General features: G+C 39.8%; 1 protein-coding gene across 1 annotated transcript; it reads left to right on the forward strand.

Annotated features, from left to right (window-relative positions):
* Positions 1-26,198: 26,198 nt before the first annotated feature.
* Positions 26,199-37,905, forward strand: MMP7 (matrix metallopeptidase 7). The gene is made up of 6 exons (XM_006150093.3): positions 26,199-26,373; positions 29,066-29,283; positions 29,364-29,512; positions 31,977-32,105; positions 34,517-34,678; positions 37,591-37,905. Exons 1-6 carry the CDS (start codon positions 26,266-26,268, stop codon positions 37,617-37,619), a joined length of 795 nt encoding a protein of 264 aa, XP_006150155.1. The 5' UTR covers positions 26,199-26,265; the 3' UTR covers positions 37,620-37,905.
* Positions 37,906-52,695: the final 14,790 nt, after the last annotated feature.

The raw sequence follows: 52,695 nt of genomic DNA on the forward strand, positions 1-52,695 counted from the left end.
ACACACACACACAGCATTTTTCAAGTGATTGAGTCCAGAACTTGAACTAGGGTCAGCCATGTGGGAGTACAGCCTTAACCACCATACCACCTGTTAGACCCTCTAAATCTTTATTTTGTTTCACTGGGGCCATATGTAGTTTTTCTAAGTTCTTTTTTTTTTTTCATTATTCCCGAACATAGAAAAGTAGTAAAATTCTTGAAATGAAAAGATCACACACGGTATATAGTCTTTTCTGTTGTATTCATTTTGCTCAATATTTTGTCTACAAGATTCATCTATATTGCTGTATTTAGGTATAGTTTGTTCATTCTCAGCATTTAGAATTTAATTGTGTGAGCATATTGCAATTTATCCATGTTTTAATACACAATAGAACACATGTGCACACATTGGGATGAGAGAGAGACAAAGAGAAGAGCAGCCTCTACGGGGTGTGCCCACACCATGAACCCTTCCACTAGCCCTCCAGCATGGTGGATCTTGGACACTCATACATTTGCCAGCATGTTTCAGGCTAACTGGGCTGAGGATTTGAACCACAGGCACCATGTGGGATCCTGCTTCTCTTGAGCAACATGTTACTGCTGCACCATGGAGCCAGCCCCTGTTCGTCCCTTTTATCGCTGATGGACATTGGCTTGATTCCTTTGGCTATTACAAATAGTGCTATTATGAATATTCTTGTATCCATCCATTGGCAAAGCTCTGTGTGGTAGAAGGTGTCTAAAAGGATCACAATGATTTCAGGAGTGGTGACCACTCCACAATCCCCTATCCTCCATTCTCCCCTCAGGACTTTGAGCACAACCCCTATTTGCCCCTTTCATCATTAATGGACATTGGTTTGATTCCTTTAACTATTACAAAAAGTGCTATTACGAATATTCTTGCATCCATTCATTAGCAAAGTTCTGTGTGGTAGACGGTGTCTAAAAGGTTCACAATGATTTCCACCTCCTATTATTTGTGCTTTAGATAATTTCCTGCCCTGTGCATGAAATGTGTTTTAGATAATTCCCTGCCCTGTACATGAAGTAGACCTATTGACTCACTTTCATTTTTTTAAGCTTATTTCTCTCCTTTATTAACAAAAGAGACAGAGAGAGAGAGACAGAGAGATAGCACTCCCAAAGGGTCTTCATGTTGCCTTCTACTTCCAGTTCAGTCAGCCCCAGACCATGGGCATACATGCACCCAGTGTGTTCAGAGACATCTCTGACACGAACCCAGAACATGCCCATGGGGGTGAAGCTCACAGAGCATCATGTCACCACCGTGACACCATCCTGCCCATACTAACTCGCTTCTTACAAATAGAATGCACCAACGACGGAATGCTGCTTTTCAAGATTTGGTTAGGACAGACCATGACCTTGCTCTTGCTGGGTCTCTCACATGTTCTTCTTGCTTGGTTTCTCTGATGAAGACAGTTGCCATTTGCAAGCTGCCCTCTACGGAACCTCAGTGATAAAGAAGAGAGGACAGGTTTCTATGAGGAACTAAGGGCCTTACTCCAACAACCCATGAGAAACTGAAACCTGCCAACAACTACATGAGTAAGCATGGAAGGATCCTTCCCGCAGCAAAGCTTGACCGTAGCCTGAGCTGACACTTTGCATCTTTGTGAAATATCCTGAACCAGAGGACCCAGCTCAGCCACAAATGAATTCTTGACTGACACAAACTAGGTAATAAAAGCTTTAGCCACGAAGTTTTAGGGTGATTTCTTATGGAGTGACAACTAATATGTTCAGTATGGGGGAAGTCTATCTGTAGAAGAACATAGCTAGGATGGAATTGTTGGGTTGCAATCTATGCATATGTTCAATTTTAATGTATACTATCAAATTATTTTCAAAAGCAATTATCCCAATGCATATTCACACCAACACTGAGTTAAGTTTTTAAAAAATGTATATAACTTTGTCATTATTATTTATTTTTGCTTCAGTTTTGACCAGTGGAAGCCAGAAAGGGAAAGTGAAAAAGCAAGTCACAAGGTCAGAGACTTGAACCACAGTCGGCCATGTGAGAGTCCAGCACCACAACCACCACATCACCTGCCAGCCCCGAGTTTTTAATTTTTTAATAATTATTTTATTTACTATTATTATTATTATTTAATTTGCTATAGGGGATATGTCCTCACCAGAGGGAGAGAGAACAAAAGCAAACTGCCAGGCCCAGGACTCAAAGGACAGTTGGCCATGTGGGAGTCTAGCATCTTAACCACCATGCTACCTGCCAGCCCCAAGTTTGTATTGAGTTTTATTGGATTATCATTTTTTTATTGAGCATTTAATATGTGCCAGGAAGCAGAGCCAGGACTGGAACATTTGTCCAGTGCTCTTAACCTTTAAGGCTTCTCTGAGAAAGACTTCGATGCAATTATAGCCAAGAGCAAACATGTGGAAAGTACTCCTTAAAACACACTAGAGTCCTGTGCCTAAATCAACTGTCAGCTCAGCACCTGAAGGCTGAGAACAGACTGGAGGGTGCCGGATGGAGTTAGCGTGAGAAGAATGACTGGGAGACATGGGTGGAGGGCAGGGATGTCTTGCCAAGGCTGGGTGGCAGAGCTATCATGGCCAGATGAGGTCAAGAGCTCTGGGCATTGGCTTCCTCAGCCCTCTGCACTTGCAGCCTGGTACAGAGCATCATCCTTAGCATTGTCTGATTTTCCAGGGCTCTCCCCAGAACAAGCTAAGCCCCCAGGGTCCTGAATGAAGAGGTGATTTTTACACACATGGCACCTTTCCCAGGAGAGAAAATTACTTGGTTATCTCTTCCAGAAACTCCTCCCTTTGTTCTTTTATTGATTGTTGTTTCTAAATGGGATTTTCTTACTCTCTTCCTCATTCCACTGGTGCTTGCCACTCATCTGTCACCACCCTAACGGGAATTCCTCTTAAAACGCCCTGCTGCAGTCCCTTTGATGAGCCTGACTTGCAGACTTAAGGTAAACTCTGGGAAGGATGACCTGAACCTCTGGCCATATGACCACCTTCCCACAACCCACAACTGGAGGGTTTCTGTGCACAAATCATTGATTTTTTCCTCTTAAAACTCTGACTCCCTTGAGGAAAGGAAACCCTGGAAGATTCCATCTGCCTCCTTTAAGAAAGATGATAGGTTCTGCCCTTACTCTTTGGGTGGACGCTTCTCTGAGCCAGCTTAGCGCGTTATGTTTAGCTCAAGTGTCTCCGAAGTCTCACCTTTGAAGGCACACTTTTCTCTAACATTCAGACACAATAATAAGAGCTCCCATTCTGTGCTGGCTCTCAGGTGATCTCCTGTCCCCCACAGCACCAACACTTTCAACAATATTCATGTTAGGGAAATACTCGTGATCTCCACATTGTCCCTCTTCTCCAAGCCATTTCCCTGAGCATCCTTCCCACCCTGGGGTGCTCTGGGTATAGACACAGCGCCCACTCAACACAGCAATGCTGACGAGGAAAGCATATTTGCTTCAGGTTTAAGAGCGGGCCTAAAGCATAGGAAAGAAAATAATTTACACCAAAGATCAGACCTCACTCTTGTAAACTTCCCAGGCCGTTCTCATCCTATGTTCTCATCGTATGTTTTCCTACCTGTTTCTCTTCTTTTTTTTAATTTAATTTCATTATTTTCATTGCCAGAGGGTATTTGTGCCCACCAGAGATCAAGCAAGAGAGAGAAAGCACCTCCCAATAAGGTGTGGTTATGACACAATCCCCTTTCCTTCATTTATCCACCCTGTCAGGATTTTATGTGGGCACATGTGTGTGCACATGCATACACACATCTGCTGTGTTTTTCGAGCCAATGAGGCTGAGATTCGAACTATGGTCAGCCATGTGAGAGCCAGTTTTCTACACACAGCACTTAACTACTATGCTCCAGAGCCAACCCATGGTTCTCTTCTTAAGCCCCCTCAACTCCCACAGTTGTGGCCTCTCCTTTTTCTTGTCTTCTCCCTTTTCTTGCTTCTCCAAATTCAGAGACCTTAAAGACCACTAAAAAAAATAGAAAGTTTCTTTAACACACAGATCAGTTTAGCTTCCTTTGCCCACATCCCCCATATCCTGGACTTTGACTTTCATAAACAAAATACCTTAAGTATGGGCCAGCAGGTGACATAGTAGTTAAAGTGCTAGACTCCTACATGGCCAACTGTGGTTCAAGTCCCAGATCTGGTGATTTGCTTTCTCCTCTCTGTCTCTGTCTCTCTCTCTCTCTCTCATGAGCACATGTGCTGTGTAGCAAATTTTAAAATGATAATGATAAATAAAATTATTTTTTTAATTGCCATAAGTGTGTAAAATAAATAAATAACAATTAAAAGTGCCCTTTCCTTACAGAATAGGGCTGAGAAGTAGCTTAGCCAGGCAAGGGAAAGGTGATCCATCTTGGGCTGTTCACCTGCCTTTGATCCCCTTTCTCTCCCAAACACAGAAAAGAACTTTGCTCTAATAGTCCATTATCAGCCCATAGACTGATAAGGCCAAAGAATGCCACTACCTTGAGGTTTCATTAAGCTCATATCGCAGGAAGGACGATTGGAGAAAGACAACACACCTGGTCAAAGTTGGTCATAAACCATTGTCCATCTCCCACACCCATCCTCTTCCAAAGAGAATTATTTACTCACCATTATTTGAGCATTAAACCCATTCTTCCTCTCTTTAAAGGAGGAAGAGTGTTATAGTATTCATTCCCATGTTGACCCCAAAAGGACTATGAGATAATTTTCCTCTCCTGTCATAGATTGTAGCCAGTCAGTGCTGTACAAGACTCCTTGTTATGGCTTTTGACCAATGTAAGACTTTGGTTAATTTCTCTTCCCATTTGTGATTTTCTGCTGTTCAATCCACCTTAAATTCTGTAAGACCTCAGCACATCATTCAATGCCACTTGGATGCTCTGTATCTGTGACATTACTTCCATTTTGGCCTGAATAAATTCATTTTCACTTTGTTTAATTCACTTTCATCTTAGCCTTCTTTCTGAGGTTAACAAGTGGTAGTCTCAAAAGAAAATAATCCATTCTAGGCTTCCAAATTCAGCAGTAGCCCAGGTCTCAGAAGTTATTTCCTTAAAAGCTTCAAAGTTTCCAGTTCAAGGGTTTTTAGTTTCATAAAAATACCCGGTCTTTCTTCTGCCAAGTAGGAGAGTAGTAAACTATCAAAAACCTAATTTAAAAAAAAAAAAAAAAAAAAAAGCTCTTAACAACATGGTCTTGGGGACCAGCAGGTGGCATAGTGGCTGAGGCGCTGGACACTCCCACATGGCTGCCCACGGTTTGAGTCCCGAACCTGGCGGCTTGCTTTCTCACTTGCCCTCTCGCTCACTCTCTCTCTTCTGTCTCTGGTCAAATTAAAATAAACAAATGAATAAATAAAATTAAATAAAAAATAATTCTTAAAAAAAAAAAAAAGAGTTCTTAAGAACATGGTCTTCTAGAAAAGAGTCATGTCTCTATTATCAGACAAAAACTCAGTTTAAGAATTGGCCTTATCAAGAGAGAACAAGAGTCTTCTTCTGCTGCCTTGCCCATCATTGCCCATCAAAACTCAAGGCTCACTTGCCTTCAAACTCCTGGCTGCACACCAGCACCCCTGTCCTCACCTTGGATCTCAGGCTTTCAGGCTCTGTGAGTTACATCATTGTCTTCTCTGCCTCTGGGGCCAATACATGCTATCAGCATCCTAGGATCTCTGGCTTGTAAATGCCTGTTATCAGATTCTCACCTACCATAATCACTGAGAGAGAAACAGAGAAAGATAGCACCCTCAACAGGGTCTTGATGCCATGACCCAACTCAGCCTCAAGAATCCCCAGTCATGAGCGTGCATTTGCCCTGCATGCTCAGCAAGGCCTCCAGACAAACTGAGAACCTTCCCATGTGAGTCAACCTCGCAGAGTGTCATATTTCACTGCTGCACCACCATCTGGCCTCGGTCAATGACTGAGAGGACTGGACTCACAATCTGTCACTCATCTGAACCCTGCAGCACAAATAAATACTAAGGAAAGGGATACTGGAGTTTGTCATCTACTTTGTAGCCAGAAGTCAATAGGGCCCAAATTAAACTAAAGAATGGATTGTATCCTCAATCAAATTCTGGGCCACATTCTTATGACTCCTCCCTCACTCTCTTTCACCTTTTTTCAATAAATACATATCCAGAACTGCATTTATTGAGCACTTATGATGTATTAGGCACTGCCCAGCCATTATCATTCATCCCTTCAATATCTCTGCTCTTACATTCTCTCAACTCATGTTCCCAAATTGTATGCTGAGGAGATCAGAACTTCAGGAGTGAACTCACAGAATATTTTAAATGTTCCAGGGAAATATAGTGACTTGCAATGTTTGTTGTATATCGCACAAGCCAGTAGCTCAAGGTAGTTCACGATTTCAGTACTAGATGGTGCTATGTTCCTCTAGATGTCATTGAACTTTTGAAGCTGGATTTTCTGTTGTTACTAAGATAAAAAGCAAGCACTGGGCCAGTTGGTGGTACAGTGTTTAAGGTGGCTGGATCTCATGTGGCCAACTGTGCAGTTCAAGTCCTGCATCTGATGTCTCGAAAAACACATCAGGCACATGTGTATTCGTGCCCAAAATCTGAGAGAAGAATGGAGGAGAAGTGATTCCAGCATGGCCATCCCCCATACAGAGTACTTTCTCATTTCCCCACTCTGTCTATTTGTCTCTCTTTCTCTCCGACAGAGTACATGCCTTACAGCAGGGAAAACAAAACGAAAAACAAACAAACAAACAAACAAATCAAGCACTATATGGAGTGGTCTTTTTCAAAACAATTGAGGAGTTGTACAGTGTCCCCAAAGTGCACATATTCCATTAGTAGTAAGGTGTAATTATTTAAGAATAAAATTAAAATATCATTTTTCTTGTAATTTATGTGTATTTATTAGTTGCTACTAAGTTTTTGAGACATAAATCCTTAATAAGTCTATTTGAACCTAATTTCTTAATAAACAGGACTGCTGAACATTTCTTTTGGCCTAGGGGGATGTGTGGAAAAAATCACTGAGACCCACGTATCCTGAGGGAAATTTCAGAACCTCAATCTTAATCCACTTTGGAGGTGAGAAATTAGATCCAGGGAAGTTAAATAACCTGCTCAAGTACCTGATTCCTAAATCCATGCTCTTTCTACTGCCCTATATTGCCTTTACATACCAGACAACAAGCCAGTTCTAGGAGCATAAGCAGGGTCCTTGTCTTAAGGGACTCATAAATGTGGTCGAGTCTGTCACAGTTGCTACACTAACACTTCCAGCATCATGCTACCCACCTACATTATTAATAACCTACCAGGAAGTTCAATTCTACTTCCCCAGTTCTGTCTGGCTCATAAGCATACACCAAACTCAGGTTCTGGGGTGTCCCCTACACAAAACTCTGCTAATAACATATGGAGATGTGATGTCATTTCGGGTCAATCTGTGATGGGGCTAAACATAGGGATGGGGGAAGTTCGGCCAATGAAGTGGGCCCCAGAAAAGGAGAACTGGTAGACTTTCATATTTATCAAGGGGAATCTTTCCTACTGTACAAATACCTTAGGAAATTCTCAAACTAGAATGACTTGGATAAGGCATGATGTTAAAATTATTTCAAAGGGGTCTATTAAACATTTAGAGAAATCCTTCCTGCAATATAAATGAATACAACTTTAAGACAAAAAAGTAGACAAAAGAAAATTTTGATAATAAAAGTATTAAATCTATTATTAAATAACACTAAGAAAAAAGAAAAGGTAGTGGCATGCTAATTTAATTATGATTTCCATTGAGAGGGAAAAAAGCAAATGCAAATTATCAAAAAACACCAGCTATTAGGTTTAAGAAAGGTAGGGGGCTTTTAACATGCATAGTTTATCCAAGGCCTTCCCTTTGTAGGTGCTTATTAAGTATGAGTGGGTTGAGTTGAACCCAATTATTCACCTCAACCAAATAAATTGAATTATGTATCTGAGTGACTTCTACCATAAGCTAAAGCAAAAGTCTAAGATTTTTCTTTTCTTTATAAAATAACCACCATTGATGGGTAAGTTTTATAGTTTGTAAATTACATCTCAATAAAGCTATTTTTTATAAAACACGATTAATATCTACTAGGCTTTCATAAATATCACATAGGCTATAATGAGAACTTCTCTCTTCATCTTGTAGAAAATTACTTATTTTTCATTCACGTCTTAGTCATATTTTTTAAATGGCATAATGGTTACATTTCTAGATTCTCATTTAGTTAAATGTGGCTCAAGTCCTGGATCCAGTGGCTTAAAACTCATGTCAGGCATGTGTGCATGCGTGCCCAAGATCCCAAGAGGAGAATGGAGGAGAAGGGATTGCAGCATGGTCATCCACCCACCACCCCCACCCCCCCGGGCAGGGTGATTTCTCACTTTCTGTCTCTTGGGTGAGCGCGTACACCCTCTAGCAAAATTCTCTCCTAATAAAAAAATAAATATATGTATGTGTGTATACACACACACATACACACACATATATATAAAGTTGTTAAAGTAAACAATATTGGTCTGAGAAGGCCTCCATACTCGTATATTTGAGTTCTTGTAAACAAACCACAACCTCTCACAGGATTCAGTCAATCACAGCAGCCAGGCTTCGGTCAGTCAGCCCACCTTTAAAGCCTGTGCATAGAGGTAATCACCAATCCAATCCAACTGTAAGCAATCAAGCTGCTGCTTTCCTCATTTCTCTCTCATTTCCGTTTTCTTATGTCACTTCCCTTTTTCCACCCTTATTGGACCACATGGCACCTGGGAATTCCTTAGAAGCCATTCTGGGGACTGCCCGATTCCTGAATCATTTTTTTGCTTAGTTAAATTCTGCTCAATTAGAATTATCTAAAGTTTTTCTTTTAACAGTTTTGGCATCAGAAGTGGGATCTGAAGTAGTTTCCAGCTACCCCCCAGGAGCTTCAAATGACAAAGCAAGGTACCCTTCTGAACACCTTTTGTGTCCATTGCTCTCTCATAGCAACTGGGGATCATGGGAAAGTTCTCTCTGAGCTCCAGACACTTGTGTTTAGAGCTCTCTGAATTTTAATTGAGAAAGGTTTAGTCTGAACTATTGAATACATTAAGAGTTTTAACAGAAACTGGACTGGGTCCAGGATTGAGTTGGATCCTGATAATTAAATGGATTGGATTCAGTTGGCTGGGTCAGACAAAAACTGGCAATAAGAAGTTATTACTGGGACCAGCAGTTAGCGTAATGGCTATGTCTCTGGACTGCCACGTAGTCGACTGTGGTTCGCGTCCCAGACCAGGTGGCTTAAAACTCACGCCAGGCACATGTGCATGCATGTCCAAAATCCCGAGAGGAGAATGGAGGAGAGGGGATTGCGGCGTGGCTATCCCCCCTGGGGGGTGATTTCTCGCTTTCTGTCTCTCTGTCTCTCTCTGTCTGTCTGGCAAGCGCACGCGCCCTATAGCAAAAACCTCAGAAAAAAAGAAGTTATTACTGTCATGGGTGCAAGATTTGGCTCTTAGTAATTCACTCGTGTTCTAGCAATGTAGTTTCTTTTTTCTCGCGTGCTTAGGAAAAGATCATTGGCTAAATCAGTCAAGAGGATCTCAGAGCCCAAGCCAGAAGGCAGGATTTCTCACTTAGGCATTTATCTTTTTGCTCCAAGAAACTCAAAATTTATGTAAAAATGGAATTCCTAATTCTAAAGATCTGAGTAGTAGGGCCAGTAGGTGTTGTGGTGAGTGAAGCGCTGGACTCCCACGTGGCTGACCATGGTTTAAATACTGGACCTGGTGGCCTGCTTCCTCTCTCTCTTTCTCTCTCTCTCTCTCTCTGAATGTGTGTGTCTGGTGAAAGTACATGCCCTTTTGCAATTTAAAAATAGTAATTAATAAAATTAATCCTTAGATAGATCTGAACACTCAACCTTCCTGGAAACTGCAATATTTACAATATCGACAAAAGTGGTGAAACATTAGTAACATGATTTAAAATTACTATAGCCATTATGCAGAACATTCCCTTTAAAAAGTATAATTAGTTTAGGCTCATCTGGGAATGTCCATTGATATGCAGAAGCTTCTGAAAGATTTGAAATTTGATCCAGAGCCCAGCAGGTGGCATGGAGGTTAAGGCACTGGATCCCACATGGGCAGTTGATAGGTTGGAGTTCCTGACCCAGCAGCTTGACAATCATGCTGGGTGTGTGTGTGCATGTGTGTTCCTAAAATCCCATGAGGAGACTAGAGGAGAAGGTATTGGGCCATCGCCATCCAGCCTTTCTTGCTTGTTCTGTATCTCTGGTGAGTACACATGGCCTATAGCAAAAACTAAAAAAAATAAAATAAAAATAGAGGCTAGCCAGTGACATGGTAATTAGGGCAGCTGGATTCCACATGGCTGACTGTGCAGTTCCAGTCCCACACTGGGGAACCTAAAAGACACACCACATGTATATGTGCACCAAAAATCCCAAAAGGAGAATAAAGGAGAAGGGATTGCAACTTGGCCATCCCCTTGCAGGATGATTTCTCACTTTACCTCTGTCTTTTTCCCAGCAAGCATACATGCCTTATGGCAAAAATTTAATTAAAAAATACATGAAAAAAGAAAATATATATATGTATATATTTTCTACTTTGTTTCACCTAAAAAAAAAATTGTGCCTACTGAATAGAAACTTAGGGTTGGAACAATTAATGACAGTATTAACAGAAAGGAAAATTTCTGGGACCAGCAGTTGGCGTAATGGCTATGTTGCTGCACTCCTATATAGTCAACTGTGGTTTGAGTCCCGGACCCAGTGCCTTAAACTCATGCCAGGCATGTGTGCGTGTGTGCCCAAGATCCCGAGAGGAAAATGGAGAAGAGATTGTGGTGTGGCCATCCCCCCTGGGGGGGTGATTTCTCGCTTTCTGTCTCCCTCTCTCTCTCTTTTTTTTAAAGAGTTATTTATTTATTATTACTATTGTTAATATTATTTTTCATGTGAGTTTTGCCTGAGAAAGGTGAAGAGAGTGGGAGAGTGAGAAAGCAAGCTGCCAGATCCAGGACTCAAACCATGGCCAGTCATGTGGGAATTTCAGTACCTTAACCACCATGCCACCTGCTGGCCCATGTCTCCCTGTCTCTTTCTGTCTTTCTGACGAGCACATGCACCCTATAGCAAAAACCTCTCAAATAAATAAATAAATAAATAAATAAATAAATAAATAGAAAGGCAAAATTCTAAAACATTTATTATTAAGCATCAGTTTATAGTTCACATACTTTGGCATCTTGTTTTTATATGGTTACAAATAACTAATTATTTTAGAGTCTGTCAACAGTAACAACTAAAAACTTGGGCTTATGAGAAAGAACATATTTCTAGACATTGTAAATGGTGGTTTACAATCCCTAAGGATTTACTAAGGGAAAGAAAATGGGTTGTGCTAAATAGACAAATTGGTTTTTCTCACATAAAAAAAAAAAAAAGTGTAGGGCTAATGTCGAAACAGGCAGAGATGGATGCCTGCAGACTAGAGAAGCAGGAGTCAGGTCCATGTCTCTCATCACTCCACACAGGCCCATCTTGAGAGATTAGATCTGATGAGTCAAGAAGGGTATTTCAGTGGGGTGAGCACTGGGGAGAGAGTCAACCGCAGTCATAACTGACTCCACCTTACTGGACAAGTTGCAAGCTTATAGGCTGGGAACCAGCAGTTAGCGTAATGGCTATGTCTCTGGACTCCCACGTAGTCGACCATGGTTCGTGTCCCGGACTCAGTGGTTTAAAACTCATGCCGGGCGTATGTGCGTGCATGCCCAAGATCCCGAGAGGCGAATGGAGGAGAAGGAATTGCAGCATGGCCATCCCCCCTGGGGAGTGATTTCTCACTTTCTGTCTCTCTGTCTCTCTCTCTTTCTGGCGAGCGCACGCGCCTTATAGCGAAAACCTCTCCCCCCCCCAAAAAAAAAGTTGCAAGCTTATGAGGAGAGAGGTTAATGAGAGCATACATATAGAAGTAAAGGGTATGTGATTTGTGGTTTTGGCAGGTTCGTGAGGAGCCTGGTCACTGCTGTTGGGCAGGATCATAAGGAGAACTGATTGCATCAGGAGGTTAATCACTGCATTAGGGCAAGTTTTCCTTCTGAGAATGCGGGGAGGAGTGATTGGTTTCAGTTATCTACAAGGGGCTTGAGGATAAGCCTTGTGGGTCAAGACAATGCTTAGATCCTGCTTTAGCTACTGGTGGGCTACAGTTAATACTGGGCTGATGTAATCTCCTCAGCCCCTTATGTAAAGATTCAAGGTTATTGTTAAATTTTATTAGTTAAGGGACCAGCAGGTGACATGATGGTTAAGGCGCCAAGATCCCGAGAGGAGAATGGTGGAGAAGGGATTGAGGCATGGCCATCCCCCCTGGGGGGGGTGATTTCTCGCTTTCTGTCTCTCTGTCTCTCTCTGGCTGTCTGGCGAGCACACGCGCCCTATAGCAAAGAAAAAAAAAAATCTCCAAAACAAAAAGAAAAGGTAGATTCCGTAAGGCTCATTGTGAAATGAAAAAAAGAAAACAAAAAGGCTTCTCCAAAATAAAAAATCTAAATTAAGGGACCAACAGGTGGGGTAATGATTACATTGCTGGACTCTCACATGGCCAATTGTGGTTTGAGTCCTGGACCCAGCAGCTTGAAACTCATGCTGGGGTGAGCATGCACACATGCCTCAGATCCCAAGAGGAGAATGGAGGAGAGGGGATTTTGGCATGGCCATCCCCCTGGGATGTGATTTCTCACTTTCTGTCTCTCTGTCTGGTGAGCACACATGCCCTATAGCAAAAATCTCTTAGAAAAAAAATCTGAATTAAGTTTTTTGACCACAATAACCTTGGGATGTTTATAGAGGGCTCCTGAAACATCCAAAAGAGAGATGTTAGAACCAATTAGGTTTATTTTATGTTAAATTGTATAAGGTACATTGTCAATAGGATGATGTTTAATTGTCTTTGCATTATAATACCATGGATATGTTAAGTATGAGCGTGTGTATTTATATATATGTGGCTCCAAAATTATTTGCGATTCCCAGGAATCTATGACGTGGTAGCCTTGTTTCAGGTTATTATGTTAAACTGATCTATGTCACAGATAGAAATTTCTTTGTCAATTGTAAATACGCATCAAATCTTTATCCACGGTTGGCTTAAATCTTACTGTCCACAGTTAATTGCTTTGTTCTGATGGTTTGTTGTTTGTTTTGTTTTGTTTTGTTTTGTTTTGCAAATGGATATAATCCTAAAGCATTAGATCTTCAAGAAAATTCATGAAAAGGATGGGAAGGCCTCTAATAAGTACAGGTTTCTGATAACATAATCATTGAATTGGGTAAAATCCAGAGCTTCTGTGAAAAAAACTGATAGGTTTTCTAAACTCCTGCCCACATCAAGCAGAATGAGAACATACTATAACTCCAGTGTTAAGCATGGACTCATAGAGGGCCTAGACTGCTGCCTAGTCCTTCCTGAGCCCTGCTTAAAGCTCTCAAATATCTATACTCTATGACTCATGAAATAAAGTGATGCAAATTACAAAAAAGTGTAAATATGTGTGGTGGTGTTGGTATGGTGACTCATCTAAAGTCGCTAAGATGACTTACAGCCACTGTTATGTCTGTCAAACCTATGATACTGGGAAGACAGTCAACCTCAAGGACATTTCTACTACCCAATGGCCCTTCCGAATATTCATAAAGGGATTTCCCTTAGTTACTATTTTCAATGCATGTTTTTAGTTGTGTAGAAGCTGACTCATGAAGGAAGGTAATACTATAACAGGAGCTATAAGTTTTCTTTAAAAAAAAAAAAGTGTTTTCAGGGCCAGCAGTTGGCAGGGTGGTTAAGGTGCTCAAGTCCCGGGCCTGGCGGCTTGCTTTCTCACTTTGTCTCTCTCTCTTTCTTTCTCTCTGTCTGTCTCTATTTGGTGAGCATACTTGCCTTACGGAAAATTTTAAAATAATAAATAAAATTAAAAACAAAAATTCCTTTAAAAAAAAATGTTCTTTGGACCAGCAGTTAGTGTAATGGCTATGTCGCTGGACTCCCACATAGTCTACCGTGGTTTGAGTCCCAGACCCAGTGTCTTAAACTCACGCCAGGCGTGTGTGTGTGTGTGTGTGTGTGTGTGCCCAAGATCCCAAGAGGAGAACGGAGGAGAAGGGATTGTGACGTGGCCATCCCCCCTGGGGGCTGATTTCTTGCTTTCTATCTCTCCGTCTCTGTCTGGCGAGCGCACGCACCCTATAGCAAAAACCTCTCAAAAAAAAAAAAGTTCTTTCCCACTATACAAGAAGGCAGGTGAAAAAGCTGTGAAGAAGGATGCTAAGGAGAAGAAACCCGAAGCCAAGAAAGCCGATGCCAGTGGCAAGGTTAAAAAGGGTGACCCCAAGGTTAAAAAGCCCAAGAAGGGGAAGCCCCATTGCAGCCGAAATCCAGTCCTCGACCAAGGTGTTGGCAGATACTCCCAGTCTGCCATGTATTATTCCAGGAAGGCCATGTACAAAAGGAAATACTCAGCCACTAATTCCAAGATAAAAAGAAAAAGAAGAAGTTTCTTGCAACTGTCACAAAACCAGTTGGTGGAGACAAAAATGGTGATACCTGCATGGTTAAACTGCAGAAAATGCCTAGGTATTATCCTACTGAAGATGTGCCTCAAAAGCTGTTGAGCCACAGCAAAAAACCCTTCAGTCAGCCTGTGAGAGAGCTGTGAGCTAGCATCAATCCTGGGACCATTCTGACCATCCTCACTGGAGGCCACAGAGGCAAGAGGGTGGTTTTCCTGAAGCAGCAGAGCCGTGGCTTGCTACTTACAACTGGTCCAATGGTTCTCAACTGAGTTCCACTGCATAGAACACACCAGAAACGTGTCATTGTCACCTCCACAAAAATTCATATTATCAAAGTAAAAATCCCAAAGCACCTTTGATGCTTACTTCAAGAAAAAGAAACTGCAGAAGCCCAGATACTAGGAAGGTGAGAACTTAGACACAGAGAAGGAGAAATATGAGATTTCAGAGTAGCACAAGATTGATCAGAAAGCTGTGGACTTGCAAATTTTACCAAAAATCAAGCTGTTCCTCAGCTCCAGGCCTACCTGTGATCCGTGTTTGCCCTTACAAATGGAGTTTATCCTCACACATTGGTATTCTAAATTTTTTGCCAAGAACCTAATTAAATAGCATCATATAAAAAAATATATGAGGGCCAACAGGTAGCATGGTGGGTAAGGTACTGGACTCCCACATGAGCAACCACAGTTTAAATCCCAGACCTGGTGGCTTGCTTTCTCACTTTCTGTCTCTCTCTCTCTGGTGAATTAAAAAATAATGATAATAATAAATTTTAAAATAGGGCTGGCAGGTGGCATGGTGTTTAAGAGTGTCAGATTCCCACATGGCCAACCATAGTTGGAGTCCTGGACCTGGCAGCTTGCTTTCTCACTTCCCTTCTCTTCCTCCCTCCACCTCTCTCTCTCTCTCACTCACTCACTCACTCACTCTGTCCATCTCTGGTCAAATTAAAATAAGTAAATAAATAAACAAATGGACACAATTTAATTAATTAATCAATTTTAAAATAAATAAATAACCTTTAAAATATGTTTTGCTCATGATGCATTCCTGGAGAAATCTGGTATGAATGAATTCTACAAGGTTTTAATACAACATGCCAAAGTGCATTTTCACCAGTAAATGATACTTTTCATGATCCACTGACTAAAGACAATCAAACCTTTTATAGTATAAACCTCAAAGAGATTGGGTCTTCTGGAAATGACACCAAAGAAAGACTGTGTATGAACCCTGTTAGAGGGCACCATACCAAATTCTTCTCACCACTCACACTGTAGTGAAGCTTTAAGGCCTAGAACTCTGGGCTCACAACACAGAAGGGCTGCTTCAGACTACTGAAACTGTACACTTGTTGGGAATATACAGTCTTCAACTAAAATGAAAGAAGGATGAGGAGGTGGGTAGTAATGGGTAGATGCCCAGTAAAAGCATAGTAAACAACAGTAAAGCTTGTTATGCAGATTTAAGTAGGTGACTACCTGGTAAGAACCTCTAGTGAACTGCAATCATCTTTTTCTTCCTGGTATATAGAGAAGCCACTGTGATTACAGATTACTTTTACAAATCTAAATTTGTCTTAACAGAAGGATAACTTGTACTCTTTTTTAGAGCTTCTCCTGTGTCTCCTGTTTCCCAAAATAATCAGTTCAAAATAACCCTTATGCAAATAGGCAAAATTGAGTGGCATCTTCTGGTCTCCTACAGTCATATTTTGGGGTAACATGTCCTGAGCCCCAATGTATTCATTTGCATGCTTACCAGAAAATTTAATAATGTAGGAGAATTGAGGAAGTGCTTTGATTGAATAATTAAGAACATAATATTAACCTCAAAAAAGGGCCAAGGCACAGTAAGTGAAGCAAAAGTTTATTTGAGCAAAGGGCTTAGGATGGTTCACCTGGGTGACAGTTGTGATCATGCCATCCAGACCCTCTTGGGGGTGCTATCTCTCTGTATCTGTGTCTTTCTCTCTCTCTGTCTTACTGAAGAAATAAACCTTAAGAAAAGAAAATGTCAGTACTTTTGCGAATGTAACAAAGACTAAAAATCACACTGAGGGATAGATGATCTATATAGTGTTAAGAATGGAAGAATGGGAACCAGCAAATAGCATAATGGTTATGTCGCTGGACTCTGACATAGCTGATGAGTCCCAGACCTGGTGATTTGAAACTCACTCTAGGTGTGTGTTGCATGCATGCCCAAAATCCCGAGAGGAGAGTGGACAAGAAGGAATTGAGGCATGGCCACCCCCCAGGGGAGTGATTTCTCACTTTCTGTTTCTTTCTGTCTCTCCAGCAAACACACAAGCCCTACAGCCAAACTATTAAAAAAAAAAAAAAAAGGAAGAATAAATATTGGGGAGATTGGAATTGAAGAGGATAACAGTAATGATAAGAAATGGGAGGGGAGAAGGCCACAGAAGAAGTTAACACCTGTTTGATCCTGACTCCTATATGAGTTCAGTATTAAACTAGCAACTTCCCACAACCACAATAGCATGAGAAAGCTAAATGATACTGCCACCATCAGTGAAATACAAATTAGTCCTCAGAAGAATCAGAGGATGGGGCCAGCAACTAGCATGGTGGTTAAGGCTCTGGATTCACACGTGGCCTACCACAGTTTGAGTCATGGATCTGGCAGCTTGCAGTAATAATAATAAAAAAATAAATAATTCTTAAAAAAAAAAATCAGAGGGCATAGTCCAACTGGAATCCAGGGGCTTTCCTATGCACAGAGTAGCTGGAAGAAGCTCATCAGTATGATGGTGAGTCTCCATCCGTCTTCCTCCTTGGTCATTCCAAGCCCTAAAGTATTTGACTTTCTTCAAAAATTACTGCTGATCTTAGCTTTGCCATCTATTGAAAGCAATGGGTGTAAACAGTACAATATAAAATCCCAATAACCATTTTGCTTCTAAGTATCAATCTAATTTTCAGGTAGAAGGGAGAACAGAGCAGGTCAAATAGTCTCACAGTAATTGAGAGCCAGAATATTCTCAGATTACTCAAAGTAATTACAGTGATTTTAGACATCAAAATTATTTTCTTCTATTATTTTTTAAATCACAAAATAAAGTCAAAACTATAAATTACCTCTAGACAGACTCTAAGTGGAGTCATGCTTTGTAACACAACTGAGGGGCAAAGTTCTTGTTTGACTGGTAGTCAGAGTTTCTCTAACCAAACTTGTCTTTGTTTAGAAAAACACCTTGATAGGAGCCAGCAGGTGGCATGGTGACATGCCACATGCTAGACATCCACATGTCCGACTGTGGTTCAAGTCCCAGACTTGGCACTTGCTTTCTCACTTTCTGTCTCTCTCTGGTGAATTAAATAATAATAATAAAATTAAATAAATAATTCTTAAAAAGAAAAGAAAAATACCTTGATTAACTACTTGTCAATGGAAAGGGAAACTCTAGGAGCTTGGATTATAAGGCAACAACCTAGAGATTACTAAAGGGCCCCTAATTTTGATAGAGAATAATAATAAATGAAAGTTTAAAATGAAGGCAACTAGAAATACAAAAAAAACTAGCAACAGGACAGAAGGCAGATCTAGTTGGTGAAAGTATTGTTTTGTTCTTCTTCTTAAGAACAAGGAAACGTAGTATTAATTTTTAGATTGTCTACAGAATGGTATTAGGCTCTAACTGACCTTTCATTGTCCCTACTCTCCAATGAAATCTGTTATACAGAGCTCCTTCTTGTGATTCCCCATTGAGGATGTCAGGCATACAAACTTATATCCTACTTTAGGGTTTGGGACAGAACAAGGATATCACTTCCTTTCTTTCTGAGGTATAACTTTAAAAATTGGCACTGATGTGGGCTAGCCCTATAGCCTAGTAGTTAAGAAAATCAGATCCTGAGATCAGCAAATGACATAATGATTACATAACTGGACTCCCACGTAGTCTACCACAGTTCGGGTCCTAGACCCAGTAGTTTAAAACCCAGCATCAGGCGCATGTGCGTGCATGACCAAAATCCCAAGAGGAGAATGGAGGTGAAGGGGTTAGAGCATGGCCATCCCTCCTGAGGGTGATTTCTCACTTTCTGTCTCTCTGTCTCTGTTTCTCCAGCAAGCACGCGTATCCTACAGCAAAAATCTCTCTTGAAAAGAAAAGAAAAGAAAAGAAAAGAAAAGAAAAGAAAAGAAAAGAAAAGAAAAGAAAAGAAAAGAAAAGAAAAGAAAAGGAGAAAAGAAAAGTCGGATTCCACATGGCCAACCATGAATTGAATCCTGGCCCCAGCAATTTGAAAAACGTTCTGGTCACATTTTCATGTGTGCCCCAAATTCTGACAGGATGGAGTAATTAAAGAGAAGGGGTTGTGCCATTATCATGCCCTATTGAGCAGTTCTTTCTCTCTCTTTCCCCCTCCTTCCCTCCCTCCCTCCCTCACTCCCTCCTTCCCTCCTTTTCTCTCTCTCTCTCTCTCTTTCTCTCTCTTGAGAACACACACCCTCTGGCAAAAAAAAAAAAAAATACTACTCCTTCCTTCTCTCTAGCCCCCTTTAAAAGTTTCCCTACCCTTCTTCTTGCAAGCAGGGGAGATGCACTTGGTTAATCAAGGTCCAAATTCTTTATTGGTTAGAGTTTGGAGGAAGGAAGTGATAGACAGAAAGGAAGAGTTGGTGGTTTTGTTTTCTTTCTCCCTTTGTTGATGAAGGAAGCAAGCTTACAGCAGACTAAGATTTGAGCAGAAGCTATAGTCACTCTGACTCTCCCCTCTCTTTCTTTCCTCTCACTTGCCTTCCCTCTTTGTCCTCCTTCCTTCTCTAGTTTCTCAGTTCTGCATCATTTCATCACCTTATGCATGGGCAGTGGTGGCCATGCTAAGAGGCAATGTAGCTGTGATAGCTCATACCCTCTTTTTGCAACAGGCTTTGATGTTACTTTGTCCACTCACCTCTCACCAGATACAGTGAGAAGGCCACCCGTATCATCAGCTACATACACTAAGACACTTCACTGCCTGCCTCTCCTCTGTATAAATCCATTTTCTTTTCAGTGTGAAATGTTTCCATGTATTTAAAATTAAAGTTACATTCCTTGTCCTAACATCTGATTTACCGTATTTCAATCTTAGTGACCTTTTCTTCCATGGATATGATTCATTTGGTCCTACTGTATGCTCGAAGATTTTATTGATAAAGACATTGTGCCTTGCTTGTTTAAAAAGTTAATAATTGCTATGATCAGAGATTCCTTTGGTTGGTTATTATAACATATCACACTGTAATATCGAAGATTACTACCTATGTCTGAGAAAACATTGAAGGCAACAGTATCAATAAGGTTATCAGAACAATGCCTTTTAAACAGTCTTTTTCTTTCTTTTACATGTCTAATCTCTATGCTGTGTTCATAGTGTGAAAGTGAAAGGACATTACAGTACATAGAAACTCCTAACCTAACAATGACATCAATACTAGCTAATAATTTCTGAGCTCTTGGTGTACTCCAAAAACTCTGCTGAGTCTTTTACACACATTTGTACACTGCTAAGACTTTCATACGCTTAACTTTCTCCCTTTGTCCTCATAATCCTGAGATAAAGGTACTATTCCAACATTTTAAGAAAACTGACTTTTAAAGAGATTAAATATTTTGTCGCTGTGACCAGAAGGAATCCAGTCAAGGCTGAATGACTCCACTTCAAAGTAGTAACATTTTAAGTGAGTCTGGCCAAATCACCAAAGCAGAAAATCTCACTATGGCTAAAGAAAACCGAAGGTATGAAAAAGAAAACCAACAAAACAAAGCATGGGGCCAGTCCTATAACTTAGTGGTTAAGGGAACTGTATATTACATGGCTAACCATAGTTCAAATCCTAGTCCCAGTGACTTGAAAAACATGCCAAGTTCATGTGCATGTATGTGCTTGCAAAAAATCCTGATATGATGGAGTAATAGACAGAAAGGATTGTGGCATGACCATACCCTATTCAGTGGTGCTTTCTTCCTCCCTCTCTCTCCATCTTTCTATCTTTCTCTGGTGGAAACATTAATGCATAAGACAATATTATCAAGAAAGTGAAAAGACAGCATACAGAATGGGAGAAAATATTTGCAAATCACATAGCTAATAAAAGGTTGATATCCAGAATCGTAACGAACTTCTGCAACTCAAAAATAAAGACAATCCATTAAAAATAAAAGCAAAGAACTTGAATATTTTTCCAAATATATACAAATGGACAAGCACATGGAAAGATGTTCAACATTACTCTCTAGTCATTAAAAAAGTAGAAATCAAAACATTAATGAGATACTACTTTACACATACTAGGATGCCCATAATAAAAGTAATTTCTAACCAAACTAAAACAGAAGCCAGTCACAAAGGCACAGCAGTAGCACAAAGTTCTGGGATGTCAAAGTCACATGGGATGATCCCAAGTTCACATCCAAGGCCTCTGTGTACATGTCAGGTTTATATGTGATCCTGGCTGGGGGAGACTGGAGTTGAACAGTGCATGTTAGGGAATCTCTGTCTGTCTGTCTCTCTCTCTCAAAATGAACAAACTATTTTTAAGGAGCTTTTTTTTTTAAATAACAAATGTTGAGGATACAGAGAAACTGAAATCCTAGTACATTGCTAATAGGAATGTAAAATGATGCAACTGTTTTAGAAAACTGTTTCGAGGTTCTTCAAAGAGTTAAACTTAGAATTACCATGTGACAGCAATTCCACTTTTACCTATACTCAAAATCATTGGAAACAAAGGATTTCAGGGCTATCCCTGTAGTCTAGTGCTTAAGGAGTCCAAACACATGGTCAACCATGGTTTGAATTATCTTAGTGACTTGAAAAACACACTGGGCACATCTATGTGTGTGCCCCAAATTTCAACATAATGGAGAACTGAAAGAGAAGTGATTGCAGCATAACCCTAACCCCCTGAGGGGTACTTTCTCCCCTTCTCTCTCTGTGTTTCTCTATCTCTTTCTGGAGAGCACATGTACTCTCTGACAATTAGAAAAAAAAGAGATAGAAAGAAAACAGGAATTTAAACAGATATCTGTATTCCTGATACTTGTATGCCAGGTATTAGTATGCAATGACCATTGTACAACTCTTCTCAAAATCTGTAATAAAAGGTAGAAACTACCCAAGCACTCACTGACGGATGAATGGATACATATACTGTATCCATACAATGGGATGTTATTTAGCCATAAGAAAAATTAAGTTCTGATACATCCTATAACATGGGTAAACACTGAGAACAGTATGCTAACTGAAATAATCCATACGCAAAAGGACAATGAGTATACAATTACGCTTATATGAAGTAACTAAAATAGTCAAATTCATAGGAACAGAAAGTAGAATAGAAATTACTGTGGGCTAGGGGAGAAGGAAGTAAAGAGTTATTATTTAACAGGGCCAGAGTTTCTGTTTGGGATGACAAAAATGCTCTGAAAATAGATCCTAGTAATGGTTACGCAACATCGTGAATATTCTTAAAGCCACTGAATTATATAGTTAAAAAATGGTTAAAAAGGTAAGCTTTATATAATGTATATTTTATCCCCCCTTCAAAAAAGGGGCATGGTTTTTCTTCTTTAGAAGTAAGTCATTAATGTCCCACACTACACATTGCCCGCATGAGTGCCAGTCTTGACTTTCTAGCCAAAACCTCAAGCTCAATGATCAAAATTTATGTCAATGCTTAAGTACAATCAAGTCTCTGTTCCACTGGAAAAATCCATTCCTTGTTCCTTTCTCTGTAAGCCTTTTCTCCATAAAAACTATCTGTTAAGCTCAGATCAACTTTGATTTTCTCTTCCTCTCTCCTGCAACCAACCACTCTGAGTGTTTTTAATGTTACTTTGTTCTTCTCTACCATAGCTTCTAGATATGATTGAATTTCCTTCCTCTTTTCCACCTCTATGATCACAGTCCCAGTTAAGGGCCTCGTGTTCCCTCTCTCACCTGAGTTATTGTAACACCTTTTTGTTTGGTCTGTCTGCCTCTCTAATACCCCTTTGTAGACTCATCGCTCTTCCACAATCTGTCTTCAGAATAACTCCAGCCTTTTTTTTGGATGTTACAAATATCATCCTGCTGGGGGACAGCAGGTGGCATGGTGGTTAAGGGTGCTGACTGCCCATTCTACTCCATTCATGCTCTTCTCTTCCTATGTCCTCCTCCTAAAAATGGCCTTTCCCAAAAGAACTCCTAATTACCTTCCAAAATCTAGTTAAAATACCACTTCTTCTATGAATCATTCTTCAAATCCCATAGAAAGGAATGGCTATTTTCTTTTCTTTGGTAGCACTGAATAATATAAACAAGTGTCACGTTACTTTAAGAGTATTTAACTGTCCATATCCCTATCCCAGAGCAAAAGCTTCTAGAAACTAGGACTGGAAATTGAACCCACTGGGTCATCTTTTCACTAATTATAGTTTAAATCAACAAGAGAAGATGTCTTTCTCCCTACCCAAAAATGAATATTCAAGGGAGCTACTGAAATTCATGTGAAGTGTTTGTAAGGTCTAATGCTCTTACTGCAAAATTAAGAGGAAGATGCAGATATATCTCATATACTCCCATCCCCACATAGGCAGTCTCCTCCATTATCACATGCCCTACAAGAGTAATGCAATTAATATAATCAATGAACATACATCAACATTCATACTCACCCATAGTTCATAGTTTGCATGAGGGTTCACTCTTGGTGCTACACATTTTATGGGCTTAGGCAAATATATAATGACATGGATGGATTACTATCATCTCATGCAAAGTATTTCCACTGCCCTAAAAAAGATGCTCTGTCCATTCATCGCTTCAACCTAATCCAACCCCAGCAACTCCTGATCTTTATACTGTCTCCAAAATTTGTCTTTTTCAGACTATCATATGGTTGTAATGCTATACTTTGTAGCCTTTTGGGTTGGCTTCTCTGACTTAGTGAAACAGTTGAGTATCGTTCATCCAAAATGTTTAGGACCAGACATGTTTTGGCTTTCAGACTTTCACAAAGTTTGAAATATTTGCATATGCATAAGATATCTTGGGAATGAGACCCAAAATCCATTTATTTCATATCCCCCTTATACATATAGTCTGCAAGGCATTTTATACAATAATTTTATGGTGTAGCATTTTGATTGTGACCCATCACATGCAATCTGGTGTGGAATTTCCCACTTGTAGTACTCTGTTGAGGCTCCAAAAGTTTCAGAGTTTGGAGACCAGGTGGTGGTGCAGCAGTAGCATAGCCTTCTGTAAGGCTGACCTACACAGGAAAGTTCTGGGGGCTCACATCTGGAGACCTCCCTAGTCATGCCATATAGGTGTGTGCACATGATCAATGTAGCTCTATCTATAGAGCTAGTGGAAGCTGGAGATAGACCATGGCATGAAGACACTGTTGGGGAGCTCTCTCTCTTTCTCTCTGTTTCCCTTGCTCCTAGAAGAAAAAAAGTAAAACCCTAAAGCACACACATACAAATTTTCAGACTTTGGGTCATTTTGGATTTAGGCTCTTCAGATTAGAGATATTTAATTCACATGTATTTAATATTTCATATCTTTTCATGGTTTCATAGCTACTTCCTTACTTACTTTATCCTTCCATTCTTTCCTTCCTCCCTCCCTTTCTTCCTTCTTTCCTCCCTTCACTCCTTCTTTCAAATGTTTCTACCTATTTTCTTCCATGAACAAGAGAGACAGACAAAAAGAGACAGCACCACCATCAGGATCTTGGCACCATGACCTACCTGTAGCTCCAGCCAGCCACAGATCATGGTCATAAACATACCTGGTGTACCCAAAGAGGTCTTCAGACTTGAACCCAGACCATTCCCATGTAGGTGAGCCACAGAGCACCACATTTTATTACTGAGCCACCCTCTGGCCCAGCTCATTTCTTTTTAGCACTAAATAATATTCTATTGTCTAGATGTATGGTTTATTTGTGCTCTTACTAGTTGAGTTTTAAGAGTTCTTTGGATATTATGATAGCAATCCTTTATCAGATGTCCTTGCAAATATTTTCTCCTGGTCTGTGGTTTGTTTGCTCATTCTCTTAAAGGAATGTTTTCCTTTTAATTATTTAATTTTATTCAGTGTGAATCACCCTGAAAATCTCATGTAACTTCATTTTTTGCTGTTACAAGTGGAGCCCACAAATACTCATTTATTCTACAAACTTTATTATGTACTTTTCATATGCCAGACACTAAAGATACCAAATACTGAAGCATAGTTGAACTGTAACCACATAGAATCAAAACATCTCAGTTAAAAAAGCAAATTTAATTAATTGATCTGCAAATTTTACCTTTGCGGATGCACATTGCCCAATGACCAGATCATTTAAGTGATAACTAACTAATTAAATGCTTTGACTCCAGCCCATTTGGGGTGTTCCCAAGATATGTTATAGTCAACAGCCATGGTGCTTGCCCATAAAATGCACAGTATAATGGAGAAATCTAACCTATTACAAAATGAATAGACAGTGCGGTTTAAGGAACTGGAGTCATGACTACTATCTCCTAACTGTGGGAACTTGAGATAATAAGTTAATCTGTCAACTTGGCCTTAGTCACTTTTTTGTTTTTGTTTTTGTTTTTGTTTTTGTAAAGATAAAATAGTTGGACAACAATCTACACATACTGAGTTTTTGCTACTATATGTAGACTAGCCATTACATGTTTTGAGGATCAGCGTAACCTTATCTAGAGCTGGGAAGCAGTCAGAATTAGGGTGATTGGGAGAAAACGATTGAATAAAGTGATTTCCAAGTTAGAGATCAAGCTTTTGAAAAACCTATTGACTGTAGCATGTGAAGCAAGGATAGGTAGGACAGATAAGCAGGCAACTTCATGCTAGAAGATTTACATTTCATAGCTTTACATGGATTTTGAGAAGAACTAGGAACAGTATTGGTCACTACAAAAAGTAGTAGTCTGATCGGAAGGAGACTTGAAGAAGTGAATTTGCATTTCTTCTCTGAGGAACCTGGACGTTAAGGGGACAGGCACAGCTGTATGGTGGACACTGACTCAGCCACAGCAGACTTCCTTCCATCTGCCATCTTGTCATCCTCCCGCCCTATAAAGAACCATGGGATGCTAGTGTGTCCTGTTTCTTGATATTAGTGACTGTTACACTATTTTCCTAAGAACTATTTGATTATTTGTTGTGTTGTGCACTTTTCTATATATTTCAATTTTCTTCAAAAAGCCTTTTAAGATACTTCGTACAATAATGTCCTGAATCATGTTCCCCCACACTTTTAAATCAAGAAGACCTACATGAATAGTCACTTGATTTTGGTGAATAAAATGAGTTTCCTCATGGATTCAACTAATACAGTAGGTGGGGGTGGGGCGGAGGGGGATCCTTTGAAAGACAAATGCATTTTGTACTCACTGCCAATATAAACTTAATACTTCCTCCTTGTCATTAATGAAAAATAACACACACGTTGAAAGTTCTGTAGACACCGGAAAAAAAAAAAAAAGAAAAGAAAACGCTCAAACGAGTCACCTATTTTCACATTCAGGACTGAGAAGCTGTATAAATTTCTTCAGCCTCTAGCAAAGAACACCAAACCAACCATAGTCCAAGGACAAACATCTCTTGATCACAGTGATGTGGCTCACCTTTCTGTGTGCAGTGTGCCTGCTGCCTGGCAGCCTGGCCCTGCCGCTGCCCAAGGAAGCAGGGGGCATGAATGAGGAGCAGTGGAAACAAGCTCAGGTAGGTCATAGCCCTGTCACCTGGGACTCCATCATCTTGCCATCAGCATTAGAAAATAGGTTTTCCAATTATTTCTTTTTTCCATATTAGTATTGCATAGAAATTTTTTACTTTTCTTCCCAGTACTTTTTCTTATAGAGACAATATTTGTTTCCACTAATTAGCCACCAAGAGCATGCTTTAGAGACTGTCCAAGCTGGGCTTAAGGTCCAACTCCTTCATCTGCTATGTAGATGAACTTAGAATGCCATTCAACTTCTCTGAGCTTCAGTTTTTTGATTTGGAAATTGCAAATAATGCTATCAACCAACTAAGGGTGTTGTAAAGTATTTAACACAATACTTGAAACATAGTTCTCACTCAATAAATTGAAGTTATTTATTGTAACTTGAGGTTCTTTGTATAAAATGTACAGAATGGGGGAAACAGGTGGTGTGGTGTTTAAGGTACTGAACTTCCACATGATCAACTATGGTTTGAGTCCTGGACCTGGAAGCTTGAAAATCACACCAGATATGTGTGTACATGTCCAAGACCCCGGGAGGAGAATGAAGGAGAAGGGATTCCAACATGGCCATTCCCCTTGGGAGATGATTTCTCACTTTCCCTCTCACTTTCCCTCTCACTGTCTTTTTCTGTCTCTCTCCAATGAGCACATGTGTCCTATGGCAAAAACCTTAATAAATAAAATGCACAGAATGCATTCTATTCTATGTTTTATGCCTCACAGGATTGTTCTAGTGAATAAATGATGTCATAGCAACATCAACTAGCATATGTGTAACATTTACAGACTATAAAATTGTTTTATGTACATTATGTCATTTTTTCCCCTCAGCTTTATCATGAGAAAAGAAGTAACCAAAGTTAAGTTGGCTACATACTTGTGAGGAGTAGAGATAAGAACCAAGGACAAGTTTTCTGGTTCAAAATCAGATTCTTTTCAATATACTACTTAATAATCAGCATTATTTTTCCTTTGTACTCTATGTATTGTTTTTCTTTTTAATTGCCAGAGGATATGCTTGCTCACTAAAGAGAGACAGAAGGCAGAGGGACAAGGAGAAAGCACCCCCCCCATGGGGCATCGTCACACTGCAATCTCTTCTCCTTCATTTCTCCATCCTCGTCAGGATTTGAGGCATGCATGCACAAGTGCCCAGTGTGTTTCTCAAGGGGCAGGGTCCAGGATATGAAACACAGTAAGCCATGTGGTTCATACGGCTCCCGTTCCCTTAACTGCTAGGCCACAGGACCATCCCAAGAAATAGTCTATTAAGTTTATAATTATTATTTGTAAAATAATGGGAGAATTATTCATTAGTATTATTTATAAATTTAAGCTTTAAGCATAAGAAATTTCAAGTTTTATTTCATATTAACTTGGACTTCTTAAAAGCACCAGTAAAATGTTAGACTGAGCCATGTGAAGTTGCTGGTAGTAAATAGGTTTTATCTACAAAACAGCAATATGATATGGTTCTACCTGATAGATGCTCTAGAAGGAGTAGATTTGCATAAGTATTTAGTCATTTTATTAATATTTGAGGTTCAGGTTGGCAGTAAACTAGAGAGAGGTTAACTGGGTTTAACAGAAGGCAAGAAAAGTCATCTCAAGAAAGCAGACGGATTTCTTCCACAGGGTGTCTTTGTAAAGTTTATAGTTGTGAAGGGATAAAATAGGTTATTTGCTTTTTTTTTTTTTTTTTCTTTTTTTGGAGGAGTTTTTGCAGTAGGGCGTATGCACTCAACAGAAAGACAGAGAGAGACAGAGAGACAGAAAGTGAGAAATCACCCCCTAGGGGTATGGCCACACCACAATTCCTTCTCCTCCATTCTCCTCTCAGGATCTTGGGCACGCACACACACACACACGCCTAGCATGAGATTAAGCCACCAGGTCCAGGACTTAAACCACTGTCGACTAGATGGGAGTCCAGTTATATAGCCATCATGCCAACTGCTGGTCCTACGTTATTTGTTTTTAAATGAGGAACTAATTCCTAATTGTCACGGATGAACAATAAGTATGCATTGGATTGAATGAAACACAATCATTGGTAACAGGAAGAGGGAACACATTAACAAGGTTACTCGTGCAAAGTACGTTCTCCTGAAGTTCTGGAACAACTGATGGTAAGCAAGAAAGCAAGCTGCCAGGTCCAGAACTCGAACCATGGTCGACCATATGGGAGTCCAGCACCCTTAACCACCATGACACTTGCCAGACACCCCCCCTTCTTTTTTTGCTGTAAAATGGGTACATGGACTTGCCAGAGAGAGACAGAGACAGAGAAAGAGAGAGGGAAAGTGGGAAATCACTTTCATGCCATGATCTCTTATTCTCCATTTTCCTCTAGGGATTTTGGGCACACATATATACATGCTCAGTGTGACTTTCAAGTCATCAGGTCCAGGACTCGAACCATGCATTTGGCTATGTGGGATGCAGTGCCTTAACCTCCACACCACTTTCTGGGCCTAATTATTCCCTTTTTTTGTTTTTAAAGAATTATTTACTTAATTTTATTTATTCATTCACATATTTTAATTTGACCAGAGAGAGAAAGAGAGAAAGTGAGAAAGCAAGCCACCAGGTCCAGGACTCAAACTATTGTTGGCCATGCGGAAGTGTCCAGCGCCTCAACCACCACGCCACCTGTTGGTCCTCTAATTATTCTCTTTTTAATAGGACTATCTCAAGAGATTTTATCCCTATGACTCAAAATCAAAGGATATGAATAGTTTAGAGGTTAAACTCAAGATGATGCAAAAGTTCTTTGGCCTGCCTGTAACTGGAATCTTAAACTCTCGCATCATAATCATAATGCGGAGGCCCAGATGTGGAATTCCCGATGTTCCTGAAAACCCCCAAGGCCCAAAATGGACTTCCAGTGTAGTCACCTACAGGTTAGTTGCACTTTGGCTCATTTTAGCAAAAACAATAAAGCCCTTTTCCTATTAAATGTTGTTTTCCTGTTTGCTATTAGGATCGCATCATATACTCGAGACTTACCACGTTTCCAAGTAGATCAAATAGTGGCAAAGGCTTTTCAAATGTGGGGCAAAGTGATCCCACTGAATTTCAGGAAAGTTGAAAGAGGAATTGCTGATATCATTTTACGCTTTGCAGTAGGAGGTAAGGAAGATTCCTGTGGTGAGTCCTGTGTGCTATTTTATTTGCTCATTGTTTTTATCTAGATGTAAAATCTTTGTATTATTTCTTTATTTTGGGAGGTGATTTTTGCTATAAGGCGTGTGTGCTCATTGGAGAAACAGAGAGAAACAGAGAGAGACAGAAAGCAAAAAATCACCCTCCAGAGGAGTTGGCCACATCGTAATCCCTTCTCCTCCATTCTCCTCTCAGGATTCTGGGTGCACAGACACACATGTGCCCAGCTTGAGTTTCAAGTTGCTGGATCCAGGCCTCAAACTACATCCGGCTGTATGGTAGTCCAGCGTCTTAATCACTATGCCACCTGCAGGCCCTGATTTAAAATCTTCAATGAGATACACACACACACACACACACACGTGTGTGTATAATATTTTTATATATTTTATATATGTATGTATGTATGTGTATATGTATGTATATATATATAATATCTATGTACACTTATATGTATGACAATATTATTATAGCTTTTCTAGTTTGTTCATTTAGAACCACATTTTATAGCAGAAGTTAATGAACTACAACCTGTTGAACCAATCTAGCTCAACCTTTTTTTTTAGGTAAAGTTTACTATAACACAAACATTTTCCTATTTTCTTTTCTTTTTTTAAAAAAAAATATTTTTATTAATTTTATTTATTTATTTTTAATTTGCTACAGGGCATCTGCACTCACTGGAGAGAGAGAGAGCATAAGCACAGGAAAGTGAGAAAGCAAACCCTCAGGTCCAGGGCTCAAACCGGGGTTTGTCATATGGGAGTCCAGTGCCTTAACCATGACACCTGCTGGCTCCTATCTATTTACTTCTCTCAAGCAAACTTCAGTGGTGAGATCTAGTCTACAAAGCTTCAGTTACTTGTCTCCTGATCTGTAGAAAAAGTTTGCTAACCCCTGTTTTATAGCATACTTCATATATGCACACACATATTTATATATATACACATATTTTTATCAGTTTAAAATATATCTAGCTAATATCAACCTTAAGCCAAGAGAAGGGGTTACAGCTTCCAAAGACACCTCCCAAGAAGTCTTGTGTCCCCAAGAAGTAACATAGCCCCTATGGCTTGCTGTCAATGACCTCTATGTAACAAAGAACTAGAAAGAAGAGACGTTGGGGGCCAGCAGGAGGTATAGTGGTTAAGGTACTGGACTCATACGTGGCCAACCATGGTTCTAGTTCTGGACCCAGCAGCTTGAAAAATCACACTGGGTGCATGTGCATGCATGCCCAAATCTCGAGAGGAGAATGGACGAGATGGAATTTTGGCATGACCATCTCTCTTAGGGGTGATTATTCGTTTCCCCTCTTTCTATCTCTTCACAGTGAGCGCAAATGTCTGACAAAAACCTTTAAAAAGAAAAAGGAAATGGAGACTTTGATATTAAAGGATTTATAGAGAAATAACAGATATGCATGAACTGCTCTTAATTGCTAGGGCTTCATGGTGCAATTTAGAGAAAAATATTACCCATTTGGTCTGTTCTCATATTGAACTGGCTGGGTACTATGAAGTAAGCTGAAATTTGAACCTCAGCTCACAGTACTGACAACACTGAAGAACATAGCATAGAAACTGTTCGTCACTCCCAGCACATATTTTAAAGAGCTGGATAGACTGGAGATGGCCCAAAACCAATTTGAAGATAAATACCTCTGCATCACAGAGAAAATAGCTATCACAATCCATCGCCCAGAGACCTTGATCATGATCTTCCAAGAGATTGCCTTCCCAGCCCATAAATAATAAGCTAGATTTTTAAGGAAAATAATATACAAAATGGTACACGACTTACTGGATACAGTACTCACATCACTTGGCCAAGCGAAGAGATCAGTTTTAACTAACGCTGAAATGCAGCCATAGGTAAGCTATAAATGCATTTAAAGTCCGATCCAGCAAGCCTTCAAAATACAAAGGTCATCAATAAGTCTGCGAAAAAAACAGTGCCTGTTTAAGCACCCGTACCACCTTTCGTAGCTGGTAGTTGGTATCAACAGTGCTGACTCAGACTTGCTACTATTTCTAGCCTCAATAATCATAAAAACCAAAAAGATAGGGGCCGACAGGTGACATAGTGGTTAAGGTGTTGGACTTCTACGTGGTTGACCATGGTTTGAGTCCCACATCCAGCAGCTTGAAACCATACTCGGCAAGTATGCATGCATGCCCAAAATCCTGAGAGGAGACTGGAGGGATTGCACCATGGCCTCTCTAGCAGATGATTTCTTGTTTTCTGTCTCTCTGTCTCTCCAGCAAGTGCATACCCCTATAGCAAAAATCTCTTTAAAAAAGAAAGAAAGAAAGAAAGAAAGAAAGAAAGAAAGAAAGAAAGAAAGAAAGAGAGAGAGAAAGAAAGAAAGAACAGATAATGACTGGAGAGCAATACAGTCACTAAGGACAACCACTCCATTTTCTTTCAGTTCATGGAGACCCTTACCCATTTGATGGACCAGGAAACACACTGGCTCATGCTTTTTTTCCTGGACCAGGCCTAGGGGGAGATGCTCACTTTGATGATGATGAAACATGGACTGATGGTAGAGGTAGAGGTATTGTATCCTATATTTCTTCTACTACATAGCCTTTTCAAAGTCCTGAGTTTATACTAACTTGAATTGTATAGTTGCTCTAATATATAATAATTACTGAGCCCTTGCTAAGTGGCAACCACTGTACTATATATTTTAAATGCACTATCTCATTTAATATACTCATAATTTTTCATATATAGAAGGGCGGATCATGGGGTTCAGTTTGCTATGTCTCTCCTAATCACTTGCTATGTGTCCCTGAGAAAGTCTTTTACTTCTATGAGCCTCAGTTTCCTCATCTGTGAAACAGGGATATAAATAGTTCCCACCTCAAGGATTAATGTTTGAAATAATGAGTTAACGTACAAGGCTTAGCACAGTGCTTAGAATATATTAATAATTTAAATCATAGTTCTTTATAGTTCCCCAAATACGTGTCTCAAATGGAAGAGAAAGAGAAGAGTCTATAATATTTAAGAATTATATGTAATTCTGAGATTATTCACTATCTTTCCAAAAAAAATCACCTCCATGACCCAGCCCTCATACTTATCATATTAGAAAGGAGATTACAGACTAAGAACCAATGCAGAGGAACTCTGACAAATTCTTTCTTCTTTTTTATTCTTTTTAATTTTTGCTCTAGGGTGCATGAGCTTGCTGGAGGGAGACAGAGAGAGGGAAAGTGAGAAATCACACCTCCAGGGTAGATGGCCAAGCCACAATTTCTTCTCCTCCAGTCTCTTCTCAGGATTTTCAGCATTCACGCACATATGCCAGCATGATTTTTCAAGCTGTCAGATCTGGGACTTGAACCACAGTTGAACATGTGGAAGTCCAGCACCTTAACCACTACAACTCTTGCCGGCCCCTAATTGGAGACAATTCTAAATCAAACAATTTTTTTTTTCATGATCATTAACTGACTCTGAAAGGAAAATTAGTACTTGTGTTTGGCAAAGGGAATTTACCACAGTTCAAACACGGTAGCAACATCTTGCTGTAAAAATCTAACCTCTGAAGGGGCCAACAGGTGGCATGGAGGTCAAGGCACAGGATTCTCACTTGACCAACTGTAGTTCAAGTCCTAAATCCAGAACCTTGAAAATCATGCTGTACACATACATGTGTGTGGCTAAGCCAACATTCCAAGAAGAGAATGGAGAAGAGATTGCAATGTGGCCATCCCCCACTGGAGGGTGATTTCTTACCTTCCCTCCCTTTGTCTCTTTCACTCTCCTGTGAAAGCATACATCTTATGGCAAGATAATGTAAAAAAATAAAAAAGAAAGAAAGAAAAAAGAAAAAGAAGAAAAGAAAAGAAAAGAAAAAAGAAAGACTAAAGATAGTAATTAATTAATTTTAAAAATAAAAATTTTAAAGGACCTATTCAAATAAAAAAACGTATGCAAATTTTGATGCTACCTCACTTTCATGTTTTGTTTATCTTTTTCATTCTTCTTTCTTCCCAAGGTTAAAGCAGACTCCTTCAGTCTAATGTAACATAACTAAAGTTTTGACCAATCCTCAAACTCACAGGCTTGCACCTTCCCCTATTACTAAGAAGACCTTTCTGTGAGTCTGAAGGAGAGAAAGAGGACATAAATAGTACAATATAAAGAATCAAAATAAAAATAAAACCCAGCATTGCTGGGTTTCTTGCTGGAATTCTTGCTTTTCAGTCTTGACTTTCTCAAAGCCAGTGTTCCCTCTCTATTCAAACTCAATATCATTTGTTGAATGCTGCTTTTCCAGACGTTGGAAAACTCTAATTACCATGACAAATATGGATAGGAACTGCTATCTCTGTTTAACAGACAAAAATCTGAGGCTCAGAAATATCAATGAATTTGCCCAGAGTCGTCTAGCTAATAAGTAATGGAGCTACGTTCTAAACCCAGGTCTTAACATTTTTATTTTTAAAGAATTGTTTTATTTAACTTTATTTATTACTACTATTTTAATATTTCCAGAGAGAGAGAGGAAAAAAAACGAGAGAGAGAGAAAGCAAACTGCCAAGTCTAGGACTTGAACCGCGGTCAACCATGTGGGAATCCAGTGCCTTTAACCAGCATACCACGTGCTGATCCCCCCCAGATCTTAACTCTTTTAATACTTTTGTTTCCTGCTATATGATATTGCTGCCTGTGTGATTATATAAGAAGCAAATAAACAAAAACATTACACTTTTTTTTAAGAGGCAGAGTGGTAAAGAGATGAAGCACTACTGTTCTGATTCTCCTTCTAATTCTCCTTCTAACTCCACCCTACTTTTGAAAACCTAGAAATAAATAAACTACAAAGGGTTGAGGGGGCTTTTTTTGTGGTTACTGTATTTTTTGGTATTTTCTGATGTATGACACTGCACATAATATTTTATACTATTTTTACAAGTATTGTTATAATCACTCTATGTCACTTCTCTGTAGGAATCAACTTCTTGTATACTGCAACTCATGAACTTGGCCATTCTTTGGGTCTGCCTCATTCCTCTAATCCTAAGTCTGTGATGTATCCAACCTATATGAATGAAAATTCCGAAGATTTCCAACTTTCATGGGATGATATTAGAAGCATTCAGAAACTATACGGTAACATTTACTATTTCAAATAAGGGGAGAGTTTACATTTTCTGTTTTAGAGTAGGCTTGGAAATCAGTATTTGCCTGGAAAACCACACTAGAACTCACATTTAAAAACTTATTGAGTGGAAAAATGTAAGACCTTACATATCAGAAATTTAACCAGTCTATTTTATACTGTGAGGATGATGACTGTAAGTTTCAGTAATATAGTATCATGTGGTAAAATTATGAAAATGACACTATCAAAGCTTTTTTCAAGCTGCCACCCATTTCATCCTTGCTTAGTTTAGGTACTTTAGGAGAGTCTCCCCCTGTGGAGGGTGGATTGAAGGAATGTAACACTGTTCTAGAGCTGCCCCTTCCCAAGGATTTGGCCTACATGATTAAAACTGACTCAGTTCTGAGGCCAAGTGTGCAGTTATAATGCAACTGGACCCACAAGGGGAAGGTGCGGTTTTTGGTTCCCAGAATCTAAGCACACTGGGTCAGCCCACATGCCCATAATCTGAGCCAGTTAAGACTGGATCAAGGTGTGAAGATCCTACTAGGTGTTTCTTTTTCTCTTTCTTTCTCTTTCTCATGGAAGAAATCAATAAATCTTTAAAAATATGACCCAGGCCAGCTGATGTCATGATGGTTAAGACAACTGGATCCACATGGCCTTCTGCACGGTTCAAGTCCCAGACCCAGTGGCTTGAGAAATATGCCAGATGCACGTGCATGCACGCATTTCCAAAATCCCAAAAGGAGAAAGAGATGGAGGAGAAGAGACTGTGGTGTAACCAGCCCCGCTCAGGGCTGCTCTCTCACTTCCCCTCTTTATCTCTGACTGTCTCTCTGGCAAGTGCATGTGCCCTCTGGCAATTATTCTTTTTTTTTAAAGAAGTGACCCAGAATTTTCTGCTTGTACAAACATGCAGGGAAAGTGCTTAACCATGGGCAGCAACTGCTCATACATGAGGGTCACAGAGATTATGAATATTCCATACCCCAGTCTCCTATAGTTTGATTTAATCAAGTTCAATTGGGTTGTCAAAGAAGTCATGACGCATTTTGCATAGAAAACCATAGAAAAATATGTCATGACTTTTCCAACAACCTAATAAATTCAGTTTAGAAAAGTATGTTGATTTGTATTTGCTTGACAAGCAAATACTATAGAAAATGGTTTTTGTGAAAGGGATCAAGGCACAAGGAGTAAGACGAGAAAATAAAAGAGACTCAGGGAATTGTTCAAGATTGTGGGGCTGCCAGCACCCGAACAATGATTCTGAGCCAAGGGCCATGTGATTTCACACTCTTCCTATTACACATCCCTACACATGGTTACCTGGAAAATTTTTTAAAGCAATCTGGGTAAGAGAATACAGAATAACATCATTTTTATTGTTTTTTTTTTAATTTCTTTCTTTCTTCTCTGAGATAGAGAATAAGACAGACAGACAAAGAGACAGACACCCCCAACAAGGTCTTTATGCCACAATCTACCCCCAACCACAGCCAGCCCAGATCACAGATCACAGACACTCATGTATGCACACTGCAAGCAGAGGGAGTCCCTGAGACATGGACAGAGGACCTTCCCACATGGTTCTGGTTGCCTTATCACCGCATCACCACCGGGCTCCCAGAATGGCATCTGTGACTGACAGATACAGTTAAACCTATCTGGAAAAATATCAGAGTGATAGGAATACAGTGCAAAAAAGATCCTGTAAGAGCCTTTGACCAAGGAACAATGAAACTATTTCCATATAATAAGGTACTGTCTTTAAGGGAAAATTATTCTTGTAAGATGAAGGATTTAAACTCTCAGTTGAATCTAGAATTTATTATAAATCAGCACTTTTCCAAATTATATGCCCAGCACACTCATTCTATAAGACAACTCTCAAAAAAGAATGCCTTCAAAAAATAAGTTCAAGAAATGCTACCTGCTGTTGTTTCAGGTGCACAGGATATTAAAGAATATGGAAGAGGCACTGTTTAACACAATGCTTCCTAAATTATAATCCTCTTTATGGAACATCATTGAAATCCCATGAAATAACATTTCAGAGAATACACAATTTGGAAATGCTATGGAACTATACCCTAAAGATCTAACTTACAGAGCTACTACTGTGTCAAAAAGACACAAAATACTGACTACTGCCAGTAAAAGTATACCGAAAAAATAGTCATTATTACCTTCTTCTTCTTATGTAAAACTAGACTCAGATCATACTCTATGGCATTCTGTAACTATTTCAGAAAAATAATAGAGACTAAAGAAGATCTGAGGCGGACTGATTAAATTCAACAGGAAGAAAAGGGACGGGTGTACTAAATCCTTAAGTGTGAGACAAAGAGGTGCCCCCCAGTCAGAGCTGGAAGTAAGTAACTTCTGAACAAGTGAAAGTAGGATGTAATAATGGAAGTCGTAAATTTAGGAACTTCATTCATCCAAAAAGTAATATGGGCAGAAAATAGAGATTCAAAAGATTAAATTCCTGGATGTAAGATTCTCAATGATCTTTTTAGAATTATATATATATATAAAAATAGCTAAAGTGTATTAAGTACTTGCAGCATGCCATGTGTTTCACACAAATTAACTCGCTGAATACAACAACCCAATGATATGGGCCACTAGTAATGCAACAGTAAAAGAAGTAAAGTGATAACTTGCCCAGGGTCACACAGCTGATGAGATGGTAGAGGCAGGATGCACGGTTGTCTGACCCTTGGACCGACACTCTACCACTACTGCTCTCTTAGCCATTGAATGCTGTTTTTCAGAATCTTTCTCCCAGGCACAGAAAATGGCGTAATGACAGATTGAACATACTGTGACATTTCCTTTGTTTGCAGAGTCTTCGAATGGTTTTTATGCGTTTTATACTATGTCGGAATGTTCTTGTTTTCTTTTTTAACAGGAAAGAGAACTAATTCAAGAAAGACATAGAAACTTCAGGGAGAACATTCATTCATTCCTTGGATTCCATAACATTGTTGCCCAGCCAGAAATAGTAAGCACTGTTCCTGTACGCCATCTTGTACCTCCTCCGTTCTTTCCTGTATTGTGGTTGGTTTTCACGCATCGCCTTCTCTCTCTGTGGATAAGCTCCTGTGTGGATGACAGTGTCTTACTCACCTACGACTCTTCTCAAACAACTTGAAGTTGGCAGTAGGCAACAAATGTTATATGCATAAATAAATAAAATTTGTATTCCGTGGTGAAGTTATTTATATTTGGAAGCACTGTTTCTTTTTTTAATTTAGTTTTATTTAACATTATTATTATTATTTTAAATTCTTATTTTGCCAAGGGCACAGAGAGAGCTGAGAGAAAGAGAGAAAGAGAGAGAGAAATAGAAAGTGAGGGACCGTTAGATGACATAATGGTTACATCACTGGACTCCCACATAGTTGACTGTGGTTAGAGTCCCAGACCCAGTGGCTTAAACTTCATACCAGATGTGTGTGCAAGTGTGCCCAAGATCCTGAAAGGAAAAAGGAGGAGAAGGGATTGTGGTGTGGCCATCCCCCCGGGGGATGATTTCTCACTTTTTGTCTCTCCAGTGAGCACATGTGTTCTATAGCAAAAATCTCTCTTAAAAAAAGAGAGAGGGAGAAAGTGAGAAAGCAGGCCACCAGGTCCGGACTCCAACCATGGTTAGCCATGTGAGAGCCCAGTGCCTTAACCATTGCACCACTTACTGGCCCCTGGAAACACTGTTTCTGTAGCAAGAGGAGATACGCTATACAGTGAAATAAAAAACTAAGAAAAATAATCCCAACGTATTATTTTAGGGTCTTCAGCTACACCCACCCTATCACCAAGTGGGGAAGGCAGGAGTGCTGCCTCTTTGTTTTCAGGAGTGTAGCCCAAATGACTCCAACTTCCATTATCCTCTTGGCCCAAGCTCTCAGTCTGGGTCTTTCGTGAAGTCCAATTCTTCCCACAAGATGCAGGAACTCCCGAGGACTTCCAATCACATGGTCACTTCCAGCTCCAAGTTCCTACTCTTGGCCTTCTGACATCCTTGCCTTTCTCCTACTGTGGCTTCTCTCCAGGTCCCTTTCCTCTGCCCTGTTTCACCCAGATATCTCTCACCTTTGTCCCCTTACCTTTCTCCTCAGTTCCCCATTGTTTTTGTGAGAGTATAGCTATGGCTGAAGAATTGCTATTGGATAGTATCCTCCTCCTTCACAACCTTTCCCTATACCAGCAACAGAAATGTCTCCCTGATTCCCTGCGACCACACCTCTCCCCGTCTTCCATCCTTTAGATCTCCCCTGACTTCCTCAGAAATGTATTTTCTGGGTACTTACAGCTCAGACCCTCCCATTCCACATCAAGACTTGCTGTGTTTCTCTGGGTGAAATATTTACTTGGAGGGCTTAACCCTTTAGCAGGACACAGAGCTGGCAAAGGTTTTGCCATTTCAGCCTTTTTTCCTCAACCTCCACATCTTCCACCCCCCTGCATGGTTTTCTGTATAAAATAAAGTGATAAACGATTGGAATTTACTGTCTTAGTAATACAAATATGCACCCCATGCACCCTAAAAGGATGCATTCTTTTTTTGTTTGTTTGTTTCCCAGTTTCACATAAAGACTTTTTTTCACTCAAAATAGGTCAATAGCCCAAACTCAGAACTATCATCATGGTCATTACAGAGCCCTTCTGGGAACAGATCAAATGAGACAAGATTCTGTAATCCAGGCAAAATATAAAGTACATATGAACGGGAATGTAAAGACCCTTCGGAAACATGAACATGTTTAAAGTGTTAGAATGAAAAGGAAGTTAGTAATCATTGAATTCAAGTCTCTCATTTTATAGCTGACAGACAGACCCGGAGCGGTTAGATGATTTCCGCAAGGTTCACAATAAGAGAAATGTAGTCATGACTTAAGCACATTTTTGTTTGTTTACCATTTGTGCAGCAGAAGGTGGCATCTGTCTGGCAAGTGAATAACTCTTGCTTTTTACCTGCCCAATGTCAGTTCACCCTCCTTTCAGAGAAAGAGACCTGCTTCTGCCCTTGGTGCAGTCTTCATAAGATCTCACGGGATGTCTCACGCTGCATCCGGGCTGAGGAGGGAGGATGGGACCAGGCTTGGCTTGTCAGACATGTTCTCCCCAAATCACTGGAGACCGATTCATCCTGGCTGTGGACTCTGGAGACACAGCCTGTTCAATCATGCCCCCAGATAGAGTCCCTGAAGCTGTCCTTGGTCTAAGTCATTCTCACAGTTTAGGAGCAGGCCTTTTCTTTCAGATTCCATGACTGACTGCATGGCCTTCCAAGAAATTTTGTCTGTTGCTTAAGTTAGCCAGAGTCTGTTTCTGTCTGCTATTTGCAAATCCCTGGCACAGGACCTTGACAGTGTGTGTTTGCACATCCAGGACCTTGACAGTGTGTGTCTGCACATCCAGGACCTTGACAGTGTGTGTCTGCACATCCAGGACCTTGACAGTGCGTCTCCGCACATCCAGGACTTTGACTGTGTGTGTCTGCACATCTGAGCTCTGTTGTGCACTGCTACACACTTCACTCTTAACAATGACATCCAGCTCTGAGTTTAGAAGTAGAATTGTCAGGGCCAGCAGGTGATGTGGTAGTCAAGGTGCTGGACTCTCACATGGCTGACCACAGTTTAAGACCCAGATATGGTAGCTTGAAAGTCACACTGGGTGCATGCCCCAAATTCCAGGACAAGAATGGAGTAGAAGGGACTACAGTATGGCCAGACCCTGGGGTTGGTTTCTCACCTTCCTTCTCACAGTATCTCTCTGTCTCTCACCAGCAAGTGCACACACCCTATGGCAAAAAAAAAAAAAAGGAAAAGAAAGGGGCCAGCAAGTGGCATGGTGGTTAAAGGCACTGGACTCCCACATGGTCGACCATGGTTCAAGTCTCGGACCTGGTGGCTTGCTTTCTCACTTCCTATTTCTCTCTCTCTTTCTCTCTGATCAAACTGGAAACTAATAATGATAATAATAATAAATAAAGTTAAATAAAGTAATTCTTTAAAGAAAAGAAAGAAAGAAAAGAAAAGAAAAATGTCACTGGTATGAAATAATTTTTTTAATTTAAAAAAAAAAAGTAGAATTGTCTTTTTCCGATCAAAATAGCATAAAGCTGACTCGTAAGTAGCAATTTTTCCTAGCAAATAAGGGCCAAGATTATTATTCTTTTTTTAATTCTGATGAAATATATATAACATAAAATTTACCATCTTAATCATTTTTAAGAGCCTAATTCAGTATTGTTAATTATATTCACTCAACAAGAGGAAGGATTCCTAACCTTGGCACCAGTGGCGTTTGGGGCTAGCTAATTCTTCGTTGTGGGTGCTGTCCTATGTGGTATAGTATACTTAGCCATCATCCCTGACCTCAGTCCACCAGGTGCCAGTAAAATGTCTTCAGTGTGGCAACCAAAACTGTCTTCAATCTTTGCCGAATGTCCCCTTTGCATAAAAATAGCTCCCAATGGAGAACTATTGAGCAAAAAGAGGCAAATTTATATTTCATTGTGTTATACATAGCATCCCTCCTCTCTTTTTTTCACCCAGGACCCTGCCATCCTCACATCCTATACTGTCCCATGTGGAAAGGAAAACCAGTTAAAAAAAAAAAAAATCAATGTGACATTGCCAATATTTGACACTTATTTGAGGAAGGAATTGTCTTTTTTATTAAGTTTTATTTTTCTTCATAAGAATATGAGACAGAGAGAAAAACAAAGAGACAACCAACTTCAACAGGGTTCTAGGGATGAATTCTTTTAATCTTAAAATGCTGCACGCAAACCATTAGTCCAGTGTGATTATGAGTTGAATTATGACTCTATCCCCCAAATTATGCTGAAATCCTAATCCTTTGTACTTGTGAATGTAATCTTACTGTGAAAGAGGGTCTTTGCAGAGGTAACTAAGGTAAGCTGAGGTCATATGGGACTGGAGTTGGCCCTAAAAGTAATGACTATTTTTCTTATTAAAAGGTCACATGAAGGCAGAAAGGAACACAAGGAGAACTGATGATAGTAAAGACAGAAATTGGAATGCTCTAGAAGTGAGTTAAAGAAAACCAATGATTGCTGACAACTACCCAAAGCTACAAGAGAGGCAGAGAGCAAATTTTCCCTCAGGCCTGTAGGAGGAACCAACCTCAATGACACCATGATTTTGGTCTTCTGGCTTCCAGAACTGTGAGACAAACTATTTCTTGTTTTAAACCACATCATTTGTAGTATTTTGTCATGATAGTCCTTGGGAACTGAAGTTAAGTGTAAAGACTCAATCTTGGGCTGGCCCCATAGCACAGCAGTTAAGAACCATGCATAGGGAGCCAGATCCCACATGGCCAACTGTGGTTTAAATCCCGGCCTCAGCTGTGCCTAAAAAACATGCCAGGCAGGGACCAGCAGTTAACATAATGGCTATGTCACTGGACTCCCATGTAGTCGACCGCAGTTCGAGTCCCAGACCCGGTGGCTTAAACTCACGCAGGGTGTGTGTGCGTACGTGCCCAAGATCCCGAGAGGAGAATGGAGGAGAAGGGATTTTGGCATGGCCATCCCCCCTGGGGGGTGAGTTCTCACTTTCTATCTCTCTGTATCTCTCTGTCTTTCTGGCGAGTGCACGTGCCCTATAGCGAAAACCTCTCCAAAAAAAAAGAAAAGAAACATGCCAGGCATATGTGCATGCCTCAAATCCTGACAGGATGGAGAAGTGGGAGGAAAAGGGATTGCAGTGTGACCACACCCCATGAGGGAGTGGTGCTTTCTCTCACTATGTCTCTGTCTCTCCCTCTCTCTCTAGTGACAAATAAAAAATAAACTCAGTCTTACACAATGAGAGTTCAGATCTCTGCTCTTCATGTACTCATATACTTTTTTCTGAGACAGCTGATTTAATATGTATTCCAAACACACAGGATGAAATCCAAGAGAAAGATGTGAGATATAGAAATGATAGAAAAGGAATCAGAATAAGAGCTGTGCATTAGGACCCTCTAGCAATAATTTTTTTAAAAAAGAAAAGGGGACCAGCTGTTGGCATAATGGCTATGTCACTGGACTCCCATGTAGTCAACTGCGGTTCGAGTCCCGGACCTAGTGGCTTAAACTCACACCAGGGGCATGTGCATGTGTGCGTGCCCAAGATCCTGAGAGGAGAATGGAAGAGAAGGGATTGTGGTGTGGCCGCCCCTTGGGGAGTGATTTCTAGATTTATGTGTCTCTGTCTGTCTCTGTCTTTCTGGTGAGCACATGCACCCAATAGCAAAAACCTCTCCAAAAAAAAAAGAAGGAAAAAAAAAGTTATGGAAAATGTATTTTAGGAAAAGACTATGCATGGATTTCAAAAAATGTTTGCATCAAAATAAACTTATACAGTAATTTCATTTTTCTGTGAACTTTTTGAAGTCTCTTCCTATGTATATAGTGGAAATTTTTTTAAATAAAATACATAGAGAAAAAATAATATAGTCAAAATAGAAATAACCACTTGACATTTTGATTACGTTATTTTTATTTATAAAAAATTTCAGGGAAAAAGATGGAGGCCTGGGCCAACTGGTAGGTAGTGATTAAAGCAACTGGAGCCCACATGGCTGGCTTCATGGTTCGTCACAGGTGGTTGAAAAACACTCTGGTGCATATGCCTAGATGCCCAAAATCTGGAAAGAACAGAAAAGGGATCGTGGCATGGCCATTCCTGCCCCCTTGGAGGGTGCTTTCTCACCTTTTCTCTCTCTCTCTCGTTCTCCCTCTCCAGCTAGTACATATATCCTACACCAAATTAAAACCAAAAAGCAGTGCCCTGCTGTTCTGTGAGGCTGATCCATGTCAGGAGGGTCCAGGCTGGTGTCCATGATCGGGAACTCCCTGAGCCAGGGGGTGGATCACAGCATCAAGATCCTCTAGGGAGTGACTGTCTCTTTCTGTCTCTTGCTCTCTCATGGAAGAAATAAATAAGTAAACTTAAAAAAGAAAAAGTTTCTCATAAAAATTCAAGGAAAGAAGAAAGAGAAAAAGGGTTGCTCATATGATTTACTTTCAAGTGTGCCAAAAAAGGCCTTTCAAATTCCAATTCTTTCTTTACTTCTAGGCAAACGCCTAAAAGTTCCTTCCATAATTTCAAACTAATTGCAGACAGGAATAAAAAAGGTGCTTTATGGGTATAATTTTATAGTAAGAAAAAATAACGAGTACTGATCCTTTCCTGAGGGCACATGAATGGGGTGAAATGATGATCTCATTTCAGTCATGGGGTCACCAATAAGAAACACCTCGTTTACAAAGACAAAGATAAATATAATCTGATTCGTGAGTTCACATGAAACAGATTTATAAAGTTATAATGTGGGGATGCCAAAAATTATAAAATAATGTTTCTGTAACCGTCATTCCAGGAGATTAAAGATAACTGGTATGCTGGGAGATTTGATTATTTCCAATTTGCATATAGTTCCACTTTTATATTTGCCCAGCTAAACTCTCCACTCTCTCAAAGCACACAGAAGACACCACTACGCTGTGATTCATCTGTGACTCTGGAGATTCATGGGACATAGAAGAACTAGATGAATTTCCTCACCAATCTCCAGTTTAGCACATTGCCAATTTCACAGATTGTAAAACATACATTTTTACATATTTACATAGCTAAATATTTTGCATATTTACATTGCTAAAATAAGATAGCATCTTGCTGACAGTTCTCCTGGACAGGATTTTGGTGTGTTGCTACTGATTACATGGGGCCCTATCCATCTGAGATCACTTCATAGTTAATCATTTGATTGGCATAATTTCGGCCACACTGCTAACATGAATTCTATCAGCAAACCTGTAAAAGTCCAGTTTTAGGTTCCAATATTTAGGGATTATGCATTTTTTCCCTTCCAGTACTACAACTGAGACAATCACGTGTCTGCATATTTTTGGTATGGCAGGTTTATTTCTCGTTTATCCTTGTACCCAAGAATCATTTAGCAGTCAAGCTTTATGTCATAGTTTTTCTATTAGACTTTACTTGAAAACTATCTCTTTGTTAACAGCATGCACAAAATGGTTCATCCTACAATAGATGACATTCTAATTTACTAAAATGTGATAATTGGAATACCAAGTTTATATATAGAAAAAAGATACCCAACTTTATACAGTAATTTTTTCTTTGTTTTACATGTCAGTTCTCTAGAACTGTTGACTCCTTGGAAGTCTTTTGGGGATAAACATAAATAACTCACTTTCAAATCATTGGCTGCCTCCTGTGACCCTCTTTTTTTCTCAGCAAAGTACCTTTGACCTATACTAGGCCCAGATGCCAAGTGTGAGCCATCCCCCATCGAGACCAGCAGGTGGCGTGGTGGCTGGAATGCTAGAGTCCCACATGGCTGGCTGCAGTTCGAGTCTCAGACACTTCGGCTTGAAAATCTCAAGAAATAAATAAATCTTTTTTTTTTTAATTCAATTGTCCAGTTTTGAATATAAAAGCTATAAGACATACATAAAAACAGGAAAGTATGGTCCTGCTGCAGTTTGCATTCAACATTATATGCTGAGTGTTGTAACAGGATAAAGAGGGGGAAGCTTGATCCAATTATGGTGTCAAAAGGTGGAACCTGTGGAAAGAGATTAAGATTAAGATCATTAGGGTAGGGCCCCCTTAATTGAGTTCTGGTGAGTTTACAAGGAGAGGAAATTATAACAGAAGAAAGAGACTCATAGAGCAACTGCACTGCCATGTTCTGCCTTGCTCTGCCCTGCCCTGCCCTCCCTTCCCCTCCCATTTCCTCTCCTCTCTCCTCCTCCTCTCTTCCTCTTGCCTTCATGATGTGGTCAGGACTCTGCAAGACACCCACCAGATATGACCCCTGGACCTTGGACCTCCAAACCGTGAGCTGAATAAACCTATATTTTTACTAGTCACCCAGTTTCAGGGATATAAAAAGACAGACAGAATTCCATCTTGTTTAAGCCACTGTATTTTGGCAGAAGCTAAGTTTATGAGTCGGCTCTGAAGTCTAGTGGTTAAGGGATCCAGATCCCACATAGATTACTATATGGTTTGAATTCTGAACTCTATAGCCTAAAAACACATCCCAGGTACATATGTATCTGTGCCCCAAATCCCACAGGATAGAGAAATGTAGGAGAAGGGATTACGGCATAACGATGCCACACTGACTTTCTCCCTCTGGCAAACGTACATACCCACTGGCAAATTAAAAAAAAAAAGGCTTAGCCTATACCCTACCTATGCCTTACTGCTACATAAATTAGTTTTCACATGACTGCATGGGGCAGGGCCCCCGCAGAGTTAAAAACCCCATCCTGGCTTTCTCATCGAAAGAAATGAATTATTTTTCCTTTAAGTCATTATGTGTTGAACCTCTAGTCCATTCTATTACATAGAGCAGATAGATAAGGCATACCAATATTGTGCCAATAGGAGGAGGACTGTGAGATCTAAACAGCACCCTAAGAAGGCATTCCTCCAACCCCCAGATAAAATGGTCTAGTTGGCCATGGTTCAAGTCCCAGACCTGACAACTTAAAACTCACCCCAGGTGTATGTGTGCTCAAAATCCCAAGAGGAGAATGGAGGAGAAAGGATTGTGGAATGCCATCCCCCAAAGGGAATGATTTCTTGCCTTCTGTCTCTCTGTCTCTCCAGTGAGAAAGAAAAATCTCTATAGCAAAAATCTCTAAAAAAACAAAACAAACACCTGTGTGTTTCTAATTTTTCTATTTTCTGAAAGAGATGTTTCTTCAGATATACCATTCTATACTATCCTTATATTGGGCCATTGGAAAAGTCATGATGCATTTGCACCAAAAAGTAGAAAAACACACCATGACTTTTCCAGTGACCCAATATATTGAATGTATGGGACACAAGAGCCACCCCCTATTTCCCCAAAAACCTGCTACATGCCCAATCCCAGCTTGGTATCAGCTTTTAGAGTAGCTGAACTAACACAAGGAGTGTGCAGTTATTTATAACTGCATTAAAACTACCCTAAAAAGTGGTTCAATGGACCAGCAGTTAGCATAATGGTATGTCGCTGAACTCCCATGAAGTCGACCGGGGTTCGAGTACCGGACCGGTGGCTTAAACACACACCAGGCACATGTGCCTGCGTGCCCAAGATCCTGAGAGGAGAATGGAGGAGAAGGGATTGTGGCATGGCCATCCTCCCTGGGGGGGGGTGATTTCTCACTTTCTGTTTCTCTCTGTCTTTCTGGCAAGCAAAAACATAAAAAGAAAAAAAAAAAAAAATGAGGCCCTATACACCCCTACCTTGAAGCCAGGAGTGCCAAGAAATTTGCAGCTGTGTTTCTGAATTACCACATGGGGTCGCCCTTTCTTTTAAGAAACCATCTGTCATTTAAGCCAGAAGCGATTTATTCATTCTAACCAAAAGTATACTTATTACAACAAAACGCTGTGTGGATCAGCAAAGGCAAGTTCTAATTGTACCCTCTTTTTTCACCACACCCAGTTGTCAATGCCCCAACCAACGAAAACGGATTTTGGAGCCACGGTTTCTTTGTGCAGGTGATGTGAATTGTTAGACTGTGATCCTGCTGATCCTGACAGTTGTTTGGGGGTAAATTGTATATTTTCTAAAAGTATAGAAAATGGTTATACAACATAACCCACTGACCACTGACTCACGGATCATTCTAAGGGTAAGAAACAGTTACTCCTTCCATTACTTACAACATGAAGAGGATGATCAATTGTGCTTTGGCCTGACCTCCAGCTAAGGAACGTCTGTGAGCTGCTGCTGCCTTTATAACTTTAATTAGTTAGGAAGAGACATGGAGTTAAAATTGCCAAAGGAGGGGCTGGCAGGTGGTATGGCGGTTGGGGTGCTGGAGTCCCACGTGGCCAAATGCACTTGAAGTCCTAGACATGGCAGCTCACTTCTTCACGCTCTCTCTAGCTCTCTCTCACGCTCTCGCTCTCTCTGTGGTCAAATTTAAAATAATAAGAACAAAAAGTTTAAAAATTCTTAAAAAAAAAAAAAAGATTGCCAAAGGATAATGACTTAAACTTTAAAGGATCGACAAGTGTTTTATGCTGTTATCTTTTATTGAGGCATCTCCGTAAGGATTACGCACTTTAGGTCCAAGAAGCAGTGACTTCCCTCAGTTACAAAGTGAGGGTGGATTTGCCATCATAGACATAGATGATGGTGCATTTTGTTTGTTTTATGTGTTGAAAGAGTCCTTGAGAACTACCTCAGCATCATTCCAGTACATTTGACAGACTTCTTTTTATTGCCTCACAAATTAACAAGTTCATCTAGTTCCAAATAAAAATGAGCAGCTTTATGGAAAAATTTAGAAACCTTAATAATATATTGGAATTAAACTAATTATCTAATTATACTCTTTCAGGTATGTATAACAATCATGTCTTATAGTGAAAAATTTACCTCAAAGTAAAAAGGTTTTTAATTTCTTAACCTAAAAAATCATTCTGATAAAGAAAATAAGGGTGATTAATCCAATACGTTTTCCCCCCCTCTCCCATAATACAGACATGAAAAGTGGAGCTCTTGGCTAAAAAGGCAGAGTCTATGTCTACATTGGTCAGAGTTAGAAACAATGCTTAGCATAGTCACTGGCATGTAAAAGTTGTCCAACAAGTATTTGTTGAGTGCTTGATTGAATAAATGAAGATTTATTTGAGTTACCTAGTGCAATTAAAATTTTCAATTGATGGGGCCAGCAAGTGGTGTGGTGGTTAAGGTGCTGGGCTCTCATATAGCCGACCATGGTTTGAGTCCCAGACCTGGCAACTTGAAAATCACGTTGGGAGTCCTGCAGGTGGCATGGTGGTTAAGGGCTGATCATGGTTTGAGTCCCAGACCTGGTGGCTTGCTTTCTCACTTTCCCTCTCTGTCTTTCTCTGTCACTCTCTGGGGGGACAGAGGAGACAAATAAATTACCATTAATTTATTAAAAACTAATTTATAAATTAATTTTATAAATAAATTAACTTATAATTTATTTATAAATTAATATAAATACATAAATAAATAAAGTTAAATAAAATAATTCAAAAAGAGAGAGAGAGAATCACATTGGTCGCACGTGAGTGTCCAAAAATCCCAGATGGAGAATGGAGCAGAAGGTATTGCGGTGTGGCCATTCCCGTGGGAATGATAGCTCATTTTCCCTCTCACTGTCTGTGTCTCTCTCTCTCTTGTGAGCACACATGTCCTACAACAAAAATTTGTAAAAAGAAAAAATGGAAAAAAAAATTTTTTTCTCACTTTGTAGAACAGCCACAGCAGACTGGAACCAAATGGGAAGACTAGGTTCAATTCCCAGCTCATAAAATGCTCATTTTACACATCTCCCCAAAGATGGTGAAATAAATAAAACATGATAGATAAGATAGAGGCTCATTTTAATTTGAAATCACTAAATAGTTTTTATTCAGCTTGCTAAGGATTAGTACTTAGAGAGATGTTAACTATAGCTTACTTAGAACAGATTTCCTTTTATCTTCTTTTCTAATATCCATATCAGACATTTCTTATATCCTTTTCACCTAGACCCTCATATTCTGATTATCTTAATAATGATTACATTACCAACAGTAACTTAAAGGTATTATCTTATTTACAGAGAATTTATCTGTTTGGCTTTTTGGGGGGGATTTTTTTGAGAGATTTTTGCTATAAGGTGTATAAGTTCACCACTGGAGAGACAGAAAGAGAGAAATCTCCCTCACGGGGGAATAGCCACACTACAATCCTTTCTCCTTCATTCTCCTCTCTGGATTCTGGGCGTGCATGCACATGCACCCAGCCTGAGTTTTAAGCTGCAAGGTCCAGGACTCGAACCATGGTCGACTATAAGGGAGTCCAACAATGTAACCATTTCACCATCTACTGGTCTCACAGAGAATTTCTATCTGTTTTATTCAGCACCAGAAGAGTGTATGTCAGAGGAGGTGCCCTTATCTTCTATTATGTTCTGATTTTATTATTGCTGATATTGAAAAATGCTACTGATTTTTATATATTGATCTTTCAATAAGCAAGCTTACCTTTCTCATTACTTTTTTTTTTTTAGAGGTTTTTGCTATAGGGCGCGTGCGTTCGCCAGACAGACAGAGAGAGACCGCGAGACAGAAAGCGAAAAATCACCCCCCATGGGCGATGACCACGCCGCAATCCCTTCTCCTCCATTCTCCTCTCGGGATCTTGGGCACGCACACACATGCGCCCAGTGTGAGTTTAAGCCACTGGGTCCAGGACACAAACCGCGGTCGACTACGTGGGAGTCCAGCGACATAGCCATTACGCTAACTTCTGGTCCCCCCTTTCTCATTACTTTTAAGAGTTTGTTGATTTTCATCAGTTTTCTATGTGAATGATCATAACATTTACAGTATTATCTTCTCCAATCCTTACGTTTCTTAGTGTTCTTTCCCAGCTTTTTATATTTGGCCTGAATCTCCACTGTGGTATAGAACATTATGGTAACAAGTATTCTTTTTTTTATTCTTAGAATTATTTTATTTAACTTTATTTATTTATTATTATTATTTAATTTGATCGGAGAAAGACAGAGAGAGGGAAAGTAAGAAAGCAAGCCACCAGGTCTGGAACTTGAACCACAGCTGGCCATGTGGGAATCCAGCACCCTTAACCACCATGCCACAGGCCAGCCCCCAACAAGTATTCTTTGATTGTTCCTAATTTGTTGTTGTTGTTGTTATTGTTCCTAATCTTAAAGCAAGTGCTTCTCAAGCTTTTTGGGGTAAAAACTAAATAATTTTTTTTAAAAATCCCAGTAAGAAAATTTGTTTCTGTTTCTAGTTTTTTAACTCAGGACAGAAGTCTGACTACTTTTTCCTCTTCCAAAATTCTTCCCAAAGGGCCTGGGGGTCACACCCACAAACATTAACTAACAGACTGCTTTGGGCCGCTGATATGACAAGCTCCCTGCACTCCTTCCCTGGCATAGTGAGCCTTATTCTCCTTTGAAGTGACCCACAGGCATACTTTTGGGAAGAAAGACGTGTATTCTTCTTTAACCAATTAGTAACCTAAGAATTTCTGAACTCACCTCTAACCTACAGGCCTCTCATTTCCAGATGTCCCACCTTCTTGGGCTAGACCAGTGTAAAGACTCCTTTAGGGTGATTTGCAAATTTTATGTCCCTCGAAACTAGGAGAAGAGGAACCATTATTTCTCAGTACCCCAAGAAATACTTTTGTCTTTCTACAGGGCTAGGTCACTCAATCTTAGGCTTCAAATGAATTGCATTAATTATTCTTTGTGAAGAGCTTGATTATTTCTGTCGACACTACTAAAGTTGTAAGTAAGTGTGAAATTTTATTGAAGTTATTCCCTGCATCTGTTGAAATGTTCATAATAATTTTGTTCTTTAGTTTGTTATTAATAATACAATAGGGGCTGGAAGGTTGCATAGTGGTCAGGGTGCTGGACTCCCACATGATCAACTGTGGTTCAAGTCCTGGACCTGATAGCTTACTTTCTCACTTTCCTTCTCTCTCTCTGTCTGTCTCTCTCTGGCCAAGTTAAATCATAATAATGGATAAAATTAAAACAAAATAATTTTTTAAAAAACAGTACATTAAATAACATTGATAGATTTTTATTTTTTTTTTTCTTTTGAGATTTTTGCTATAAGGCACATGAACTCCAGAAAGACAAAGATAAAGTGAGAAATCCACCCCCAGGGGGATAGCCACTCCATAATCCCTTCTCTTCCATTCTTTTAAAAAGAGTTTGAACACTCACACATATGCAACCAGTGTGAATTTCAAGCAGCTGGGTCTGAGACTTGAACCAGAGTTGGCCATGTGGGAGTCCAGTGCCTTAACCACTATGCCACCTACTGACCCTGTGTAGATTTTTCTAATGTTGAAATAATTACTTGCATTCTTAAGAATTAACTTTAATAGATCTCAATATATCTTAATACATTACATTCTTTTCACCATTGCTGAATTCAGTTAGCTAATGCATATTAAGATTCTAGCATCTGTGTTCATGAGTGAGACTGGTCTGTAACTTTTTTTAATTGCACTACTCTCATCAAGTTTTGATAGGGTTATATGGACTTCATGCAGTTTGCAGTCTTTCTTCTCCATCTGAAAGGCAGTAAGTAGTAAAACTAAGTCTTCAGGGACAGAATGGTGGCACAGCAGTAACACTCAATGCTCTGCAAAGCTGGCCACATGGAAAGGCTTTGGATTTGCATCCCTGAGTACGCCAGGTGCATGTTCCATGATCTAGGCTGACTGAAGCTAGAGGTGGATTGTGGCATTGAGATCCTGTTAGGTTCTCACTCTCTTTCTCAAAAAATAAATAAACTTAAAAAAAAAAATCTGAAGTCACATATCAGTAAAACAGAATTTTTAATAGGAATGATTACCAAAATTATAGTTTATTCCTTAAAAAGTGAATAAAAATAGAGAAATAGCTGACCATGCAGGAGAACTCCAGTTTATATACTTATGGTCTCGGTATAATTATTAATAGAAGTAGTTTTCATTATCAAAATGTCACTATCGAGCAATGAATTACCCACCAGGTGAACATATGATAACTGACAAGTGTTTGTATTACTGCAATAAATCCACTAGGCCTCTGAGCGTCAGATTTCCCATCAGCAAAATGGAAATCATAACCTTTACCTCTCTAGGTGGTTTGAAGAATAAATGAAATAAAGTAAGTAAGCTAAGGGATCAGCAGGTGGCGTGGTGGTTAAGGCACTGGACACTCCTACATGACCAACTGTGATTCAAGTCCTGGACCTGGTGGCTTGGTTTCTCACTTTCCTTCTCTCTCTGTGTGTCTCTCTCTGGTCAAATTTTTAAAAATAAATAACTGAGTAAATTAAATTAAATAATTCTTTTTTTTAAAAAAAGTAAGTAAGCTAGTTAAATTCTTTAAAATGTTAGTTAATTCTAGCACTGACCATCCCCAGCAAGCCACAGGTTAGAGCAAAGATCCCAA

This window comes from Tupaia chinensis, unplaced genomic scaffold (assembly GCF_000334495.1).
Source record: "Tupaia chinensis unplaced genomic scaffold, TupChi_1.0 Scaffold000276_2, whole genome shotgun sequence".
Taxonomy (NCBI): Eukaryota; Metazoa; Chordata; class Mammalia; order Scandentia; family Tupaiidae; genus Tupaia; species Tupaia belangeri.

Coding starts and splice junctions, on each gene's coding strand:
- MMP7 (XM_006150093.3), top strand. CDS start 26,266: ATGTGGCTCACCTTTCTGTGTGCAGTGTGCCTGCTGCCTGGCAGCCTG. Junction 29,513..31,976: donor TTTACGCTTTGCAGTAGGAG/GTAAGGAAGATT, acceptor ATTTTCTTTCAG/TTCATGGAGACCCTTACCCA. Junction 34,679..37,590: donor AAGCATTCAGAAACTATACG/GTAACATTTACT, acceptor CTTTTTTAACAG/GAAAGAGAACTAATTCAAGA.